Genomic DNA, 72,089 nt, shown 5'->3' on the forward strand with positions numbered 1-72,089 from the left:
ACAAAGGTATTGGCATCAAAAATGCACTTAAAATGATGTATGACGTAAAAGTAGGCCTACTCATGCCGAATGTCCCGTTTCACAAGTTTATAAAAGAAAACATATTTTGGAAATAGCAGATAAATAGCAGACACATTGTGAGCTTGTGGATCTGATATTATCAAATGAAGTGGTGAATGTATGTTTTTGTTTTTTATCCATATCTTCAAAGTATCTGGTAACTAAAGTTTTCAAATATAAGTAGTGGAGTAAAAGTAAAAGTATTGACAATTGGAAATGCTCAAGTAAAATACAAATACCGGTACCTCAAAATGACTTAGTTACTTCCACCACTGTGAGCATGCAGGTCACACAGTCTCTCGTTGTCAGCTCTTTAAACTCTGAAAGAGTCTTTCTCCAAACAGTTCCATGCAGCGATAGATAGCTCATGCTGCTGCAACTATAAGAACTGCTATACCTGGCCGGTTATAATGGTCATGGATAACACGGTGAGACGTGAGGGAGAAATGTATCATATGTTTCATGGCATTTAACCCATTCTGACCTGAGATCAGATTCATACGAGGTTTCCACTGGACACACGCTGGTCTGATTAACCCATTCTGACCTGAGATCAGATTCTAAAAATGTCAGTCGCTCTTCGATTTTTCAAAAATAGCAGACCTACAAGCTCGTAGCGCGCCACTCGGTGGCGCGCTATGAGCTTGTAGATCTGCTATTTTTCAATAGCTAAAGCATAACATGATGCTATCACCAAAATGGGTTCCCGTTCAGAATGGTTTAATAGACATCAATGGACCAAGAACAATTCCAGTCCTTTAAGGCCATGCATCCTGCTGTGCATTTCACTATACTGTCCCACAGTGTAATATCTCAACACCTTGCCCAAAGATTGGTCATTGTATATCAGAGTACAGCAGCCGGCTGCCGGTGGACTTTCACTGCACTCTGATTAACCACTTGAAACCTAGCTAAGTGGTTAACTCATGTCCATATTTAAGGTTGAAACAGATGTTTCTTGAGTATTTAGTTTCTTTGTTTTCTTTTTGTAAATATGTTCATAATTCCACAGTATCTCTAGCTTGATATTGTTTAACATGTTTTATAAGACTTATTTATTGTCATACTTTTGTGAATTAAGACCTTTTTTTCTCCACTGGAATGATTGGGGAGAAAAGGGGTCTTATACCTGCGACAGAATTAGGTAATGATGATAGTTTGTCATTCATTGCTGTTTTCATGTTGAAAACAGTGAAAGTATACAAACTACAGTATAAGTGTAGGATATTTCACTGTTTTCAACAGTTCTCACTCAGTTGTTTCATATTAGAGCTTGTGATAATTGGTGTTTTGTCTGGTGTTGAGTAACACACACTATCTTCTCACAAACATGCTTTTTTGGCCTTCATTTAAGAAAAAGCTGCAACAACAATGTAAATATTTTCATTTTGAGTAAAGCAAGATTCGCCTTTTTCCCCCTAATAGCGCAGAGTGCTTTTCAAGCTAAATCCCCCGAGTGTCTTGTCTCTGTAGTGTGTAAATATTGCTGGACTTTGGCAGTGTTTTGGACACTGCGAGCTATAAAATATGTCTTCTAGGTCACACTGGCTCTGTGGCCAAGACATTATGGTCAAGATGTAAATAATAGTTCTTCGCCATGGGAACCGTTTTCATGGGGAATACATGTAATTTAACCGTTATAATTTAGCTGTTGAGTTTATTTGAAGGATCCAGGAACTCTTTGTATTTTCTTTTCTTTTTTTTAAAAAATGAAGTAATATTTCATGTGTCATAAAACACCAAAAGTCAAGGAAACATTTTCATTGTTTTTCTCCACCCCTTTTACTTTTAAGTGTAAGATAACAGAAGGTTATGGTTTGTTTCCTGCTGTGTAAATGTATTGTGGTTGTTTTTATACCGTACGAGCTTCCGTGGTCTTTCTTGTGTTTTTACATTAATGTCCCTCATTATCGTGGAACTGCACAAAGTGGATGATTCGTCAAACCTTGATAGGGAGTGAAACGCACAAGCAAATAATATCCACATTACAAAAAATTCATCAAAGATTGCGAGCCGGTTAAAGTTACTGTAAATGACTGATGTCACAGTACCTTATGCTATGTCATTTTGCAATGTGTATGGAAGTTTTATAAAAAACATATAGCTGCAGTGTGTATAGATACTGTAGTATGAAACGGACTGCACACATGATCATTCTCAGATATCGTCTAAACATTGTGTTCTGTTTCTCTTGCATCTGTATTTTTCACTTACAAATCATTCGAGAGCGGAAAGGAAAATGGGCATAAGATCTTCTCTTGGAGTCTGTGTGTGCACATAACTACAGGAAACCTTTTTGAACCAATATCAGTCTTCTTTAACCACTGGTGGTAACTTCTTCACCACTTTTCAACCTATCTTCATATAATTGGTCCTTACTAATGTTCATGATAAAATAGCACACATTTTTTTCTACACTGTCTGTGTCTCATAGGACGGCTGTGGGCAGTTTAGAAACCCGTCTTCCAGTGACGACATCAATGGGGAATCCAAGTGTAGCGGAGTGGCTCACAGCCTTACAGCCTGACGGCCTCAACAGTCTAATATCTCCAGGTTCGATTCCGGGGTGTTACATTGGTGCCGTGACCCGGATGGGGTTTTCCCCGTGGGAGGAGGTCAAAAGGGGAGTAGTGAGTGTAGCAGAGTGGCTCACAGTCTCAACGGCAGCCTGATGGCCTCAAAAGTCTAATATCTCCCCCAAGATATCTAAGGCAATTGCCTTTGGCTTAGTGAATAAGATGTTGGCGTTCCATGTGGTTCGATTCCTGGGTTGTTGTTACACAAGCTAGTAGAAACTGCAGGCTTTCTATTCCTGAAATGTTACTATGCTATAATGGAAGCCATCATTCTCGTGTGTGTGTGTGTGTGTGTGTGTGTGTGTGTGTGCGCCCACAGCCCTCCTATGAGACAGAGTGGGGGGGGGGGGGGGGGGGCTGGTGCTATTTTATTTAAAAATAAATGTAAGGACCAATTCTATGAAGATAGGTTGAAAATTGATGAAGTGGTTTAGGCCTGACATCGAAATAAAAAATAATCTTCTGAAAGAATATATATTCAAAGATTTGTGCTGCATTTTCACGATTTTTCAAAAATAACAGACCTACAAGCTTGTAGATCTGCTATTTTTCAATTTCTATAGTATAACATAATGCTTAGTTAAAACACCAAAAGGGGTTCCCGTCCAGAATGGGTTAAGCACAATGTATAGTTCATATGCTTTTATGGAATTTCACCTATGGCAATATTCGCTTATAACATTATGCCCAAAATAGGGCCCCCAGGGTGAAAACTTACCTGACACTGATATGCAACTCACATGGAGTGACCACTGACCAGTGTCTATAATATCAGCATGCTACAACAATGCATTATTTTGGGGGGCCCCCACACCACACGGTAACTCGGGGCAGCTCGCTGGAACCGGGCCGGCACCCAGGGCGTGTTCCTGTGGGTCTGGAAGTTCTGGGGACCCCCCAGGGACAGCCACACAGAGTTACACCACTTACTTCACACGGGTGTGATTTTCAAGGTATTATTCAGTATAATTTCCCTTTCATTCTGCACACTGAAAAACAATAAAAAGGCCATTGTGATACAGTGTATTTAGTGCAGCATTTTGCATTATCTTGCTGTAGTCAACGTGATTGCTATACTGTACAACAAGGCCGCTTTGGGTTACGAGTGAAGTTACAATAACTTACAATGTTGACATAAACACATGCAGTCTAACCATAGAATGTAAAATAGGGTGCGTGGTACCACACAAGACGTGCACACATACACGCACACAGATACACTACACAGCAAAAATCATGAGTGTTCATTTAACTCAACATGGATCTTACAAGTCTACTCTTAAACACTCAGGACTTTTCTGTGTGCCCATCGGCTTTACTCTCTTTATCTTCCCAGATTCCTCATCACATTCTTGGCTCTCTTCTCTGTGAAAAAAAGGAGCTGAAAGCCAGATAAAAAAATGAATGTGTTTTCTCTCAAACTCTCTTTCACACTTTCCCTTCCCTCTCTAACCCATCACCTCTCTTCCTCGGCTATCTTTCATTCTCTGCTCTTCTGCTTTTCTGTATAAAGCTCTTTCTCTTTCAGTGAAAAAAGTCCAATTCTTTCCCAATGACCATTCCGTTTCGACTGCAGTAAAATCCTGAGTGATAATTTTACTTAGAAATGGACCCATATTAATACGGCTTACAGTCTTACACACTCGGAGTTAAATGAACGTCTCACATACATAGTGAGTAGGGTTTTCTTCTGGACAGAGAAAGCTCACTGTAAAACCCTCAGCAATGATTTAACTCTGTAGGGCCCTGTAAGGGTTACCATTTTCATTTTGTACACGCTCTGCAAGATGCAAATGAACACTGAGGATTTTACCGTGCAGAGACAGAGAGCACCAGAGATAGATAAAGAGAGAGCAGAGACAGCGGCGTTTCATGTGTGAGCTTTTATCATAAGTTTAGCCAAAGTGTTAGTGTAAATCAGATGATGTGTCCAATTCCCCATGGTGGAAATCCCCTGAAACTCCCCTGGTTCTGGCTCAACAGTATGTCTCTCCTGTCAGACTGGGCCTATATCTCTCCTCTCCCTCCTTCCTTCTCTTTCACTCTGGTGTGTGTGTGTGTGTGTGTGTGTGTGTGTGTGTGTGTGTGTGTGTGTGTGTCGGTGCTCCGTCTCTGTCACAGCTGCATGCCGCTCAGGCCTTTTGAAGCGAGGTGGCTGGTCTGTGTAACTGTAGTACCATCCACTTACGACGGTCACACAAACAGACGCATGCATCAGTAAACGCTCTACTTTAGGGTCAGATAGAAAACATGGATTCTCTCAGCTGGACAAATGCGTGGCCCTTGGTAAATCGCTGAGAAACATCAGATAGCATGCACCGTTACAGTGACGTGTAATAGGAAACAGCGATACTTCTAAGAACTGTGCCCTATGGGCTCGTTGTTTGAAAATGAACAGGGGAGCAGAACGAATGAAAGTTATTGTAGTTGTTGTGATGTCAATTTTTGCAGCTGATTTATCCTGACTTATTTGGCTCCCCTCTGGGCTTCTGTCATTCTAATGAACCGCAACGTCATGCTTTCTTTATTTCTGTAGATAAGAGTGGAAAAGGTAAATCGTCAATATTGTTTCAGAGGCCCCCCCCCGGGCAACTTTCCCATTCTGGTCATAAACCTTTTGCATAAAACAGGTGGAGAGAGATGCGTGTGCCTGTGTGTGTGTCTGTGTGTGTGTGTGCCTGTGTGTGTGTGCGTGTGTGTGTGTGTGTGTGTGTGTGTGTGTGTGTGCCTGTGTGTGTGTGTGTGTGCGTGTGTGTCTGTGTGCGTGTGCGTGTGTGTGTGTGCGTGGGTGGGTGCATGCGTGAATATATGCGTGTGTGTAATTGAGAAACAGGCAGAGGAAGAGAGAGAGAGAGATAACAAAGAGAGAGAGGAGGGGGGGGGGGGGGGTTACTGTGTGGAAATACAGTTGAGGAGGGAAGATACTGGATGCTTGGGTCCTGGTACGGCTCAGCACAACCCATTCCCCTGGAAGCTGAGGACACGTATGTACACACACACACACACACACACACACACACACACACACACACACACACACACACACACACACAGGAACACACAAAGTGGTGCTGGAACTGCTCAACAGTCATGCAGACTGCATTCCTTCAGTCGCTGTCAGCGACTGAAGGAGTGGTTACATTCATAATGAAATGTCGACGGAATGCAACAACACAACATTATAGCCGGCCTACACAAGCACGTACATCACATGTCACAGATCTGGCTGATTTACCAAAGATATATTGAAACCAATATGTTGAAATGATAAACGACTTCGAGAATGATTCCAACACAACAAAATATATCTTTTAAATCAATGATATTGATTAGTCTGATTAACCACTTAGCCCTGTATTTTACCTTGTTGTAGGCTACAATGGTATACAAATAGGCCTACTGAAAATAGACACTCTGCAAACTGTGAGCTTGTAGATCTGCTATTTTCGCTCACTTTCACAAAATAAATCATTAATTGTATTTGAGGCTATTAAAAGCTTTAAGTTTAAATAATAGTGATATTGATTTGGAGCCTTAAATTAATCCTCTACATTTTGTGTAGGAGCTTAAGTCAGCGGTTGTAGTACACATTCAGAGTTACAGATCTCATCATTATATCATTATTATCCATGCATCATTTGACCAACAACAACTAAATGTTGGTTCTAAATGTTCTAATATGAGAAATACGGTAAAATAAACATGAAATAAACATGGGGCGAGATATCCGTGCTTTGGGGCGAGATATCCTGCACGCTTTGGGGGCGAGCTATCCACGGCTTGGGGCGAGCCGAGCCGTCTTCACTTTTCGAAATTCCGGGTCCATAGCTCTGGTCCATAGCGTTAAGGACTTCTCGGGTGTCTGACCCGTGCCCTGGCAGACGTTCAGAACCAAGAGTTCCAATGAGGAAAGCAAAGCAAAGGAGGAAAACATCTATTTGGTCGGTATGAGGATTGGGTGGTGTTGTAGAGACGGACTCTACCGCCACCTTGCGTTTGACACTTGTAATAACGTGCAGGGTTTAGGGCTTTGATACGGCTTTGACTGTAGCCTCGGTCCCAGGCTTACTTATCTGCGACTGTCTGCACTAGATCAGATCTATGTGATTGAATTGAACATCAAAAGCAATAACTGAAGAAAAAATATATAAAAATAGAATATAATGGTAAGGTTTATAATGTATGTACAGAAGGAAAAAGGTTTATAATGTATACATGTAAGTGAACAGGAATAAGGGTGGGCAGTGGGCACTAAAACATTCATGGGCACTAAAAGGAAAACCGCATGGGCATGGGCACAGTGCACTTCTAGGAAGAGTGGGCACTATAGAGACATCTGGGCAGCAATACAGAGTGGGCATCAGGCCAACAAAGAGATTCTCATTCTGTACTGATCATTCTTGTTTTTTATGTTAATAAAAAAATTTATGATTTTTTTTGGGGGGCACCTCAAGAGGGCGCCGTTGTTGTTCATATTATGTTTAGAACAAACTATCTCCACTTTATTGAGGAAAAAGTGAAAAGTGTGTGACCCTAATTAGTAGTTTGTGTGTCATGTGTGACATTCACATTTCAGTGACATTATTGCTGTCACAAAAATGTCACACACAAAAAACAATTAACATTTACAACAATGGCTCAGTTCTCGCAGTCGCTTAATTGGCCCTGGCCTGTATGGGCCAACCTGCGGCCACGAATGTAAATAATTTTTGTTTACAATACAACATGACGTCTGAGTGCTGACAAACTGGGGTAGTAATGATGTCAATGAATGGAGGCTCGACCCTGACGTCATACGTATGACAAGGCTGTAAAGCCCCACCCGACCCGGAAGACTGACTGTGCACGATCATCCACGGTTTACATGCAGAAAATCTTCTCTAAAACGTAACGGATCATACATATGCCTATAGTCTGTCATCTGTCGATTTCAAAGGTGAGACTTTTACCGGATCAAACGGTATCCCGCAGTTGACATACATTGGTGAATATGCGTATCTTATTTTCGTTACGTATTGATTATAATACGAATATGTAACAAAATATAGCTGTGTCATAGTGGCTTTGTTATGGTTCATACATAGCTTCTGCGTTCATCCTCCGAGTCCTGACGAACGTTCGACAATTTGATATTATCAACCCATCGCACTGGTTCTCATCCTGCGGCGAAGTCTAAGACAAGGTATATAACACAAATAACAATGTAACGTTGACAGTTGGCACAATGGTAGAATGCCATGAGGCGTTTCTGTCTTCATTGTCACTGTCACCAAAATCTGTGTGCATCGATCGCAGTCATTATAGAGGACAAATGGGCAATATATTGATTACATAGATAGATGCCTTTCCTTCACACCTTGTGTAGTAGCGTAATGACAAAAAACACTTATTGAGATTGCAGACTGCAAATCGATGACAATCGATGTTAACAACAATCGTTAACAGGGCAGTTATTGTTCTCAATCTCACATGCTGCTTTAATTTAATACTAGTTTCTGACTGGTACAAGAGAAACAATCATGACATTCAGCAGTTATTATGGAAGCAGAAATGTTCAATAATTTAGAAAATGTAATGACAAATGCTTCTCAAATCTAGCACTGCTGATTGTACCATGCCAAAGGATTTAGACCAACCTGAGGAGAGAGGAGACAAGGAGGAACCAAAGGAGAAGACACCAGATGCTGAGGAATTGGTGCGAAAGAGAATTCGGGCAAATACCCCAAGCCCACACAGAGGGAACAGTCCTCAAGGTAAGTAAGGGTTAGATTAAATACTTGTGTACTACACAAGCTGTAATAACAAAGCATAACCTTGAACGAAGCAACAATTCTTATAGAATGTTGTCAATAGGGCTGTTCCAGGCCTAATTTCTAAAGGCAAAATCTTGTTTTGATGTTTAGCATTGTGAAACAATTGTTTATGAGTGAAACTGTGTATTCATATACTATTGATGATCATTTAAGTATTTCTTTCTGACCTCTTTCCTCCCAGCAAGCCCTCCCAGGTTTGTGTCAGTGGAGGAACTAATGGAGACAGCCAAGGGAGTCACCAACATGACTTTGGCCCACGAGATAATAGTCAACAAGGATTTTCAAGTCGCACCTGTAGAATTTCCTGACGGAAGGTGAGAGTGGCGAATCTGGCGATTACTCGATGGAAAGTTGGAAACACATTCAGTATTCGAGCAAATACATTTATTAGACCCAAAGTCAGTTAAAATATTCTAGTTTTATTGGAAATCAATACATACAAAAAAGCATGATCCAAATCTGTCCATGACTTTGGGTGCATCTGTTCTTAAAATTTATTTCTGAGACATGTGCTTCATTGGGCCCCTGCCTGCACAGGATTCATGCAAGTAGCAAACGATGCAAATCAACCCCAACTGGTTATGCAATACTCATTGTGTATACCCGTCTGTCTGTATCCATTTTATGCCCATACAGTATATTGAGTTCTGTGTCAGACATGGCCAAATATGGAGTCTAGGCCAGTCTATTTTGTCACCTTGGCTGCCACATGACATAATTTCGGATAGTAATTTACTTACAGAATAGTAATTTCGGGGTAGCGCCCCTCAACAACTATATGCATTTTTGTTAATGTGTGTGCATAACTAATAAAGCCATTTTCACAATATTTATCTGTGGAACCGAGTCAAACTAAATTGAATCCCTCAACTAATACATTTTCTAAGTGCTTATCAGGGTGGGGGTCACTCACCAATTCAAATATGATTATTTTGGGCGGGGGGTCACTGACATAACTGACACATTAACTGGTTTAGCCTCCACCTCTACATGACATGTACTGTATGTAATTACTGACCCTCCTCAATCCTTTGTCCTTTGCATAGTTTGGAGAAGAGGGTGAAGGAGATGATGCACAAAGCATTCTGGGACTGTCTGGCGGCGCAACTGAGAGAGGATCCACCAGCATACATCTCTGCCATCAAGCTGTTGGCAGAGATCAAAGAGGTCAGGCCTTTTTACACACGCTCGCACGCATACTGTATATAACCCATTCTGACCTGAGATCAGATTCGTACGAGGTTTCCACTGGACACACACTGGTCTGATTAACCCATTCTGACCTGAGATCAGATTCTAAAAATGTCAGTTGTTCTTCGATTTTTCAAAAATAGCAGACCTACAAGCTCGTAGCGCGCCACTCGGTGGCGCGCTATGAGCTTGTAGATCTGCTATTTTTCAATAGCTAAAGCATAACGTGATGCTAAACACCAAAATGGTTTCCCGTTCAGAATGGGATAAGGAACAAATTCAGGCAAAGGAAATGAAACGGTCCTATACTCTTAACCTGTTTCTGCGTCCACATCATCCTTAATCATTTTACTCATTTGTCTTTTGAAGAGTGATTAAGATGTTTCAAAGCTCTGCCATATTTGGATATACAAAACAATCACTCTATCCTCCCTCCCTTCCTGTGCTCATTCATTGCTTATTTATTTTCTTTGTCCAACTTTCCTTCCTTCACTTTGTGCTGTCCACCATTCTTCCTCTCTAAGTTTATTTTAAGTGTTCATTCATTCTCTCTTCTCTCCTCATGAAGTCTCTGTTGTCATTGTTGCTGCCTGGCCATGCTCGACTCCGGACTCGCATCGAAGAGGTCCTGGACCTCCCTCTGATCCAGCAGCAGGCAGAGAACCAGGCACTTGACATCGGTCAACTGGCCCATTTCATTGTGGGGATGATGGCCACCCTCTGTGCCCCACTCAGAGATGGGGACATTCGGAAGCTGAGGGCGACCACTGAAATGGTGCCTCTGCTCAAGTAAGATGAAGGAGACAACCTAAAGATAAAGAGACAATTTTAGCCCTATTCCAGGTCTTTGTACAATTTATTTGAGCTCCTGCAACGTTATGTATTTTTTAGCACAGAGTAATGTCTCTACTGTAGGTATGTTTTCTGTACAGTGAACTTGTCCTTGCTGCTGATTGCTGATTTCCTTTTATTTGTTTTCCCACATGGTGTTTGAATCTCATTTGTTATACAAGCGAAACACAAAACATCTGTTTGATGAAGTATGACAGTGGCTTCAGTTTATTTGAAGATAATGAAAAAAATCTACACATTGGCTACAGAAATGAAATAATCCAATAGAGAGCTACACTCTCTACTCTCTATAATGAGCTTACTCTCTGTCTCTTAATTTCACATTTATCAGCCACATCATAAATTATGTTAATCTCAAGTCTCTTTTCCTGTATGTCTCCAATCTCTTTCTTTGACTGTCTCGTTTTCTATCTATCTATACCTCTCTCTTTTAGAGCTATATTTTCTGTACTAGACTTGATGAAGATAGACATGGCCAACTTTAACTTGAACAGCATTAGACCCCACCTGATGCAGCAGTCTGCAGAGTTTGAGAGGAACAAGTTCCAGGAGTTCTTGGAGAAACAGCCCAGTAAGTAAGGAGACTGTCATCCATATCAAGTCATGCGGTGTATGAAACAAAAGCACAGGACTTGTGTCTAATTCGGCGTTGGGTACCGGTTTTGTCCAACAGACAACCAAACCTACAGTAGAAAGGATGTCACATGCGATTGTGTTCAAACACATTTGTTGTTTTGATGTTGTTTAGTTTGCTTGTTCTAGATTTTGCTATTCGGTAAGTGAGAGAGCCATGCAGAACACAGTCGCTGTTTCCTCAAAATCTTGCCTCAGGTACTTAACTATTATGCGCTGTAGTCTATGTAGAAATACTGTTGTAATGAGACAGTCCTAAGCAGCCATAAAACAAATGAAGAAAACAACAACAACCTACCGTAATTTCTGGACTATAAGCCGCGGCTTTTTACCCATGATTTGAACCCTGCGGCTTATACAACGGTGCGGCTAATCTATGGATTTTTACACCTAACGCAGAGCCATCGAAGGCTCTGAGCTAACGTAACGGCCACTAGGGGGCCACCTGCGGCTTATAGTCCTGTGCGGCTTGTATACGCGATTTTCCCTAAATTTGGCTGGTCGGCTTATATACAGGTGTGCCTTATAGTCCGGAAATTACACCTGGAAAGCTTCCTTGCAATGAGACGGTGTCTTATCTGAATAAATTCCACTTTCATGACTTGTGCATGCATGTGATTCTGAATTTATTTTGGAGGTAGCTGTGTAGACTAATTCTGAATATGATCATCACATTCTAATTGCTTTTTCAGGTGCATTAGACTACACTGAAAAGTGGCTGCAGGACACAGTGGGATGTTTGAGAGAGGTGGCTGCAGACAGTGTTGGTGCAGCCTCAGCCAACCCTCAGGCTCTGCTCCCCCTCAATGTCCATAATAATGCCTATCTGCGCTTGCTGAAGTGGGACCACGGATCAGACCCCTTCCCAGAGGTAATGAGTGACTTGAACCCAAGCCTGCATGTTGACTCCTTTATGCAACCCTGTGTCTCCTAATCTCTAATCACTTCTTTCTATATTGTTGCTTTCGGGCGATATGTATAATTATCCAAAACCTTTATAGAAAATGGTCTTATGTTCCAAAGGAATGAATGTATGTAGTTATTATTTAGTTACAAGCTTGTGAGTGTTAATGCTTGTCAAAAGTATTTATAAAACCCACAGTACAGACAGACTTTTTGGCATCCCTATTTTGGTCACGCCATAGGCAAAGAATAGCACATAACAAGGTCATAACCTAAATCGCAATGTGAGCTTGTAGACTGGCTATTTTCACAACTTTTGCACAACACTGTCATTTGTATTAACTAGGGTGAACTTTTCTTTTCTTAAACATAAAAAGATTAAATATGTAGGTTTCTGCTCAACAGTGACTATACGTACCGGTATATACATTTGTGACTTAATGCCTCCCCTCCCCAGACAGTTCTCATGGACCAGGTTCGGTTCCAGGAGATGCAGTGGGAGGTAGAGCAGCTGGCGCTGTTGTCGTCTGTGCTGCTCATTGTCTACACCATAACAGGGGAGGCCATCTCAGGCCTGCCGGGACTGATGGACACCCTGAAAACCACTGTGGCTGCCATGCTCGTGGACATGCACACGCCGTGAGTACCAAACAGTCATACGCTGAGGAGAATAGAATACATCTAGGAAGCATACACTTATTGACTCATATATGGGAAGGGAAAGGCACACATCTAAATAAACAAACAAACACTAGTAATAACACATGCAGTTGGATTTAGTTCACACTTTTGTGAAGTGTTTAACATAATAGGATTTTTTTTGTCCACATCTGTCCTGCATATACAGTAGCTTAGCCCATATTTATCAGAAATCGATATACCCAAGACTTGCTGTCACATAATGAAAATAATAGATATATATTGTTTGTTCCTAGGTCTTTTAATGCAGAGGAAGCCTTAGCAACCATTGGAGAGGGACTGTGTGTTGAGCTGAGTCGACAGCTAGACCAGCATGGCCACTCTCCATTCTCGACTGACCGACAGAGCACCTTAAAGGGACAGATCTCAGCCACAGCCCAGCCGGACAACACCGTCCGCAAGCTAATGGGTAATCGCAATGATGCCTATGACTGACTTCCTTTCTGCGTGATTGTGTAGTCACTAGTCAGCAATCCTTTCCATCCTTAGTAAAAGCTGAACATAAAATGTGGGCTACTGATTCTGAAGTCTTGAGATTATACCTAAATTACAACCGCAATTTTGTTTTTCTGCAACTCTCCCCCTTCTTACAGATGCTAGAACCCAAAGTTACCTCCTGGCCTACCTGGAGTCCAGTCAACACAAGACTCCTCCTCCCTTCCCCGGCGGGCTGGCTCCGGTTAGCAAGGAGCTGAAGGAGCTGGCCGTTCGCTTCAGTCGCCTGGTCAACTTCAACAAGCTGGTCTTCTCTCCGTACTACCAAAGGATTCTCCAGGGCGCACTGCAGGAAAAGGATTAACCGAGCAGAGACTTGAACGGAAACAGAAACAACGGAGGGATTGGAAGTGTGGTATGGATTTTCTCATAGGAAAGGATTAGGATGAGAAAAAGAAGGAAAAAAATGCTATCGCTGGTAACCATCTCAGTTGCATTCACTCAGTGTTGCTATTTTAACCCAATGTTCCTTGGAGTGGTTGCACTGTGACTGTGCACCACTCAAAGAACGACTGACATAGAAACATAGCCTTTTCAGAAAAGTGTCAGGATTTAGAAGACATTTATCGAATCGTTCCCAGGTCAAAATGGGTTAAAATAAACTCAGACCTCAGGTCAGGATAGCACACTTGTTAAAAGAGCACCATTTCTCTAGCATTTGCTTGTGTTACATGGGTACAGTAATATAAGTATTACCAATGATTGTATTTATAAAAGACATTTTAAAACTAAAGAATGTACCAGACAGTAGTTTACAGTCTGTTTAGACAGAAATTGGGAGGACGTTTCTAAGTGGTGTTTCAAAAAAAGGGAACCAACCGGTGAAACGGCAATAGAGAAATGGGTATCAAAATGACATGATGTTGTGGACCAACTTCAAAACGTGTATTTTTTTGTAACTTCTTTGGTTAATTGTTTATTTATGATGGCTAATCATAACGGTTTGTAATTATTTATATTTGACTAGGACGTCTTTACGATGCGTTTGATGTTGATAGTCGATGCTTGCTCTACACTGGCGTTCTATATTAAAAAGGTTATGGCTTGTCAATCACAGACTATACATAGATGATGACATGTATTCAGTGACTCAAAGTAAAATTAGCGCATTCATAACACATTCAGTGACTGACTAAACAAAGGCCCCTTTTTCATCTGGGTTGAACCAGTTTGGTTATTCTTTCCTGCCTAATATAGAGGGTATGCGCGTGACATCAAGTGGCAAAAAAAACTACTTTCTAGCCTTGACAACCCATGCATCCAAACAGAAAAGTCCTATCTGATCCCGTTAAACAATGTTAAACTCACTTTGCATGTTGCTTTGCCACTCACTTTAAGCATGCGCATACCCTATAACCTGTTCAGAGTGTTTCTGAAGTACTGGAACCAAAGATGTAGGTTCCAAGAATCTAGAACGGAACCAGTTCTAGAACTAAAGTTATTTAGGTGTAAAAGGGGCCAAACTGCACTGATCATTTGAAAGATAAAAACCATGCACTGGGATACTTGTCAATAAAGCTGTTGTTCCCTCTTAAAAAGCAATGCTGTTTTTTATTTTTCTTACACCACTACCCCTTTGCATTTCATGGCTGTATCCCGATTTATTTTCACACATAAGAGAGGAATTTCACAAAGAAGTGGACTGAATGTCATTGATTTGATTTGACAATTCTATTACACTCGATATACAAAAAAGAAACCAGCTATACCTGCAAAACATAGGGTGGACAGTAGAGGGAGCCAGAATCACATTTGTTATCTGATACCAAAGCAGTGGTAAAAGAAAACCTTAATATTTTCTATTTACCACCTGTCAAACCCTACTGGGTCTATTTATATTTGATGAGCTCATCTGTCATCTCTATCGGCTCAGAATTGTATTATTGTATTGTATCCCCCCTTGGCGAGATAAAATACAGATATTTATTTATTTATATATATATATATATATATATATATAAAATTGTATTATTTTAACATGGAGACAAAAACAACTCTAAACTCCTCTCTCTCTCTCTCTCTCTCTCTCTCTCTCTCTCTCTCTCTCTCTCTCTCTCTCTCTCTCTCTCTCTCTCTCTCTCTCTCTCTCTCTCTCTCTCTCACTCGCGCGCACGCACGCAAACGTCACGTCACTCACACACATTCCACACATGCGGAGAAGCAACAAGCTAGATCGACAGCAGCAGCAGCAGCGGCGGGCACCGCTCGGGGGAACAAGCTATAGGCGTTAATAGTTTTTTAGCGACGCAAAAAGTTTACAAACACACTTTTCCTCCTACTAAACGATCACAGGAGTCGCAGTCTGTCGATACCAACGACACACGAAGGAGACGCGGACCACTGCTGCCCAGCAGAACATCCAGTTCTGTGTTATTTTGGACCTATTCGTATCGTATGTGCGGAAAGGAAAACTCTCGTCGTTGAACAAGATGGCAGCAGCATCAATGCAGGACTGGACTGTGGTCTGGATCCCTGACGCTTCTTTGGACCAAGACATTTGCTGCTCTTACTAAAAGGTATACATGTTCTTATTTAACTGGTCGAACTGTTACCGATGGCCACAATGACTTCTACCCTGTGCTCTTGGCTGTAAATATTCACGGTGTCGGTATGTCGCTGTGGCGAAGCCACAAATGACACATAGCTTCGGGCTAGCTGCTGGTGTGGCGTCTCGCTAAAGCTAACCTAACTTTGCTTCCTCTCTGGTGGTTGTTCAGCAACGCATTTAGCTCTGCAAAGCTAACGAGCTAATGTGATTTCAATAACATGATATAGTTGGTAATAAGTAGGCCTGCGTGTGTTGTCACTTAGTGCGTTTGCTTTAGAGTAGACGTTCGTTTTGTGGAGGAGCTGTTTGTTGTGTGACAAGGAATAGAAGAAGTTATACTGTAGGTGCCAGAGAGCAGTTTCAACAGGTGTGTGTATAGGTTGCTGTTACCCTTCCCCCAAACGTACACACACGACACCCATGTTTGCTGCTGTCTGCCATGATTGATTGATCAACGACAAATTGCAACCTACAGCTGTCAGCCTTTTACAACAGTCAGTGACACACACACACACACACACACACACACACACTCTCAGAGGTTTTCAACCTTTTTCATGTCAAGTTCTGGTAATCAAGGTCCATTATTTATTCAGCATTTATTTTGAGCCACTGACCACCATTTGATGAGATTTAGCCTCTCAGACCCAACATTAAATAATGTTTGTTTAGCGTTGTATATTGATGTGGTGCGGCGCCATAGGGGAGACAACAGGCGTTGGATCAAAATAATCATTATTCTACATTGTGTAATGGTGTAGACTTATTAGCTTAACAATAATTTAACTTGAGAGAGCAGGTTCATTTGGTTTCATTTTACACTCTCAAGAGTTAAAGATCTATAAGGATCCATTTGGTTACAACGTCTATAATTTAGCTAGGGACCACTGGAACCCTCTCAAGAACCACTAGTGTTCCCCGGACCACTGGTTGAAAACCACTCTATATGTCAGGGCTCATAGTCTTGCAGAGTATCAGGCTACCTTCCTTGGCTGTGAGACAACAGACGGTCTGTGTGTCTGTTTGGACGCCCATTAAAGACAAACATAGATTAGCCCTATCTCCAGCTGTAAAGTGGCTTATTCTCATGCCAGTACGGTTTGTCATCAAATTAGTCGCTCTGGCTTACTCATTGCCAGCTGCTGTTAGGAAGCACAATTATTTAATCTACCCAGCCAATATGGACAATGATTTAAAACTATGTCCACGACTCCACGTACACTGACTATTTTCTAGGTTTAGCAAATGAGTGGAGATTTAGGGATGGTAATCTTTCCACTAGACAAAACAATTTGGCATAATAGAGGGATTCAGTTATACCTTCTGTTCGGTATAATGTGCCGTTTAACAATGATGGTTGAATAATGCAAATGCTATATTACTTTTATTTCACCTGCTAATAGAAGTTGCCAGGCAGTCATTGAGGGTAAAGTCAAAGTGTGCAATTGCAGGGCTTGTTTCATGTAGACATAGAGACACACCTCTCCCTCTGCCTGTCTGAGCCTGTGTGTATAAATATCTAATAGTTAAGAAGACTGCTCCAACTCACTACTTATTTGAAACAAAGCACCTTGCACAAGACAACCAGCATCAGGGTGTATAACACGAGAACGGGCACATGCTTAATTCATTTTGTTAAACTAGAAGTATGCTATAGTGCCTAATACTATTGTAATAGAGCCTTCAGCCTGAGCCTTGTGCCTTAAGGCAAAACTTGCTTTAAAATTGGGCAACAGGAAAATGTACTTCTTAGTTGATTAGATCTCTTATCTGGTTGATTTGTTAATGTTCAACAAATATTACCTAAATGTTCTCACAACTGACAGAGTGTCAATGACGGACATGGCTGCTAAATGGGATGGAGAATTTACTTAGCCTCTCAGCAAGATGTCATTGTGCTGTAATATGCTGTGAGGATAAAAAAAAGAATTGGCTGCCTTGTTGTTCTCACACTATTTTCAGCCAAATTCACAGTGGTTTGGTTCCGCCATCAGTTTGACAAACTTTGAGGGACTGAGTGAATCTGTCTTGGTGCAGAGATGACTGTGAAGTTGTTGGCAAATCCCCAAGTTAACACTTTTCTCTTAGGCTTGGAATTCATGTAGGCTGTGTGAAAGCAGGGTTCCTGTTCTGTTTCTGTTTGAGTGTTGTTTACGTGAGTGAGAATAAAGTTTTATCTGTGAGAACTATAGGAACTGTCCGCAAGTAGGACTTATTCTCACTGCAGCAAGACCTACTGTAGGTTAAGAACTAAAAGTGGAGGCAGTGTAGTTATGTTTGTGAGCTCTTGGCTTACTGTAGTATTTGCCTAAGTATGGGTTAGCAAATTTGACCCTTCTGCTCAGTGGTGGTCAGTGGTCACATGGTAAAAGTGGCGAGTTACGTGTTGCTGAGTCTCAGGCTGAATTTATGACCCGAGTGCTTACTGCACACTTGACTAAACGGCCTAGCTAGCTAATATGGCAAAATGAAATCATAGTGTTTCTCCGCATGTGCGAGACTAAAATGGCAGTGAGTTTTGCATGGCTCCCTTATCAAGCTTCTGTAGCGGTTCCCCCTGGGTTCTGCTTGCTCGACAGTTCTACTTTGTGTGAATCTGACACTCTAGCGTAGTTTGTTTGCAGGGACAAACTAATGATGTGATGGCTGATGGGGTTCCCCCTCTCTTATTACTGTAGGCTGTTTCCCTTTCTGCGAAAGGTGACACGATGGCTGTGGCTCAGCTGTGTACTGGCCTTGGTGGCCTTTATGACAGCTTTATTTAGATTCTAAGCTTGCTCAGTGGCAAGAGAAAAAAATAAATGCCCTCAGGGTATAAAGGATTTGCCCCCTAGCTTCAGATATAGGCGACACAACTAAATTTAGTTTTGTCACACATCTCTCACTATGGAAGCATGTTGTCAAAGCAGAATCCTAGTTTCTTTAGCGTTGGTCATACTTAGATGAGGCAACAACAAGCACATTGGGTCATAGAAACTGGATGTCACTGGCACACCCTTCAGACTAAGCCAACTTATTTTGGCATTGTAAATGCATGTCTGCATTTTTAACTAAAGGAGAGATTTGTTGACCCAGAAACGGCTCTGATCTATATATTATTTTCACTTTCTATCTGAAATAACACTGCCACCACCACAATCACCACTGTAGCTACACAATGGGCACATCACAGCTTTTAAAGTACCTGACTGATGACTCACTGTATACTTGACATGTATTGCTGACCATTTTCCAAAGCACTGTAATTTGGTCTACGAGAGAGAACCCATTGTTTTCTATTCATTTCAGTACAGTTTAAAAATAAACGTGGACGTATTTGAAACTCGCTTGAGATAGGTAATCAAATTCAGCACACAAAATGTAATTTCACCGTTGCGGTTGAATACATTTTAAAGTATCGCTCATTTTGAAAAGCCTAGCTTAAAATAGTATCAAGCTTGAGGAACCGAATAGAACATGGGGCCACTTCCCCATTGAACTCAATGGACGCAGCCAGCCGGCCGCCCTGTTCTTTTCTGTCGCCCAATTGCTTTGGATGGTGTCCTGAAGCTCGATAGAGTAAATGATTGATTTACCAATTAAATTTAAATGTCTGTGACTTAGGGCATTGTCTATTCAGTTACATTTGGTAGTGTGACTTTGATGTGATTAGACCAGTATGTTCCTTGTTGTCTGCTGGTGTGGCCTTTATCCAAGGCGCTTTACATAGATTGTGCATTACATTCACCCATTTTCACACACACACACACACACACACACACACACACACACACACACATTCATACACCGATTGCGGCGGAAGCCATGCAATGTACCAACCAGCACATCGGGAGCAATTTGGGGTTCAGTGTCTTGCCCAAGGACACTTCGACCTGCTCTACCTCCTGAACCACAGTCGCATATATAAAATAGACAGTGTTTGTAAATTCATGCATCCTTGCCAAATAAAAGTCTGGCCAAGAAAAGTCACTTTAATAATATAAGGTTTGGATGTGCAATAGTTTGCAATAAATCTTCTCCACAAAAACACATTTCATCATTGTCAATAAGATAAAGTGTCGCAGCCGAAAAGATATTTGGTGTGCAACTGCATTGCAACAAAAGTTTGTTAGAGTAAAAACGGACAGAATGGAAAGCCTCCATTCACTTATTGTTGCAACCAACCTGTTTGTAGAACTACGGTTAGGTTATGCTTCAAAACTACTAGCTGTACCAAGCAAGTTTGTTTTTCTCTTCTCTTCTCACTTCAGGTATGGCCTCACAAGTTCTGGTCTATCCACCACACCTGTACCCAGCCCAAACAAGTGCCTTAGGAACCATCAGCAGTGAGATCAGCAGACGTACACGTGGACCCCACCGCGACACCACCACCACCAGCAGAGCTTTTCAGCAACGGCCCCCAGCCAAGACATATGTAATTGGAGTCAACTACGGCATTGCATATCCCAACAACGTCATCCCATCCTCAGCTGGGGCTGAATCACAAAGGCCTTACAGAGAAGTCCAGGTGGAGGAGGGGGAGGAGAGGTTGTTGTGGACTAGAACGTTCCAGAGCAAGGAGGAGTCGACAGACACTGACATCCAGGGGCCTTTTTGTCAGACCCGAGGCCTACAGGAAGTGAGACTTCGCCGGGACAGCGGCGGAACCCCAGCAGGCGGAGCGGGGAGTGGCCTGGACTGCGGGCTCCTGAGGAGGGCCTGCGTCGCAGCAGAGGAGGAGGCACGCGAGCAGAGGCGGAGAGCAGGAGACTTGGACCTCCCAGACAGCACAGCCCAGAGATGCCACTGGCTGTCAGGTGAGGCCACAGAAGAACTACAGCGGGAGAACCACTGCGGGGGAGCCATGCAGATAGTGGAGGACGTCACTACTCTACCCCCACTTCCTCCTCCCCCCGCCAACGCTGCCATGTTGCAACAAAGCAGCGCTGGGAACGACACGCGCGGCGACAACAACGCCAGGGTGGGAGGGGGCGTGGCGGCCGGGCCCGCCCAGGAGATGGAGGCGGGAGTTGGCAGTGCCACGGCTGGTGCCGGGACAGAAAACGGTACGGTCGCGGCGGGGTCGGAAGCGGCGGCGGCGGCCGGGACCACACTGGCCAGGAGCAGCTCGGCGGACGGGGACTACCAGCTGGTCCAGCATGAGGTCCTGTGCTCCATGAAGAACAGCTACGAGGTGCTGGAGTTCCTGGGCCGCGGGACCTTCGGCCAGGTGGTGAAGTGCTGGAAGCGGGGCACCAGCGAGGTGGTGGCCGTTAAGATACTGAAGAACCACCCGTCCTACGCCCGCCAGGGACAGATAGAGGTGAGCACCGCTGTCTTTGTCTGTGTGTTCCTCTGGGACAAGTGCTGGTAACAGTACTTGGATTCTTTGTTTGTGTGTTTTTGTGTACTCGGCTCGCATTCTTTACTTCAGTGAAAGTATCAATACTGTAATAATGTAGAAGTCAGGAATTCAAAATGTACTTGAGTAAAGTACAAAAAGGATTGGCATCAAAATAAAATGTAATAAAATTACTCATTGTGCAGATGCAGAATGTCCCGTTTCAAGTTTTCAAATGTATAAAAATCTTTAGAAAAAATAGATCTACAAGCTAGATCGGATATTTTCAAATGGCCAAAAATGTATATAGGGCTGAAGTGGTTAATGAGTGCGTCGAAATAATAATCAATCTACAAAGTTCATTATTCTGTATATTGACTACCTTTCCAATAATCGACGAGCGCTACGATACGTTTTATTTGAATAAAATTGGTCAAATCAACTAAATCAATTATTTTATACTGTCATACAGCGACGTCACGCAAAAATAGATGATCAACAAACTCGCTATCTGACATGTTTGAGCTTGAGATCGGCTATTTTCAGTGCTTCAGAGTTTTTGCTACTGTAAAAAAAAAAACGGATTATACAAAAGTCTGTTATTTCGATTAACAGTTGCACCCCTAACATTCCATCTGATGTCCTTCCTGTCATGAGCTCTAACCCTGTTTTCCCTGCTTTGTGTTTGGCCAGGTGGGCATCCTGGCCCGGCTCAGTGGTGAGAACGCCGACGAGCACAATGTGGTGCGGGCTCTGGAGTGCTTCCAGCACCGCAGCCACACCTGCCTGGTGTTCGAAATGCTGGAGCAAAACCTCTACGACTTCCTCAAGCAGAACAAGTTCAGCCCCCTGCCGCTCAAAATCATCAGGCCCGTTCTGCAGCAGGTAAGACATGGATGTCATGAATGATGTCACAAATGGAAACACTTTGCACGTGCACGCAGCAGTGCGCACGGACGTGCACTGCACACGGTGCAGACACAAACACAAGCGCCCCTACACACATCTGCAGACAGACGGGTCATTGACATTGAGACCGTTCCGCTTTAAAGCATGTCATGTCGTGTTTTGTCACATTCAGCTGCTGGAACTGCTAGAACTCGACAAAACATGCCAGCAGTGTTTTGGTGGTGGAAAAATGAATACAAATAAAGTCAGAAATGGGGGCAGACTGGCAGTAGATATGCTGATAGGCTGACATATGGTACATGTGTGGCTGTGTGCACGTACCGTACTGCAAGTAGAAACAACAACCTGAATAGCCTGTGTCAGAGTTTTAATGTACACATAACTTCAGATTCAGAAAAGCTTCATAAAACCTCATACTTAAAGGTGGTTTACGTGATGTAGGTTTTGTAAAAAAAAGAAGAAGAAAAGAAAATATATATTTAAAGGTTCGATCCCTATACGCTGTAATCTCTCTGTTATGAGCCAGGCTCCTGAAAATCTGAAATGAATAATGCGTGAACTTGTTGGGACGCATTAACGGCAGGCATGCCGTGTACCCTATCTGGTCCCCTCATACATAGCTGAGGAAATGCAGCAATAAACCCATGCCTTCTACTTATCAACTTTAGCCCTGGTGTGGGTCAACATTCTGTGGAAAGAAATGCATTGCAGTGCCTGATCTGATCGCCATGTCACACGTTGTAGATTGGCTATTTTTTGGTGAACATATATGGTTTAAAAATGGAGAAAAGGAGGGGTATAGACCCCTGGGGGGGGGGCCCAGGTCAACATCCAGTCAAGTAAAGTATACAGATTTTAAAAATTGGTTAATGTGAAACCTTGCAGGTGGCGACGGCCTTGAAGAAGTTGAAGTCTCTGGGTTTGATTCACGCCGACCTGAAACCAGAGAACATCATGTTGGTGGACCCCTCCAGACAGCCGTACAGGGTCAAAGTCATCGACTTTGGGTCAGCGAGCCACGTTTCCAAAGCCGTCTGCTCCACGTACCTACAGTCCCGATACTACAGGTGAGGAGGACGTGTGTGTGTGTGTGTGGTGGGTACTGAAATCTAATTGGGATTTTAAAAAGCAATTTTACATGCCTGACAAGAAGAACCCAATGTAAATGTTATTGGTATTTAGAGATGTTATGATATTACATCACACAGCTGGTCGACGTGAGTAGCGGGACTCACGTCTGTGTGTGTGTGTGTGTGTGTGTGTGTGTGTGTGTGTATGCGTGTATTTCCCACAGGGCTTAGCATTGGCTTGTCCCGGCTTTATGTATTTTGGCTTTTCTGCTGTTATGTAATGTGAACAGAGAGCAACATAATAACCTGCAGACTCTCGCTGGGGTCTTGTTCCACGGGTTCCACTCGTTTTTTTGCCCAGGTGGGTGTGGTTTTGAGGTCGGGGTTAAGGTTGGGCATAGTGTTTGTGTGAGGTTAGGTACCGTTAGGTTCCTGGAATCCTTGTTTAACACCTTGTCGTCCTCTCCATACCCCTCTCTCGCTAATCAATATGCTGTGTGTGACTGTTCGCGTGTTATCCGTGTCGAGGGAGTCACACCCTGAACTGCCTGCTCTTATGTAACGCTGTGTGAAGGAACGCATGTGTTTATTACAAGGAAGGCATGTTTCATAGCCTGGGATGAAATGAAGGGGAAGTTCCTCATGTAACGCAGCTGTCTGCATGGCCACTGGTTGCACCTATAGACTCCATATAGACACCTCCTATATGGACAATAAGACACACAAATAATAATTTGTTGCTTTGTTTATTGATTCATTTGTTAATTTATTAATTATGTTTTCATTCATTAATTGTTTTCAGTAGTAGTAGTAGTAGTCCATGCTTAATTATGTTTTCATTCATTAATTATTTTCAGTAGTAGTAGTCCATGCTTAACCCAGGTCATTCATTCATTCATTCATTCATTCAGCCATGGCGACTCTCTTCCCCCTCTTCATTCTCTAGTCTACCCTGGGGCGTAACGTGTTGACACTGTGTGTTGAACCGTGCTGAATCTGGAGGTCATTTTTCAAGGCAAATGTCTCTCAAAAGCTCTCTCTATACATGTTTCCTTTTCTTTTCTACCACAGAATAGCAAGCTGACAATGTTCCTCCTTTGCCACCAATCATTTCAGCAAGTTGCAGCAAGTGCGGCCATAACATTTGAACTATCGTTAACTCGTTAACTCCCCAAACATTGTGCAATCGGCGGTAGCCGAAGCACACCTTCCCAGGTTTCAGCTCGCACAATTAATTCATGCATTCTACATGGGCTTATATCAGAACATGACATGGGTCCAATGTCTGCTGGTGTCTCGTATTATAAAGTACATCCAAAGAATGAACATGATAACAAACAGATTCACAAACCTAGAAAGTGATATTCCTTTAAGATGGTGAATTCTACCTCTAAGAACAACTCGTTTAAAAATCACATTCCTGGTTTGGGTTTACTGCATGCATGGAAGCCAAGCCCAGGTCTCTCCACCCTCTGGGTACGGCCTGTTTGCTATGGAGAATGTCAGCCTACTTTCCAGCAGGGAGGTCTGCCCCTCTCAGACAGACATGGGGAAATGCTGCACCCCACAGTATGTTGCATAACGTAAAGGGCCCTGCTCCGCTGATGACCCGATTAACTGTGTGAGGGTGTTTACCCGACCAGACTGAGATCATAGTGTTGTTTAAAAGGGGGTAGCTACGACGTAGCTGGCTATTGAAGTGCAGGGAGGTCAGCGAGGACATGGAAGACTGGGGAAGAATGTCGCGTGTAAAGCACACATTTAGACACAGGGGAGAAAAAAAAAAGAAATTCAGACATTCCTTTGTGTGCGTGCGTGCGTGTGTGCACATGTGTGCATGCATGCTGACATGTGTCCATTCAGCAGCCGCAAAGAAGGGTGGATACTTGGGCTAATGTTTGTTACAGACTGTACTTTTCCATTTTGCCTAACAACACTCACTCATTTCAGTAACGTATTTTCAGTAGTAGTCTGAAAGTCATTCAGAAAGAAAATTGCTTAGTTCCATTCCACATTTGGGGTCGGCAGTGGCTCAGGGGTAAGAGTGGCCCGGTAGAACAACCGGATGGTAACCTAGATGTTCCCAGTTCGATCCCGGGCTCCCCCGGAGTCTGTGCGGCCAATTTGTCCTTGAGCAAGACGCTGAACCTCTCATTTCTCCCGATGTGCAGGTTGGTGCCTTGTATGATGATGAATGAATCATCATGTACTGTACGGTATGAATGGTTGAATGTAATTTACAATCTATGTAAAGCGCTTTGGATAAAAGTGCACAATTTACATAAAAAGGTTCAAATAAAAATGGTACACCACACCACACTCTACACCACTACTGTGGTTCTGTGGTTCATGATAGAGTTATCTAATATCTTCTCACCTAGGAAAGGTGTAGTCTATTTATAATCTACATTTATGCACACTCAGAATGCCACCCTGTGTCCATGTGTGTCCAATGTCCATATACTCTGCCAGTCTGTCAGTGCATCCATCCATCTATCCGCATCAATGTCTCTACTCAGTGTGTTGACCACAGCTGATCTAAGCTAGAGGGATGGGCCCAAATACACAATTTGCACAGAGAGAAACCGCTGTATTTACCGTCTCGCCTTTTTCATTCACATCCAAAATCACATTCAAATCCGAAATATCACTTAGCTCGGTGCCCTGTGTGTTTGTGTTGGTGGTACCACACTTCCTCTGGACAGATGCTCTGTCACATGGACTGCTGCATCTCGTGTTACAGACTCCAGTAAGGGTGGTAAGTTCCTGGTTCCTGGTACAGTACAGTACATCACTGTTGCAACACAGCTGTTCGTTCGTGTGCTGTTATTTGTGACCCGACACCAGATTCTACAAAACGTCTTCTAAATCATGACAGTTTTCAGTCAGTGGTTTCATGTCAAGGACCCCAAAAATTGTAATTTGCCGCCGACCAACCCCCATCTGAAATGATGTTGTTCCAGGAACCCGCCAGGCACCCGTTGTTCCATGTAACACTAGGAGAAATGGAACTCCTCTCCTCCTCGTGTCGGATGAGGTTGCATAACACTCGCATGGCCTGGCCTGTGTGTACGAAGAAATATTATGGCAGAACGACTGACTGACTGACTGGTTTAAAAAAACGGGTGGCTTGCGCACATCCAGTTCCTCGCTGGTGCTGGACAAAAGGTAGATGCATACAGGAAAGGAGAAGTCCGCGCACAGCCTTTAGCTCCAACAGTGTTTATTGTTCTTCAAAGCACCGACATTCTGCACACAACGTTTCGGCCTTCATCAGGTGACGGTAATCAGCAAATGATGAAGTGAAATAGGTCTGTGAATAACGACCACAAACAAGTTCACAAAAACAGCTCGTTACAATATTTTTTTATACATTTTTCTTTAAAAAAAATCCAATTTCTATCATTTTTAAGAGTTTTTAAAACGTTTAGTACTAAAAGTGCTTTACAGTTTGGGCAGTCTGCTCCAAGTAATGGTCAATAATCAATCGGAACAATGAAGGCAAACATCACTCAGGAGTCAGGATGACTCTCTGGTAGATGGCCAGTAAAGCCATCATCACAATGGAAAATAATGAACCCAATTTACTGATACAGAAAAAGAGACACATGGCAAATTTGGCAATGCATCTCGACAATAATGGCAAAACTGACTGGCCAGTGCCACACAATTTGGTAACCTATAATCCAGCGAGAAGTGTGCGTAGACAATTCTCTGCATGTGTAGGTAGTGTCAGTGCACTAACGATACATGTGTGTGTGCTCTCCGCATGTCACTGTCTGTCCATACTGAGTTATCAGCAAGGTTGATTGTGTGTCTCCACTCCTGGTACTACTGTTGCATAACGCCTGGCCTGGCCTTTGTGGAGGAAGAAATATGTCAGCAGAAATACTTGTCAAACTACAACAGTATATGAACCTATAGCTCCCAGTGTGATGTCTACCCTTGCTGTGCTTTTTGTTCTTCATTTGAATAGCCTCTAGGATACTACATTAGTCTGATTTGAACCCATGAGTTTGTGGGTGGGGTGCACAGTTTGCTTCCATGTTTCTGTGATTTAAAAAAAAAAGGTTGTAGGACAAGACAGTAAAAATGAGGAAAAAGGCTGCACACACGTAGCCACGATGCTGTATAGTTATTGACGAGAATCCAACGTTTTGACCTAGGAGGTCTTCTTCAGGGAATTGACAGGTCCAAGACAGGTCTTTGTTTATCAAAAACTAATAATACAGTTATACAAGCCAGTTTGCATAGCATGTGTATGTTTAGTGGAGACGTGTTGGGCACAGATCGTGTTAAGAAGTATTGCAAATATCTACAAGCTCGCAACACGAAGCATTGTGCGCTTTAGATCTACTATTTTCACTAGTTTGGGTTCCGGACAAACGTCTAATCTCCTCCTTTTTGGGTCTCGTACCTGAAAGGTCTGGGAACCACTGCTCTAATGTATACTGTTAACCCATTCTGACCTGAGATCAGATTCATACGAGGTTTTCACTGGACACACACTGGTTCTGATGAACCCATTCTGACCTGAGATCAGATTCTAAAAATGTCAGTCGTTCTTCGATTTTTCAAAAAATAGCAGACCTACAAGCTCGTAGCGCGCCACTCGGTGGCGCGCTATGAGCTTGTAGATCTGCTAACATGATGCTAACACCAAAACGGGTTCCCGTTCAGAATGGGTTAACTGCTACACCATTGGCCCCGTGAGAATCACGTGTCCATACAGTGAACTCCCTGTTTCAAAAGGTGTGTGAACAGTAGCCCAAATTATTCATGCTGTTAGGCTATGTGAGATGAGGCCTTAGAAGTAGGTTAGAGCTCCCTCGGGCAGACATGGCCTCCCGAATGACCACGGCTGGACCTCACAGGTGGCAGGCCAGGTGCAATGAGCCCCAAAAAGGGTACAAACCTGTCCACAGGCATTTGCATTTCTTAACCTATGTATGCTTAATTTCGCAACACCAACTAAGGCAAGGCCAAGTTTAGCGTTTGCATTTCTTAACCTATGTATGCTTCATTTCACAACACCAGGCAAGGCAAGTTTAAAGACCTTTATTTGCACTTGGTTCCCCATCATTATAAGATCAACATGTTGAGTATGAATCAGGCCTGAGAACCCAAAATAGAATCATAGCATATTATTGGCAATTGTGTTGTAAAGCTCATCACAAACTGGCCTCGCTTCATTAAACATTTGAGATAAATGTAGTTGATGTAGATGATTCTGAACTGCCAAACCTGTATAGATTAATGTTCAGTAACTAGCCTAGCCCAGCCTACCTGCGAGTGTAAAGGAACACTTCTGTCACAAAGTAATCACACCACGATGAAGGGAAGCGTCTAACAGTCGCCCGAGATCTCATTCTCATTCATGCCAAGATGATAGACCTCTTTCCTTCCACCTGATCTGCTTATCTGAATTATTCACATAGCCATGCGCTCCATTTTCCCCGTGAGAAGTGCTTCTACGTACGTCACCAACCCCCGCAGAACAGAGCAGCCACCTCACCCAGGCTAGTTGCTGTGTCATGGCTACCATGGCAACTATGCAACGGAGCATGACATGCAATGAATAGGCCTCGGTCAGCCCTTCTATCTGGAAGAGGTTGAGCTTACGAAACCAAATAAACAAGAAAATCAATAAACACAATCGGCAAAACTCACTTGTTGCCCGGGCGATGTTTAGCCAGTCTCCAAGGAAATGGAACAATTTGAGTATAGTTTTTTGCCAGCCCAGCACTGCTTCTTAGCATCAAACTGATCTCCAGCCAGTACTAAGTGAATGGCTAAAGGGTAAGAGCAGAGGCGTATCTACAATAAGGCGAGGGGCGAGGGGCGTCCGCCTGTCCAAAATCCATACAATGAGAAAAAAAAGAGGACAAAAACAAGACCTGAGAACTATTAATGGACAGCTGATTAGCCGTCGCTGTAGAGCGCGACCCTCAATCACCCATTAGAATGTAAATGCATGCCTTTCAGCCTTTGCATCCCACTCGTCTGGCAGGTATATGTCTTTGAAAACCTTTAGTGCTACGATTGTGCGCCGGGAGACGACAATTAACATACATATCTTGCCTAATGGGTAAGAGGCAGGGATAGAGGCCAACTGCGAGTGCACTCTTAGACAAAAACCGCACCAATGATTCGCCATGCAACTACTTGCTACCATTATCCCAATGGCAGTTGCAAGGAGTTGCATTCGTGTGGTTGACCTTAAACTGTGTTGTTGCGACTAGATGCAAGAGTTGCAACTGGTGCTGTTGTTTGGGCTTTAATACAACATGGTATACTGGATTCTGTTCACTTTGCTACATGCAACATCCATAATTTGGCTTTGGCCATGTATCGCGACCCCCGCCCCCCTCCCCACCACCAATACAAACTGACTGCAAAAATAGCCTATGTATGGCTTCCAGCCACTGAAGATAAGGTGCACATGTGTGAATTCAGTTATTTATAATTTAGCCTTCTGACTAAGAGTGCAACTCGCCGTGGTCTCTTGCAGATGCACTCAGACAGAACTGGGTGCATTCAGCCAATGTGATAGCGTTCTTTGCTTGCTTTGGCTACAGGTGTTGTCAGGAGGTTGTTCGGTTCACATCCTCAAACCCCAGTCCAGTCATATCATCACCCTAACATACGCTGCTAGTGTGCGGGTGTATATATATATATATATATCCATTTTACTTGAGTCATTTGTGTGTGCTTGTGCATGATTATGCACACACATCATGCACAGTTTCTGGACTGGTGGAGTAGTTGCTGCAGCTTGTATGACTAGCGGACGTTTTGAGCAATATGGCATTATCAAATATTTTTTTTTAGTCAATGCTGAAAGGTGCATTTTGTTTTGAATTGACCCAATAAACCAGTCCCTGACTCCCCAAGCTGTTATTCGTCTCTTAATAGAATAGGTTTATGTCGATATTCATACCACATTATGAAGCTCTGGTATAGTGTAATGGAAAACAGGAAGTCAAGTTCAAGAAACACAGGTTTTAAGTAATTTCTGGTTGAATCCATTTCCCTGAATTATTCTTGCTTATCGTCACTGTCGGGCAGAAACCTCATAACCGCTTCCGGGTTGGAAACGGGGTCATGTGACTGGGTGAGCAACTCGATGCAAGTGGATGGGAGGAGAAATCTGGTGACGTCTCTATTCATATAATACTCTTAACCCATTCTGACCTGAGATCAGATTCATACGAGGTTTCCACTGGACACACACTGGTCTGATTAACCCATTCTGACCTGAGATCAGATTCTAAAAATGTCAGTCGTTCTTTTCGATTTTTCAAAAATAGCAGACCTACAAGCTCGTAGCGCGCCACTCGGTGGCGCGCTACGAGCTTGTAGATCTGCTATTTTTCAATAGCAAAGCATAACATGATGCTGACACCAAAATGGGTTCCCGTTCAGAATGGGTTAATAGAATAGGTTTATGTCGATATTAATACCACATTATGAAGCTCTGGTATAGTGTAATGGAAAACAGGAAGTCAAGTTCAAGAAACACAGGTTTTAACACATTTCTGATTTAATCCATTTCCCTGAACTTATCGTCACTGTCGGGCAGAAACCTCATAACCGCTTCCGGGTTGGAAACGGGGTCATGTGGCTGGGTGAGCAACTCGATGCAAGTGGATGGGAGGAGAAATCTGGTGACGTCTCTATTCATATAATACTCTTAACCCATTCTGACCTGAGATCAGATTCATACGAGGTTTCCACTGGACACACACTGGTCTTGATTAACCCATTCTGACCCGAGATCAGATTCTAAAAATGTCAATCGTTCTTCGATTTTTCAAAAATAGCAGACCTACAAGCTCGTAGCGCGCCACTCGGTGGCGCGCTATGAGCTTGTAGATCTGCTATTTTTCAATAGCTAAAGCATAACATGATGCTAACACAAAAATGGGTTCCCGGTCAGAATGGGTTAAGCTCTCAACGGACTGCATTGTCCGCTTGTAGATTGGCTATTTTCACCATTTAAAATTAATACTATAAAACGTTTTCCAGCCGACAGCAACCAGTCCAGAACCAGTAACGGTAAAACAGTGACCTTTTGTGCTATTATCAGGTTCTCTAATAATACCATCTTTTAAATCTATAACATGACCGCTCAGGTCATGATGTTTTGGTGTAGGGAAAAAAGTTTCACTCAATGCATGAACATTTAGTAACACACCGCAAGCCAAAAAGTACAGCTTGTACAAAATCTCCCCACCTCCTCTTCCTAAAAAAAAAAAAAAAAAAGTCTGTAAACTACTTTGCACAGTTGAGGTTAGTGAGATCTTGTGCGATAACTTAATCTTTAGTCGGGGGGGGGGTGTATGCTATGCATGTGCAGTATGTGAAGTGGATTGTTTTTCCTTTAGAAAACATATCTATTTTCTTAAAAACTCAGTTGGAATTTGGAGTCCAGCCTATATTGTAATAATTATGCTAGTGTTGTCAATGTTTTCTCTTTGGCAGCCCACCAGGGTGATTTATTTCCCCTCTTTCCTTCCGAGCCTTGCCTAAATGTGACGACGTGAAATGTGATATATGGTATCTTCTCCTTGCATAAGAGCATTTGAATGAGAACAATTTGTGCCTGTCCTCAGTTAAGAGTCAAGACCTGAATGGGATCCTGACCGTAGCGATTATGTTTCCCTCTATAGGTGGCTGGGGTGCCTTTCACTTCTCAGTGGCTGGCTGGGAATACCCATCTTATTACAACCGTGGCTTCATTAACCCATTCTGACCTGAGATCAGATTCTACCGCACAGATGAATGGTGGTTCTTTAATGCATTTTGACCTGAGATCAGATTTTAAAAAATGTCATAAATCCTGACAGTTTAAAAAAAATAGCAGACCTACAAGCTCGTAGCGCGCCACTCGGTGGCGCGCTACGAGCTTGTAGATCTGCTATTTTTAAATAGCATTAGGTTATGCTTTAGCTAACACCAAAACGGGTTCCCGCCCAGAATGGGTTAAAACCAGTGGTGTAAAATAACTAAGTAGATTTACTTAAGTACTGTACTAAAAAGTGCAAATTTGATTTTTTTTTGTTGTTGTTGCATTTTATACATTTGAAAGGACATTCTGCATAAAGAGTACTTTTCTACTTTTGGCCCTTTTTTTAATACATTTCGATGCCAATTTCTTTTGGTACTTTTACATTTTTAATTTACAGACATTTACTTGTAACGGAGTATTACTACATTGCAGTATTGAACCTTTTTACTTAAGTAAATCATGTGCGTACAATACAACCCAAGGTTCTGTCCCCCCCCCCTTTAGCCACATCCTCTTTGAGGACCCACAGGAAATGGCAAATGCTAACTTCTTCCAACTGAATGAGGACAGAACCTATGGACTGTTGCATGAAATAATGGATTTATTGAATGCATTTGTGACTGACTATGCATGCATGTATCCGTGTACTCCAAGGTTTTGGCCAAGTTTGTCAGCCCAGACAACAGTATTGTCATATTATGGTGTTTCTCGTGTCCACTTATTGCTTGGCAACCACCGTGGTCGTCACAGCATGCGTTACTATTTACATTCATTGTTGCTTAGCCCCACATAGTTTTGCCCAGATCCAATAGCCCATTGTATTTTAAACCATGCAAAACCTAATTCTTTGAGTATCAGTCTTCTGTCATCTTTAATAATAGTGCTGCATTAACATCATATGAGTCTAATTATTAAATAGCTCGAACCAGTGCTGGTTATTTAGTTGGGACCCGCTACAGTGGTGTTCGATACGAACTTAACCGGGATGTAGAAAACTCTACTTCAATGCTCTACGAGTTGCTTAGCCATTAGCCAGATATTCTGTCTCAGACGACTCGTGCCAAAGGTAATAGAAGCTATTCAGGGTATCTGGGTTCAGTGGGTTGTAAAGCCAGACACCTTGGTTCATATGTGTTGACATGTTCATGATCTTGTGTCTTGTGTCTTGCTTAAGTGCTGTAGATCCTGAGGATTTGGGATGGTTGGAGATACCGCGTGCGTTGCTTGGTATCTGAGGTTTAGAGGCTGGGATCTGCCTTTTATGACGCGTGCAAGTCTAGTGTCACGATGGTATCACCACTGAGTATATCCATCTTTGGGGTTTCTACATTAATCTGATGTCAGCGCTGGTTATCCCCATATATGGAGCTCTAAGTGAAAGCCTTCGCAACACTAATGTAAAACAATACGAGTACATGTTTCCACATTCTTTACCCCAAGCAGCCAGATCTTAATATTCCATGCAAAACAACTTGTTTGTTTAACGTATAGTTTAGTTCCTGTTTGTCTGGCCTACCTGACCTGCTTTGTGTGTGTGTGTGTGTGTGTGTGTGTGTGTGTGTGTGTGTGTGTGTGTGTGTGTGTCTCTTTCTCCTTCTCTCCCTGGTCTGTCCACTGCCTTTTAAATGGTAAATGGATTGTGCATCGAATTCAGTATTCACCCATTCACACACACACATACACCGATGGCGGCAGAAACCATACAAGGCACCAACCAGCACATCAGGAGCAATTAGGGATTCAGTGTCTTGCTCAAGGACACTTCGACACTAACTTTTAGACTAACTTTTAGAGCACCAGGGACCCATGGATGGCGTCCTATTCTGGAACACATGATTGCTGTGCCTTGGATGGGTGACTGTCTTTTATTTCGTGTTTAATTTGCTGCTTCAATTAACCTGTCTTTGAATCTCTCCTCTCTGCTTTGTGTTGCAGGGCTCCTGAGATCATCCTGGGTCTGCCTTTCTGTGAGGCCATAGACATGTGGTCACTGGGCTGTGTGATAGCCGAACTCTTCCTGGGCTGGCCCCTCTACCCCGGAGCGCTGGAATATGACCAGGTATTCATTACGCCATGAGGGAGACGACCATGCAATGACTGTAGGGGTGCAACACTTAACACATTGAGGGCTGTATTTTGCGTGTCTTAAGTACCAGGTCTTATTCCCTAACTTGAGTAAACTAAAGACCTGGAGGCGTGATCAATGCCATTTGGCTATTCTGAGTGGCCAAAGAGCATTGATCACGCCTCCAGGTCTTTAGTTTACTCAAGTTAGGGAATAAGACCTGGTACTTAAAACACGCAAAATACAGCCCTAGGGGTGCAACACTTAACACATTTAGGCCTGATGTCGAAATCAATAAAAAGTATTCTGAAAGAATATATATTCAAAGATTTGTGCCACATTTTCATGATATTTCAAAAAAAATAGCTAAAGTATAACATAATGCTTAGTTAAAACACAAACGGGTTCCCGTCCAGAATGGAATCGACTAAATCCATTTAATTGAACATAAAATATTGTCAAATTTAAATGAATTCACCAATTCAAAATTAAGTAATTTATTTATTTTAACACTACTTCATTGGGACGTGGGGTGCACTGCCAACTAGTGGCGGAAATCTGTATGTACCTGATGATACGGAGGGCTACGAGTCGATTATAAATCGATTACCAATACAGCACGATGCGTCTCGATTCCAATACAAGATTTATGCCCCCCCCCCCTCACTGTGTGACTAATAAACAAAGTGCTTTCTAGTGATCCATTATGAAAACCGTTTAGTTTTTACTTCCATTATTCCATTATATTTTATTGCACTACAAACAAAACATTAAGCAGCTTTCTTTGACAAAAATAATGAATTCTGTACCAAAAAAAAAAAATATATATATATGTATATCATTTGTGAATCAATGTATACGTCCATGTCATTGTCCGCATCACAATTTCATTTTCCACCCCTAATGCAAACCCATCCAAAATCTGTGCTTTCGGTTCTCCAGTCTCGCCCATTCGTAATAACGGTGAGTAATTCAATACCGTTAGCAGCGAGTTGATTATTTTGCTAAATCTCCATTAACCCATTTTGGGCGCGAACCCCTTTTGGTGTTTTAAGCATTGTTATACTTTAGCTATTGAAGAATAGCAGATCTACAAGCTCATAGGCTACGAGCTTGTAGGTCTGCTATTTTTGAAAGATCGTGACAACGACTTTGAAACTCTGAACTCTTTCAGAGTAACTCAAATCTTTGCTTCTGGGGGGGTCCCTGGAACCTATACATATTTTCAGATGGGGGTCGGCAGCCAATTACATATAATCTTGGGGGTCCTTGACATGAAAATGTTTGAGAACGACTGACACAGAAATATAGGGTTTTTCAGAAAACTGTCAGGACTTTGAAGACATTTGTAGAATCGTTCCCAGATCTAAATGGGTTATTGCTCTCCGGGGTGCTCTATGGACAGTGTATGTTGTTATTGCTCTCCGGGGTGCTCTATGGACAGTGTATGTTGTTCTTGCTCTCCGGGGTGCTCGTATGGACAGTGTATGTCAACAAATCCTGTATAAAATCAAACCTAAGGCTAATCTGCGCCGAAGCGAAACAGGAAATTTGTTCCTGGCGACGTGCAGTTATTTTCCCACAGGAGACTGCAGTCTAAAGTATACTGTATGTACCCCTGGGACCGTGAATATAGTCTCTCCTAGTGAGAGGGGGTGTGTGTGTGTGGGAATAAGTAAGAAAGAAAACAGTGCTTTCATAGACCATGTTAACCCATTCTGACCTGAGATCAGATTCATACGAGGTTTCCACTAGGACACACACTGGTCTGATGAACCCATTCTGACCTGAGATCAGATTTTTAAAAATGTCAGTCGTTCTTCGATTTTTCAAAAATAGCAGACCTACAAGCTCGTATCGCGCCACTCGGTGGCGCGCTATGAGCTTGTAGATCTGCTATTTTTCAATAGCTAAAGCATAACATGATGCTAAGCACCAAAACGGGTTCCCGGTCAGAATGGGTTAAGAATCATCCCCTGCTTTATTCTTCTAAATTCATGGGAATAATTTAGAAGATCCGAAAAATTGAAATTCTGTTCATTTTTTTTCTCCAAACCCAACAACTCAATCAACTTTGTGCTATAATTTCAGAGAGGTGACACATTTGAAGCGTTACAACAGTAGCTGTGCGAGTTTGAACAGTCATCCGTTCTGAAGGCGGTTGGTTGTGTGAGAATGTGTTGAGACAGACAGACTGGTACATATGCGTCTCTGGGCCCTGCCAGGACAAACACACACATGCAGTACAGTACACACCCCATACATACATACTGTACGCTCGTACATACTGTACATGGAGGGACACACTGGTTGCGTTGCACACAGTGCAACCAGTGAGCCCCCGAATGAGCGCTAAACCATGCCAAGGCTCGCTCCAGTTCCACCCTGCACAGCAAAATGTATTTATAAACATAAGCCTGATGGTAGATATGTGCATGTGCTCACAAAAATATGCACGAACGCACGTGTACGCACGCACCCACGCACGCACGCACACTCTCACACACTCTCTCTCACACACACACACACACACACACACACACACACACACACACACACACACACACACACACACACACACACACACACACACACACACACACACTATAGCGAGTGGCCAGTGTGCATCATCAGCAGGTTCTTAGTCCAGTATTCTCTGGCCTTTCTGAGCATTTGTTCAGCGCTGTAACCACACACACACACACACACACACACACACACACACACACACACACACACACTCACAGAGTTGTATTAAAACAAATCACCGATGCTTTCCAATCACTCACTCCTGTTTTGCACTCTTAACCTTTTACCAAACACAGACATTTCTTCTACTAGACACTCACTAGACACTGGCCTGACTGAGGAAGTGAGAGTTTGTGAGCCTGAGGCAATCAAGAGGGTGGATCTACCACATTCTTCCAGTCATTATAGTCGTCCTGATCAAAAGGCTCAACTTAAGCCTTGTTTGGCTGTGCAGCAGTATATGAAACTAGACTACGGCATGGTATTCACTGAACCTGCAACCTAAACCTAACCTTTCTGTGGAGACATGTCATGATTTAACTGTAAATCAGTTAACTTGACACTGTATGTATGCCATGCCTAGTGGGGTTGGACTTCTCCCAGAGAGAGATCTGCTCTCCAGCTGAAAACATCAAGGAAAAAATAAATCTATACAGAAAAGCCGAGATCCGGGCAAACACTTCATAGTTAAAAAAAACTTTATTAAACCAACATGTTTCGACCTATACCGGCATTCATCAGGGCTTCTCAGGAACTGAGATGTATACTTGAAAAAAGTCTATAAATCCATCTGAATGCACATGTTCTCTAACTCCTTATATGTGTTCACTAGGGGCAGAAATCTGTAGGTACCTCACGTCAGGATTCTGATTCAGAGGGCTATGATTTGATTACCGTATAAATCGATTACCGATACATCACGTCGATTACCGATACATCACGATGCATCTCGATTCAAATAGGATTGATTTCCCCCTCACTGTGTGACTAATAAACAGTGCTTTCTAATGAGCCGTATTGAACCGTATTGATCCGTATTGATCCCTATTGAGTGGTGCAACCACTCCCTTACGGAGCTATGTGTGTGGCTGGGTAGCTGCCTGGCTGGGTGCCTGGCTGGGTGTCTGGGTATGAGCACGAAAACAGCTTGATTGTTTTTCACCACCTGTGCGCAACCTAACGCACACACAAACACACACGCACGTTCCAACCTCCAACTTAGCGTTTTTGTTTGTATCCCCTCGCTAAAGAAAACCTTCATGTATGTTAAACAGTCAGCGAACACTGCACTGCACTGCACTTGAGATTGGCTGTGTTCCAATAGATTAACTTTAAATTAAACAAGTTTAATACATGGAAATAAAGCAGATCAGGTCTATACCGGTCTGTCCATTTCAGACCCGCGGCAGCAATTATAATAGTTCTGACTGAAGGGACATGTAAATATTTTCTACCCTCTCGGGTAGGGTCTCGGGTTTCCGGTTACTGGTGGACTTGCTACCATCTAACGTGCACCCATAACCAGAGACACACCATGCCCTGAGAGCATAGACAAGACCACACCTATACAAATAAAACAGGCTTGCCGTTGACTTGTATATTTTATGATGCACCTTTTCTGCAGTCTATGCAAGTGGTTGCAGACAGTATGTAAATACAGTGACTTTAATTACATTAAAGCACATCATAGTGATACTTAATTGCACATGATTTAAATAGAAAAAAAAACTCCAATGTCACCAGAAAGGTTTAGATCTTTTCTTTATAATCGTATTTACAAACTAAGAATCACACTTTTAATGTACAGTAGGGTTGACCTACATGCACCTACGGCACCCTGGGCGCGTTCCTGTGGGTCTGGAACTTCCGGGTACCCCCACACGAAGTTCACCACTCGCTTCACATGGGAGTGATTTTGTTTTCACCAATCACCCCCCAAAACATCCCAGGAAATGCATCAACATTAATACTTTTTTCTCAGACCAGGGCTTTCTAATCCTCAGATCCTGTCTCCTACACAGAAATGTCTAGTAGCAAAACGGCGATGTGACATAGACAGGCTCACAGCTATACAACCATTTCCTTTTGTGTTTTGTTATTATTATTGCACATGTTGTAGCCCATTTCATTTCCGCGAAGAGGAAAAAAACTATTGTGATGTTTTCACTATAGCCTCTGCAGAGCCTATAGAGGTCTTATCTTTTCAAGGTTGGTAGAAGAACGAGAGTAGAATAGCACTCCGTTGTTAAAGCACGTGAACACACATTAAAACGTCTGGGTAAGACACCGGCTACATCATGCCTTACCTGGCCCTGGCACCAGTGTTGTGCCATAACGGGACCCATAGAAATGTGTCCGACTCACACATGGATACTGTTTGGGAACCAGTGTGTATACATATACAGTATGTACAGTATTTATTTATGCTATATGCAGTCTTGGCAGAGTACTAAAGGTTGAAGTGCAGGCCTGGATATAACCCTGGCCAGGCCTGCACAATGCATAGCCACGTGTACACTATAGCTTATACAGACTGCCATTTGGCTAAAATCCAAAAAAAACAAACGTAAACCATTTACATTGTGCGTTTCCTTTGTGTTCTTCATATCATGGAACAACCAGAACTGTCTTGTCCCGAGGGTTTCTCCTCAACCTTTAACGGCAAGAAACGGTGTCCCCTGCCCTTCCTCCTCTCATGGTTAATGAACCACAAACATGCCGATATAGTAATGGGGAATCTCCCCCCTGTCAGGTGTAAAGGAGCAACTTGGACACTCAGGCATGAAGGGAGCATGAGTTAAGTCCGTTGCTCTCCCCAGGTTGGCGGAGGGTGTGTTTAGAGCCCAGGATCACAGTAGATGATTGGCACAGGGGTGAAAAATGGGTTACAAAATCGTGGGATAAAAAATATATTTAAAAAAAAAAGTAATGGGGATGTTGTTGTTTCTGATTTCCGTTGGTTCATCTGAACACAACCACAGTGCACGTTGAAATGTACTTAGGAATCTAATCTATAAAAATGTAAACTCAATTTGAGATTTTCTCTGAATGTAACTTCGGTGCAGCAAGAGAATGAACACACACCTCCCTCTCTTGTCTTAACCCATTCTGACCGGGAACCCATTTTGGTGTTTGCATCATGTTATGCTTTAGCTATTGAAAAATAGCAGATCTACAAGCTCATAGCGCGCCACCGAGTGGCGCGCTACGAGCTTGTAGGTCTGCTATTTTTGAAAGATCGAAGAACGACTGACATTTTTTATATTTTTGAAAAATGTTTGAAAATGTATGGACATTTTTCCAATTCTTTCTCCCTCTCTCCCCCGTCCATGTGTGGTCAGATCCGCTACATCTCTCAGACTCAGGGTCTGCCTGGAGAGCAGCTGCTCAGCAAGGGAACAAAGACCACTCGCTTCTTCTGCAAGGAGTCTGACTCTCCCTACGCCTCCTGGAGACTCAAGGTATGTGGACATAATTACAGCAACATGGGAAGTGCGCATGCAAGCACACGCACGCGCACACACACACACACACACACACACACCTCTCTACTGTTAGGCCTGTTTACATTTCACAGTCCCTTGTAATTTTCATTCCGTATGATTTAACATGCAACTGGTGCCATAATAGGCCATCACCATACCACACACACACACACACACACACAGTATTGTAACAAAGTGTAAAAAAGAAGCCCAAAACTGAGAAAAGTCCAAGAAAATCCACTGTTCAAGTGCAATATTATACAGCAGATGCATGATCTTTCCAAGAGTAATCGTGTTAAATAACCGTGATCTCCATATTGATGTCTCGATAGTAATTTTTAGCTAAAAACATAATCTGAACGTCTTGTGCTGTCCATGCAGTCAACAGAAGACCACGAGAAGGAGACGGGGCTGAAGTCCAAAGAAGCCAGAAAGTACATCTTCAGTTGTCTGGAGGACATTGCCCATGTGAGTAGCCTACAGTACGGCCAGTAGTACATCTTCAGTTGTCTGGAGGACATTGCCCATGTGAGTAGCCTACAGTACGGCCAGTAGTACATCTTCAGTTGTCTGGAGGACATTGCCCATGTGAGTAGCCTACAGTACGGCCAGTGGTACATCTTCAGTTGTCTGGAGGACATTGCCCATGTGAGTAGCCTACAGTACGGCCAGTAGTACATCTTCAGTTGTCTGGAGGACATTGCCCATGTGAGTAGCCTACAGTACGGCCAGTAGTACATCTTCAGTTGTCTGGAGGACATTGCCCATGTGAGTAGCCTACAGTACGGCCAGTAGTACATCTTCAGTTGTCTGGAGGACATTGCCCATGTGAGTAGCCCACAGTACGGCCAGTAGTACATCGTCAGTTGTCTGGAGGACATTGCCCATGTGAGTAGCCTACAGTACGGCCAGTAGTACATCTTCAGTTGTCTGGAGGACATTGCCCATGTGAGTAGCCTACAGTACGGCCAGTAGTACATCTTCAGTTGTCTGGAGGACATTGCCCATGTGAGTAGCCTACAGTACGGCCAGTAGTACATCTTCAGTTGTCTGCAGGGGTGCAGTACTTAGTTTAGACAGTTTTTGGTTTAGACTAGTCATTGGTTAGACCAGTCATTAGTCCTACAACTACAACCTATCTCAAACCCTCACCCTAAACCTAACCTCCCACGGGGCAGCACACCTAAACCTAACCTTAACCCATGTCTAACCAATGACTAGTCTAAACTAAGTATGCACCCCGTCTGGAGGACATTGCCCATGTGAGTAGCCTACAGTACGGCCAATAGTTGAGTGCAGAACATGGACTGCTACGTATCATACTTTAGCTATTGGAAAATAGCAGATCTACAAGCTCATAGTGTGGCACCGAGTGCCGCGATGGAAAATAGCCAATCCACAAGCTCTTTATTTAGTTTTTGTTTAGTTTTCATCTGATAAAGAGACAGTCGAGTTTTAGTCTGCCAACTCAACACGTACTGTATGTATCTCTCTCTCTCAGGTGAACTTGGTGCTGAGTCCGGACAGCGGTGACGTGCAGGTGGAGAAGGCCGACAGGAGGGAGTTTGTCTCTCTGCTGAAGACCATGCTGCTGCTGGACGCAGAGGACAGGACCGTCCCGTCCGACGTCCTCGCCCATCCCTTCCTCACCATGACTCACCTGCTGGACTACCCACACAGTAACCAGTAAGTCACAGACACACTAGCCTGGCCCCGCCAGCGTGCTTTCTGGTATAGAGGGGCGCATGGAGCAAGCGCTGTAAAATATTGGTTCACCGATCTGGGCCCAAGGCCCCGTCTGGCCTTACAAATTGTCAGGTAATAATTTATTATTCTGTCCAACTCAAACGAGGCTGAGTCGACTCTAGCGAACTTCACAACGCTCGACACGGCTCGCTTGAGACGGCGCCCCTCTAAAACTCTACTTTATTGCCCAAAAACTGCGGTTGTTGGAAAGATAGTTGTTGTAGCGGGATTCTAATCCGGACAGCAGGATCCGTAGTCTAGTGCTTAGACCATTATGTTAGCGAGTTAGCTCCGTGAGTTGGTTTGGAATTTGTATTTGAGGGTGAGAATGTGCTTCTGCGGCCTCCGCCCCCTGCGTACCTAATACTTCTTACTAGTAGTACTATTAGTAGGAGGGGGGGCCAATCAGAGGCAGGTGGGGCGTTACCATGGTTAGAGACGGACGTAGTCTAGAATTAGGCGTCCAGGAGCGCTGAGGCGTTGCCTAGCAACAGGCGCTGTAAAAAATAAAGAAATAAAGAAAGATTTTAGCTGTCGCGTTTTATACCATTAAAAGGGACCTAAAGACGTCTCCATACGTCCTGGGCCTCCTACAGGTGTAAGGGGACGTCCTTACGGCAAAATAAGAAATCTATAAGCTCAGTATGAACCGTAACGTAACACTTATGGTTACTGCAACATCCCAGATGATATCTAGTCTGGCATCACGATATGGACATGCTGCTCACTTTGTTCATGTGTGATTCCTCCTCCAGTGTGCAGTCGTGCTTTCACATCATGGACATGTGCCACAACGGACCCAGCAGCTCCCTGTACGACGCTGTGAACCACAACACGGTGCAGTACTCCAGACCCCCACTGGCCCCTCCCACGTCCACTGCCCTTCCTCTGGGCTACAGCACCATGCCGGTACACTCGCAGGTATGGATTTTATTTTCCACCCCCGATGCAATCTTGGATCGGTGTGTTTGGCACTTCAGCCTATAAACCTGGTGGGCAGAGGTCCCCCAGTCCTTTTTTTTACCAGCACAGCTGGTCAATATTCTCTCTGTGGTGCTTTCACGGCCCACTTGCTGTAGTTGAGACCTATGTTTCTCATTTGCTGTACTGACAACCTATTGGTTGCCTCGTTTCTAGGCAACCACACACTGTTTGCCTCTAGCCGACCTCTCAGCCATGTCATATAATGCAGCAGCTGGTAATTAATTGATGTCATCAATTCTTGTTTCTTCCCCATCAAATGTCTGAAATTAGCTGATTTGCAAGCTCACAGTTATGAGATTGACATTGTAGATTTAGCTATTTCCCAGAATGTTCGCCTATTAGAAACATGTCCAGAGTAGTGGCACTACGGTTTATGTGATTACATTTTGTCCACTGACTGTAGACAATTAGTTAATTTCGATGTGGACTGGGGAATTAAACGTTATACTGTATCCTGCCCTCCCCAGTGGGATATTTTCTTGTCTCTGTGATACAAAATGGACCAAAGAAGCTAAAATATATGATACAATTTAAGAGCACGCAACAAAAGTGTATAAACGTGCATTTGATGAGCGAATGGTTTGAAATCCCCACTGCTCCAGGCCATCCCAATTCATCTGGGAAGACATTGTGTCATTAAATGTTGGCCTGTGGACATCCTCGTGTCCAGTACACAGAATGTATTGACACATACCGGTATCTATAAATATGCTCGGCTATATTATTTAATCTTGGCTTATGTAATGGTTATGTGCAACTTTTGCCAACGTTTGTGGTTCAAGCAAGGTTGCCATCTTCTGGAAAGAAGGTGGTACTGCTGCATCATGGTGGAATAGAATAGTAGCATTACAATACTATTATAGTCCCACTCCTTGATGTCACTCACTCACACTCACTCACTCACACACACACACACACACACACACACACACACACACACACACACACACACACACACACACACAAAATTGGTCCTCTGCATTTACCCATTCTATAACGATTAGGAGTGCGCAGCCGTTGGGGATGACAAACGGTGATGACTCTGTCATTCATCTTACCACTTTTTAAAAAAACGTTTCTTTCCCCTACACCAACGTTTTCCAACCTGTGGTCCGTGAGGTATTAATGCACAGAATTGGTAATTTATCCCTACCCTGAAAGCATACATAATCGATTGATCATCATTAAAATAAACATTCTCTGAAGACGCACGTGGCCCACCCATTTGACCACTTGACGTGGCAACCGAGCTGGGCTGCTTTGTTGATTGGTCAGATGGGTGGGCCCTGATCCAGTAAGTAAAGGTTGGGAGGAACCACTGCCCTGCACTTTGTAATGGCGGGGCTCCACCGGGCGTGTTGCGTCTCCGTCGCGTGCGTCAAAAAAACGAACCGGGGCAATTTTAATGCAGTCACGCGACGCAACGCAACGCAACGCGGGCAGTGGAGCCACCCTTCATTGATTAAAAAGGGAACATTCCCTGAAGGTGACGGAGACGCGACGCTGACGCGCCCGGTGGAGCCCCGGTGTTACTGTACTCTGTCATGTTCTTTCATTATATGAACTTGCTCCCTTTCCCCTTTCCCCTTCACTCCCCCCCCCCCCCCCCCCGGTCCTCTTCCCCCATGCAGGCGATGACTCAGTCAGCACCGTCAGTGATGCATCCTGGGTTAGCTCTGTCAACTGGAAGTGGTCAGTTTGGCTGCAGTGACTCATTCCCACCCGCCCTCATTCTCTGTCCTCCCAGCATGCAAGGTATGAAGGCCACACTTCCTGCTTTGTTTGAATGCTTTATTAGACAGAAATGTAAACGTCAGACACTTCGGTCTAAAAGGGCCCTACTGTATGTATTCAATTCATAAACGTGACGTATACAACTATTATGTACAGAGTGGAAGGAAAAAGCAGGGGGTGTAAAGGGGGGGGGAGGGGGGGATCACCTGTCAAGAGGAGTAGAAGTGATTATATTATTGGCCTGTTTTAAAGGAAGCCAGTGTGATCTTTGAGGGAACGGGTCAGGGCATTCCACACCTGGGTGGCAGTGCTGTAGAAGGATAATTTCCCCATGTTTGTTTGTTAACTGGGTGATCGTTGTTCTCGCTCCCTCTAGTATTACGTGGCTGTCACTTTATTTCTTTAGATAATTTAATCAGGGTACTGAGGGCAAAGCCACGTTTACAATTTTGTTCAACCACTTGACTTATGTCCATGTTTACTTTGTCCTCCAGCGATATCCAGAAAATACATGATGATCTCCGAGCTCGATGTGACTCATTGTGAATGAATGAATACTTTATTAGACAGAAATGCAAATGTACAGTACAGTTTGTACAGTCAAACACATAAAAAAGTCCTGCGGTCTTGTTTCCGTTCAGGTCCTATGGGAGCTTGTAAATTAGAATTTGGGATTTATGCTGATATTAATGACATTTCCGAAATGGGAACACAAACACCAGGCTGAACACCAGGCTGAAAGAACACAAAATACTCTTACTTAATGTTATTATAAATCCAAATCCATCTCGGCCAAACAAATAGCTAGTTGTTTCTAGAGTTGAATACCTTTTGTTCTAACATAAAAAAAGATGGTAAAACATTGCAGAACATGTTTGCCTTATCCGCAAATAAGCTGCATCTCTCCTACTGCTGATCAGAGAAACGGAAGACGCTGAATAAATGACCACTCTTGTCTCTTGTCTTGTTTTAGGCAACCTCAATCAGCCAACAGGGTACTCCGTTCCCATGGTAACTCAGGCCCCTTCCATACAGCCCCTACCAATGAGGCCTGGAGTCATGGCTCAGGTAAAGCACACACAACAACATCCGTTTTATTGCCTCGTACAACCATTATCACATTATGAGTACAGCACTGTGAGCTGAAAATTGATTAAATCGATTACTTTGATTAACCTCTGTAAATCAGTGGTTCCCAAACCTTTTAGTTCAAACGTCACGAAGAAAGAAAGAACAGATCTACAAATAGCAAATTACTGAAAGAAAATAAATCATTCCATTTGTTTTTGAATTCATTACATTTTTAGCTTTTTTTGGGGGGGAATGTTTTGAAGTAATAATAATTAAAAACGACACGTATAGGAAACCAAAAAAATGTAGGGACCCACAAAAGGGTCGCGACCCAGTGTTTGGGAAACGGTGCTCTAAATCCTTTGCGTTAATTCATCCATTTGAGTGTTTGTATAACCCATTCTGTACGGGAACCCATTTTGGTGTTAGCTATTGAAAAATAGCAGATCTACAAGCTCATAGCGCGCCACCGAGTGGCGCGCTACGAGCTTGTAGGTCTGCTATTTTTTGAAAAATCGAAGAACGACTGACATTTTTTAGAATCTGATCTCAGGTCAGAATGGGGTTAATCAGACCAGTGTGTGTCCAGTGGAAAACCTCGTATGAATCTGATCTCAGGTCAGAATTGGTTAACCTCCGTGTTTGTGTACTAGCAGGCCTGGTCGAGCCGAGGGCAGCAGCTCCTCGTCCCCGCAGCCTGGCAACAGATGACTGCGGTGGGCCCTCCTCCCTCCCACCCCCCGCCCCCGCCCCCGTCCTCCCTAACCAACGACACGCAGAGGATCAGCGACTGGGGGTGAGTCACCCGCCACCGGCCGTCGAAATGGTGGAAATTCCCCTGCTTTTAGGATTTTCCCCTTGGCATGGAATTTCTCTGTGGTCATGGAGGGTTTTTTGTTTTATTTTTGTCATTTAGAATGGAGAGGGGAAAGTTTTCCAGAATTTAAAAGAAAACGCAACCGTCACAATACGTTGTATTATGCGTTGTGTTATGTTAATCCTAGAATGGATACAGGCTGGTTAAAAAAAGAACATATATATTTTTAAATAATGAAAAGTAAAAACAAATGTACTCATATTTTATGATGAAAGATTTCATCTAATTTGCCAATAGAGACATTTAAAAATCTATCCAAACAAAGCACATCATTCTTCAGTTTGGTGCTTTTTCTTTTGCCTGTTTGCAGGAAATTGCATCCTCACAGCGGCCACTACAACTCTGTGATGCAGCAGCCTCTCTTGACCAATCACATGGCCCCTCACCCTCAACCAATCAACATTGGCATAGCTCACGTCGTGTGGCCCCAGCCAGCCAATAAAAGGAACATTAAGGAACGGCATGCCCACAACAGGTGAGTCTTTTAACACTTGAAGGAACAGATAGCAGGTAATATTTTTGGGAATTGTCCAGTTAACGAAGAAAACTGTTTATACTGTACTGCTGTTTAAACCACTGTTAAAGCTGCTGTGTAAACTGTACTCTCCAGTATCAAATGAGTAAGGCAGTAAGTGCAAAAGGTACTCTATGTCTCAAAACAGAAGCACAAATCGAAGACACAAATAGAAAAGCTGGAAGTATTTCCTATTCTATTTGTGCCTTCTCTTTGGACACAGATGTGTTGCTGTCGGGCAGAAACCTTGCCCTGTGTTTTTTATGTGTCACAAAAGTTGCAAAAATAGCACATTCTACCAGCTAACATATCAATCTCTCGTAGCACATTGTGACGCGTAAGCTTATAGATTTTTGAATTTATAGATTTATAGACATTTTGAAATATTTGGAAAAAAAGGGTTTCACAAATAACTCGAGAAGTTAAAACATCTGCACAATGGTTTAAAGCTCCCAAGACCTTGGGGAAACCAGGCAAATACGACTGACAACTGAAACACTGAACCCGTTTGTTTCAATGTAGTTTATTGTACCATTCGTTACTGAACCCGTTTGTTTCAATGTAGTTTATTGTACCATTCGTTACTGAACCTGTTTGTTTCAATGTAGTTTATTGTACCATTCGTTACTGAACCCGTTTGTTTCAATGTAGTTTATTGTACCATTCGTTACTGAACCTGTTTGTTTCAATGTAGTTTATTGTACCATTCGTTACTGAACCCGTTTGTTTCAATGTAGTTTATTGTACCATTCGTTACTGAACCTGTTTGTTTCAATGTAGTTTATTGTACCATTCGTTACTGAACCTGTTTGTTTCAATGTAGTTTATTGTACCATTCGTTACTGAACCCGTTTGTTTCAATGTAGTTTATTGTACCATTCGTTACTGAACCTGTTTGTTTCAATGTAGTTTATTGTACCATTCGTTACTGAACCCGTTTGTTTCAATGTAGTTTATTGTACCATTCGTTACTGAACCCGTTTGTTTCAATGTAGTATATTGTAGCATTCGTTACTGAACCTGTTTGTTTCAATGTAGTTTATTGTACCATTCGTTACTGAACCCGTTTGTTTCAATGTAGTTTATTGTACCATTCGTTATTTCCATCTGAAGGAACTCCTCTCACGCCAGCAACGTCCACGTGTCCATGTGTCGAACACCCAAGATGGCGGACGTCGTTGCACACGCATCGATGGCGAGAAACCACCGGCCCTCCCAACGGAGGGAGTGGCCTCCGCAGGGAACCTGCAGGAACCAGGAAGTGCCGAACACGGACGAAGAGGAGGAGGAGGAGGCCGAGGAGGAGGACGTGAGCTGCTTCAAAGAGGTGGCGGCGGCCCCGCCCTCCTCCTCTAACGGACAGCTGGAGGTGTCCAATCAGCAACAGCAGCGAGAAGTGGCCGTCCTGATGGGCGACACGCCCAGCCCCACCCCCAGCGTGATCAGCATCCGCAGCGAGGCGACCGACGGCGAGGAAGACGGGGAGGACGACGAGCGCCTGAGGTGCCGGCTGCGAGAGTGAGTTAACGCCAACGGTTAGGGGTCGTCCCGATCCGATCCCATCGCGGGACTGGGAAACCGGGGGCGCCGATCACGTCATTTTCAAATGATCGGAATCGGATCGGGAGCAAAAAAAACAAACGTGATATAAACCGTTTCATATTTGATATAAAGCTTTATCTACAAGATAGGCATAGAAAGAAATAATGCAATGTCAGACCCACTATCTCACAGTAGAAGGTTCTATTGAAGTGTTAAGCACATCATGAACCTGGCTGCTAACTCATTTCAGAGTCTCTATATTTTTTTCCCTCTCCTATCCTCAGAGCGCCTCTTTATTATGTGCAATAAAAGACAAAACGGTAAATTATTAATGCACAGATATTGACCACAAACCTGTGTGGTGGGGGGAGGGGAGGGGAGGGGGGAGCAGTTGTCTGTTGAAGTGAGTTTGCCCATATTTTTTATAGAACTCGTTCAGTTGGAAGTCATTCATCTCAGGCTGGAGGCGTGAATAATGTGAGTCGTACATGAATCACGCGTCTCTCTCCATTGATAGCTGACATTGTGTCTCTTCTCTAGGTGTAAAGGGGAGTGTGTGTGTGAGGCGTGCAGAAACACCAGTGTGTCTATGGAGAGGGTGTGCTCTCTCAGCAGTCCAGACAGCAGCCTGAGCACCGGCTCCTCGGCCTCCGAGTCGCCACAGTCCAGTCCTTCTCTGTCGCCGTGCAAGAGGCCCAACAGGTAGCATTCTGCGGGGGGTTGTTGGGCAGTGGTACTGGTCGGTTGGGTGGGGTGGGGTGGGGTGTATTAAAACGTTCTTTAAAAGGTTGAAATGAATTACAAAGTTTACTGACTTCAGCAGTTCAACAATACAAACGGGTGGATATGAAAACAATATGGCTTTGGTTCAATAATTTACGTGCATTCTGTCGGCCTCGTTGCACCAAGAATGTAAACGACTAGAACAATATGTACGTTCCTTTTTAGGTAGCGAGTTCACACTAAGTGAGGCTTCCGATTAACTGGATGCAAATATACAGTGAACAATAATAATAATAATGTTTATAACTCTTTCAGTCTTAAACTAAATAGTGCAATTCTCTTTTTACTGTTTTTAATTCTATTTATGACCTTTTTAGCTCAACATGAAATTAACTTATTTTAGCTTAAATAAATCACAAATCACAACATGGGGGTTATGTCTCCCAAGTCTCCTTGCTGATTCTGAGGGCAATGTTTGCGGTAGGTAGCAAACATGAACGCTAGGGCGCAAGTTCAGAGAATAATCCAATATCTGCACTGCGTGGGTGTGGGCGTTTTAATTTATTCACAGATTAAAAAAAATGTTACACTGGCTTGATATCAGTGTTCGTGTTTTACATATTCTTTCATTTACCAACATGATTTTAGCTGGGGACCACCTGGTTCCATTTGTTAAATAAACATTGATTTTTACAATATAAATTGGGGTCCCAGAGATAGAAATGCCATGAAATGGGCGTCGGTAGACTAATATGCATGTCAAACTGGCGGTCCTTCAAATGAAACGGGTTAAGAATCACTGCTAGAGCTGTAAAAATCTTCTCTTAACCCATTCTGAACGGGTTTTGGTGTTCACCCATTCACCCATTTTGGTGTTGGCATCATGTTATGCTTTAGCTATTGAAAAATAGCATATCTACAAGCTCATAGCGCGCCACCGAGTGGCGTGCTACGAGCTTGTAGGTCTGCTATTTTTTTGAAAAATCGAAGAATGACTGACATTTTTAGAATCTGATCTCAGGTCAGAATCAGGTTAATCAGACCAGTGTGTGTCCAGTGGAAACCTCGTATGAATCTGATCTCGGGTCAGAATGGGTTAAAGGGGTCCTTTTCAAATGGGCGTCCGACCCGTGGGCTACTTAGTGTCCATTTGGGGGGTCCATGACATGAAAAGCTTTGGGAACCACTGCCCTAGAGTAATGGATGCTGGAGTTCTTAACTGGGGCCATTGTTGTTGTTTTTTTCATGAACGCGCAGCATGTCTGAGGACGACGGCCACGAGAGCGGCTGCGACACGGTGGAGGGCTCGCCCACCTCGGACACGTCCACCTCCCCGCGGGGCAGCAGCCCCTACCGTTACCACGGCAACCGCAACAACAACCACCACCACCGCCCGCCCCTGGCCGCCATGGTGCAGGCGAGGCTGGCGGCGCCCGCCGCGGTCCAGGGGAGGAGCCCCCACCACCACGGCGTCCGCACCATGGTGGTGCCACCCATGAGAGTGCAGAACAACAACAACTGCCAGGGAACTGAGGGCCGTGCCCATAGAACTGGTGAGTGGCGCTCGCGGGCTTAGCTTTTTTGTTTTGTTATATTTGTTTCTTTATTATATTAATATTTTCCCCAATCATAATATGGGTCAATAAATCGATAGCATACAAAAAGTGTATACCGTATGTTTTTTTTGTTTTGTTATGATGACTGGGTTTCAATTCAATGTTTCTTCACATAACTGTAACCCATATTACTTGGTCTACTGTCACCTGTGCTTTGGCCATTTCTGCTTTGCAGGTCATGTGGGAGTGTTCGGGGCTCCCCCCCACCCCCTAGTGGGTCATAGCGGGGCGTCCCACCCCTCAGTGGGTCATAGAGGCTGTAACAGTAACAGGTGATAATTTTAGAACATGACCGGCAGCGAGCTGGTCATGTTCTAATACCGTAGAAATGCATCCATAACCAGGACATACTAGTGTTATTCTAAGTAAGCCTTTCTGTAGCCATGAGGCCCATAGGGCAGGAGCCTGTCTCCTGTTTCTGTAGCGTGATGCAACTTGATGTACAAGTACACCCCCTGGACATGATGTACAGTCAAGTACACCCCCTGGACATGACGCTACTATGTAGTATGTAGTCTTTGGTATGACCCGGCCGAGGGTCAAACCCCAACCTCCCAGTCTCAGGGCGGACACTCTAACCACAAGGCCACTGAGTTGGGTGTTATCTAAAGACAATGTTTAATAATGACTAATACATACCTCTTTCCTTTTAACCTGTAGTCTATGATTTATGGGAGACTAAGACGTAATTGGAAACCTAACCCAGTTTAGCTAATTAAAGTAATACTGGTATATTTAAACAACTCTGGTTCATCACAGAACAAGAGCAATTCATACAGTTTGGTTCTGGTAGTGGAAAATCCATACGCAACTAAACGGAAACACCACCTCATTTAAACCATTAGGCTGTCTCACCTGTCACCGCGATAGCTGCGGGGGAGGTTCTCAGGTGTCAGTCACGTCAGTCACATCGCCCCCCTCGCCCACACACGACTGTCGACACCCACACGGTCATCATGTCCAATGAGCGATCACCTTATGGAAGGGGCGGACAAGATTTTCAGCTTCTTCTGAAACACCCTAATTTAACTGTCCCTTTCCTTGACATCGCCGGGGGAGATAATGCAACTTATTCTTTATATCCTGAATGTAGTCCTGTGGGAAATGGATGCATTTCTTTACGTTTTGGTTCACGGCCACTGTCTCTCTCTCTCTCTCTCTCTGCTGGTTCTCACCAAAATGGCAGACGTTGCCTGTTGACACTGATCTCAGTTTAGTTCAACATGCAATTCCCCTCCAGTCGTGGAGTTTTTTTTTTTTAAACGGGGTGCAGAACTTAACAACTGCCCATAGACAAATCCGTGCGGGCTGTCCTGGCGGGCGCAGTCATCGCTGCGGTGTCACATTAAGCACAGCTTGACAACAACGCAGCATTGATTGCCTACAGCTGGCCTTACAGGGCACTGCCCTGTGGATTTGTCTATAGATCAGAGTCCAAGTTCAACTAAACTCCTGAGGTTCTTTTGTTTTGCTTTTTGCTGAGTGCCAACAATCTGGTGTGTTCTCTTGTGTATCTCTACCTCTTGTTTCCCCCAGCCTGTACTTAACTATCTGCTTCAATTTGCCACAGTGCTGCTGCTCGGCCTTTATGAAGAAAGATACTTTTATATGACAGGTTTAATCCTTCTTGACAAGCAGTAAAAGTTACATTGTGCTGCAGCCATGAACAGGCAATTGTTATTCTGCCACACCACTACTGTAACTGTAGCTCAAACATTCCATCGTTCTCCCCTTAAGGCACTGGCTGAGAAAACATGAAAATGACTGAGAACAGGATTACCCAGTTATCCAGAAAGCTGATAACATGTACCTCAAGTAGTTGTTCTTGGCGCTTTATCATTCGTATGTAACCTGCCACTGTGTTACATGTTGCTGATTGTGTTGTTATTCCATACAAGCTATAGTATATTGCTTTATATGAAAATAACTTTTCAAAGTGCTCATATATATATATATATATATATATATATATATATATATATATATATATGCCACAAAGAATAAGGACCTATTTTTTGTCGATACGCACCGCAATCATGTGCAGTAGATTTATCCGAGCTCCACAGACCAAACATCTGTATCCATTTATTATTGTTTATTTTCCTCTGTCTATTACCAGGCTTTAATATTAACATTGGTGGAAACAGACCTTGTAATCCATGTCTGTCAGAGAGTTGTCAGGTTCTATAAATATCTGCTCTCTCTGCAAGTTATCTGACAGGAAGTGCACCATATGTTTGTGGCAGGGATAGACCCTGCACGCAGGCCCCAGACCCATCCTGCCATCTGCTGCCTGGTCAACATGTTCTGCTATATAAATGAACCGGACACTGGTCCTGTCCTATTATTATTATTTAATTTTGCGTCCTCATGCTAATACGTAGCATCGTAAGGTTTAGCGGCATCAATCTGTCACTGATTTATCACTGGCTTCCTTATCCACATAGAGAAACTGGATAGGACCACTATCACTTAAGTTTGAGGTTAACGCCGGAATAAAAGTCAACCGTACAATCTTTTGTGATTTGTAGCTTCGAGGTTTCAGGGGGTTCTCTTCATACGTCTTCAAACAGAACTCTGTGTTGTTGTTAAAGTACATCATCCTATCTGATTGACCTGTCCTCTGTGTTGCATGAGTTCTTCCTCCCTTCAGGTTGTTACTGTTTGAAGACTGTGTGTTTTGGATGTTTTAAATCCCTGCAGGTTATGCGGGATGAAATTGGTGTATTGTCGAGCATATTTACACAGTGGCCATTTTGATCTTAAAGGCAGTCATACTCCTCGGGGGGGGCGGGGGATAGGAAACCCCAACCCGGGACATAAGGGCATGATGGCCAGCGTGTGAGTATGGTCACTTATGTTCCACACCTGACGAGCATGGCTGTTCTCTGTTCCTCTTGACAGGCTCAGACTCATGGTCCCGCTCCAAAGGGCGCTGCGGCAATGTAGGCCGACGGAATGTACCCTCCTCTGTGGCCATCCTCCCCTCCGTCCCCCTCCTGCCCCGGCAGCAGAAGATGACTTCACTGCAGCAGCAGCCGCTGGTCTTTGGACAGGTCAGTTCTGTTCACTTTCTGTCTACCCAATGTCTGCAGGCTCAGGATCTGGGAGCTGTTTGACGTCACACATAGTCTCGCATTGCCAGACAACTAACTGTTCCACATTCTCCGAATGCTATAGCCGAGTAACGGAAGCTTCCTCTGCTGCTCAGACCGGAATCACCAATCACGACACGGTGCTCGTGGAACTCTAGTCCTGTTGAAAACACAACCGAGACGGGAGCGGGAGATTCATGTTATTTGTGCGCGGATAGTTTAACACAGGAATGTATTCTGGAATGAACACAGACAAAACTAATGACACACGAAATAACGCAGGAAACGAACTAGCCATCTTATCTTCAACAATCAACACACTGTTTTGCTTTAGAGTAGGACTTGTTTTTGCCGCTGCACCAAGTGAGGGGATGCGTCACATCCACTTTATCGTTAACTCATGGAAAGAGCTCCCGTTCTCCTGACTGTATGACGGAAGAATTAGAAATTTGCTAGAGGCAACAGTCTGGCCACGCGAGACTACATATAGGGCTGTCACAAATTCACAATTACAAATTTAACTTGTCAATTAATTGTCACACAATTTATTAAACAACATTTTTTATGGCTATAACACCTTTTAACTGTTAACTAGAGTTAACAAACTGGGCCTCTAATGAAGCGCTCTCCCCCTCAGGTGCAGCCTTACGGTTCCAACCACAGCAGCAAGGAATGGAACGGCAACTATGGCCCCCTGCGGCCGCACGCCTACATCCCCCCTACCATGGACACGCATACCTTCACCCATCTGCCGCACAGCAGCCCCACGCACACGGCCGCCGCCCCCCACACGCAGGGCATCCCCACCCACACCCTGCTGTCCTACCCAGCGGCCGGCCCCCTTACCGCTACCCACCACCACCACCACCCCCACGCCATGCTCCCCTCTCACCCTCACCCTCCCCCTCTCCTCCAGCCTGGCTATGGCCTCTCGCATCCCCAAGGGGGAGCTATAGTTCACCAGGTGACTCTGGGCATCAACTCCCACCCCCACCACCCTGGACACCCCGTTCCCCACACCCACAGGCTGCTGCCCTCTCCGACCATACACCCGCATCACCATCACCAGCCAAGCTACCCCCACCACCACCACCCCCATCAGTTCAAGCCTCTTTTCCCCCCTCCTCCTCACTCCTACATGGCCTCGCCCGCTGCCTACACAGGCTTCCCCCTCAGCCCCACCAAGCTCAGCCACCACCAGCACCACCACCACCACCAGTACTCGTATATCTGAGGAGCAGGACAGGGCAGCAGCAATACCACGTGATGGGGAAACGGGCTGGGACCTGGGCGGGTAGAAGCAGCAGCAGCAGCAGCAGAAATGGACATCTGTAATTAAAACATCCACAAAAAGAAGAGATCGAGGAAGACGCAATTAGGGATAAGAGAATTGATAATGTGTAAATGAGAATGAAATGAGCCGAGGTGTTGCTCGAGATGATTTAAAGTTTTGTGTGCGGTGTGAGGACGATGACGAGGGGAAAGTGAAAGACCTTCGTCACCTCAGCTGCAGTCGTGGTATTGTTTGATTGTCGGTGCAAGGGAGACTTCCTTGTGAAATCATGTCGGCCGATTGAAATCTACAAAGCTTTACAAAGGAAGTGGTGATATAGTGATATAGTGGTGATTAAAAGTCAATGATGATGATTGAGAGATTCGAAGTCATAATGTGTCTTTTGCACATTATCTCCCGTTAATTAGTGTTTTGCGTAATGCTTGGAATATGAAATGATTAACCGCTGGGTTTTATTTGTCTGAGCCCCATCAGGCCTTCTTTCCTTCCCTTTATCTCTGTTGCCTTGTAGCGTGCCGTGTGCTAACCAGTCAGCTCTGTTTTTGTTAAGCCATCTTGTATTGAACAGACTCAAATTGTCTCTTTTTTTTTTTTTCGGGGGCAGACTCACTGCTGCTGACATCTTCTAGTGCCTTAACAATGGAGTCTATGGTTCTTCGATTTTAAATTTTAAATGGAAACGGGCTTGCAAAGCACTTCGGCTTCGGCTTTCCGTTAAGTATATATAACGGGCTCAGCTAATAGAAGTGGGGTTTAGTTTTAATTATTTCAGCAAGGGTAAACCCGTCACTTTGCTTTCTAACCGAGAGAATGATTTTACCACACGTAGGTAAATGGATGCACGTTTAGGGCTTTGACTGAAAGAGCGTTCGTTTCATGTATATAAAGAATGTTGTGATTTGATATTTTGATAATCGATTTCTATTCACTATAGTACTTAATTCATAACAGTATTGTCACTGTTTACTGTAACTGCAATACAATCTAGATGGCCTCCGGGTTGCTGTGTTTTGTGTTTTGTGTTTTGTTTTGTTTTCATTTAGGCTATAATACTTAATGCATTTGACTTTTTAGATTAACATTTTTGGGAGTGGTATTGATTAAAAATAAGTATACAGGTAACGGGTAGATTATTTCACGCTTAATTTTCAAACGGCTTCTCAGTGTTTTAAATACATTAAACCTAGAATCTTTACAGTGTTGCTGGGCTATATAGTGTTCAAGGTGGCCTATAGTGGCAATTGTTTTCAAATATCTGAGACAAAACAGTTGAAGCATGCTGTTTTGTCAGTTTTGATACATTCCTGCAGGGTAGACGCCACGCCGAGTGTTAATTTAACTCTTGAGAGTGTAAAACAAATGCATACGGGTTGCACTTTTACTCTCTCTCAGCGTTCGATTAAAACTGGATTTGATTCCTAGTACCATAGAGCTCTGCATTCTGTCAAATGATATTGCCTCTCGTATCGGCTGGTATGTTACTGAAATCAGCACCAAAGAGTCAAAGACTGTTCATTATTCATTTCAGAACCATCGGGCTCTAACCCCACCTCTCCTTTCACCACCACACACTGTTGTTTATCTATCATCGAGATGATATCAGAATATATTATGAGAACTATATTTTAAAAAAGGTTGAGGTTTTATTTTTCTTAGCTTTGTTTGGCAAACTGTATGTCGAATGTATAGATAATACGCTGCTATGTTTCTGATTATCTGCCACTTCCGTAGCTGTGAAATTAGAGGACTAATCGTGTTCTGCCCTGCGTTCTTTATTTTGTATTGTAGTTCTGATGGCTAGATACAATAGAGGTGGGTTTATTTTGATCATAGAGTATATTGAATAGTATTCTTATAATGCTAGTGCCTCTGTATATTTGCTTTGTCGTTTTGAAGTGATTGTAAACCTGCTGTAATGGAAGTATAAGTTTTCTTTTTGTTTGTTTTTTATTCTGTTGCTTTTTGGTGTGTGTATGGGTGTGATTTTTGTTTGTGTGTGTTGTGTGTGTGTGTGTATGCATTTAGCATCAGTATTTTATCATGGAATTTTAGTTGGGTTCATCCTTGCATTCTGTAATTGGTGTGTTTTTATGTTTTCCTTTTTTTTTCCTGAGTTTTATTCTGATGAATTTCTTGGCTGTATTTACACTTCTTTGTACTGTACAACTAGTGCCTTCTTCAAATGAGTGGTTCACAGATTGTGTCTTGTGTTGATATTGATATCAAAGCGGTTGGACTTTGTAGAACATTGTTCTTGCTAAAAGGGGATCAGCTCTTAATTTCAGCTCTTGCAACCCCAAAGTTATTTTGTTTATCAGACAAAGCTGACGTCTGAAACGATCCTTGCTTTCCTTCAGAATCCTAAGAAAGTATCAAGAGTCAGGGAACATTTACGACACTCTTTAAGCACCAAGAAACACCGTACAGTACTCAAATATATGGTCGAATACACGCAAATGCAAAGCTTTACTCACAACCGTGAATGTATTTTTCGAACTAAATGTCTTGTCTTTTGGGCTTCACGTGTAATGGTCGTATTTGATTGCATTTGTATTGGCTACTCTGAGATATCTTCTCTGTTTTTTTTGACTGGGGTGTCTATTTGATTACTTGTGTGCAGCTATTGCCATAAACCCCGATTCATACTTGGTTGCACACCGGTGTTGCACACCGAAAATGGCCGATCTACAAGCTCCCAGCTCGTTACGTTTTGAGCTTGTAGATCGGCTATTTTCTGTGCGCGATACGATGCACAACAAAGTATAACTGAGGCTTAATAACCCAGATACCATCATGTGTTTCAGTCGAGATATTTCATATATTGCTTTATTAGTTCTCAGATACAAAGCTTTTGGTCCAAAGTTGTCCCCCTCCTCCCCATGCAGCATCTAATCTATCGTGTCGGGATGTAACCGTTTTGCTATGTTAAAGTCACGGGTGTGCTTTCTGTATTTTGTCTAATATGCTACTGTGTTGGCAATCCCTGATATTTTGGATATACAAGAGAGGAGCCCAGGAGCATGCACTGCTAAGCTCTGGATGCTTTATAAGAAATGTATAAGAATGGGTTTGGTGGCACACTGATTGCCTTCACTTGAAGAATTTTGATTTGAATAGAAAAATAATCATCTGTTCAATTTAATTCTGTAATGTGCAGCCTCTCTTGATTACCATGTGTTCTCTTTTTTCAGCTCAGCACCCATGACAAGATATGTATAGTTATATCATATGGTTACAGTAATGTACATTTACTATACCATAACACGACCTCTTTTAATTGATTGCTTAAGTGTGTTACCAGAATTAGACCTATACAGAGACATGTCTGCCTCACAAAATAGGAATTTGTTTATCGGAATTATTCTATAAATACCTTCAAGTATTCCAATATGTACTCCCTTGGTGATGAGTGCCTTCATTCGGCAAAATCTACCAATCCTCTTCTTTTGCAATAATGACAAAAGTAGAGAAAATACATTAATTATTCTGTTTTTGCTAGGTTCCCATTATGATAAAATGTAATGGGTTTAATGATTGTCAAGAAAGAATACGTATCTAATTTGGGTTCTGGGCTGAGGAAAAAAAGTTTTAAGAATTCCTATACGATTCCTATGACACATGTTTAGTAGAAGTTGTTCCACAAAGTTATAATTACTGGCGTCACGTTTAACGTACTTAGACAAAAAAATATCTAGACGTGTTTGCTAAATTTAAGCTGTTACTGTTTTAAATGTGTGTACTAGATTTGTGTGGCTTTATGATTTCGTTTTTTGATTTTTATTTTCTTAAACGCTACACTAGTTTGACATGTAGCAACTGCACTGTGCAATATACAACAGTATGAGGACTGGGGAAATGATTATCGTTTGGATGTATTCATGTGTGTCTTATCAGTTTGCCCCCTCTAGTTCTCAGTGAGTTTCAATGTGACCAAGCCTCATGTACTTGTCACACAAAAGCGGGTTCCTTCTCGGTGACTCTTATTGGTGAGTGTCAAATTATGAATTGACGGTGTACTATGTCGAGATTCACTTTGAATAAAAAAAAAGGATCTTTTGCTTCAACTATCCTGCAGTTTGTGCACTTTTGATGATTAACCTTCGACCTGAAATTAAAAAAAAAAGTCTGAACGAATATATATTCAAAGATGTGTGCTGCATTCTCACGGTTTTTCAAAAATAGCAGACCTACAGATCTGTAGATCTGCTATTTGTCAATAGCTAAAGTGTAACATAATGCTTGGTTAAAACACCAAAAGGGGTTCACGCCCAGAATGGGTTAACCAAGAGCCAATGAGTGCAGCTCTGCAGCATGAAGTTGTTTACAGTAGATCTTACAGTGTTATGCATTATAAGAAATTATATGCATTTTATGACACATTTCCAATCACTGGGCTAATCACAATTAGCCTCATTGTTCACAAACTCTGATGGCACCAGTAAGACACAATCTCTTCATTGTGGTGAAAGGACTAGTCTTGAACAGACAGACAACAGTTCAGTCATTTTCCTTCAGGTCCTGCAGTTCATATTAGGCAACAATCTATGGGATCACACTGTCTCCTCTGCACGTGGGTGCATAATCTGAATATAGAGAGTGCTCAAGGTAAGACCATTCTAAGATCAGATGAAATGTTGAGGGGTATTTGATGTTTGGGTCTTTTGTTTAAATACCAAATGTAGGTGTCGGAATATACATTTTCTTTTTTATTGTTTAGATTGACATGTTTTAATGAGATCCCATAATCTGACGGGTAATCTGATAATGGTACAACGGCTACTCTGAGAAGAACAATATCTAGTCTACTACTATGACATCTATGACGGATCTGCAGTGCAACGTGGCCCTAACTCTAGACGGCCCAAACCTCCGGTTCAGATATAATTCGTCTGGTGCCTCTCCTATCCATTTAAACACAAGTCTGTCTGAATGGGTTGTAATGTTGGCTTTGTGGGATCCTCAAATTACTGTTCACATTTCACACAGTACTAGTATTACCTACCCAGCATTACATTATCCACAATTATCACCTCCACATATATTTTATTTTGATAGTATATTTTCTTGAATCAATCTTGCATATGGTGTTGCATATGTGCCTTTCTAAGCTAATATAATTTTGCTATGGCCATCTTATAGTAGGGACCTGACTGCATAACTATCTATGCCTGAGTGTCAGTGAGGATGTTAACTAAGTGAATCTTTGCGCCATCTGGTGGCAAAGGGAGAGCTGAATCATTTCTAATTATTTTCAGCTTGCAAGAGAACTGTTTGACGGTGACCTTGGTTTGATTTGCTAAAAAAACTTCCACCCACAAGGAAGTAAACAGGAAGTAAACAGGGGGGGCGGCGGGGTTGCGTTCGGCCACAAACGGAATTAAAACACGAATTTATTGAAAATTACCGACTTAATCGCACCTCTAACGTTTGGGGCATCAGGGTAAGCACCTTATATTTTGCATTTGCACGTGTTCGGAGCTCAGCTAGGGCTCGTGTCCGTGCAATACAACCACAGGGGGAAGAACACTATATGAAAATGTAAAAAAAAGCTCCTGCTTGCCAAGTGTGTCACTTACAATAACTCAATTGCATTAAATAAAACAGCTCTTACAAGAACAAGTTATTTAAAAACGTCAGTATTGTAACTGAGTACGGTATTAAAGTCATTACATTACATTGAATGAATGAATGACCTTTATTGATATAGCACCCTTCTCAGCACGAGTGCACAGGGTGCTTTACAATAATACAAAAATAAAACAACTATAACAACAGCAGGCAGCCATTATCACAGAGTAAACAGTGAAAACATAGCATCAAAAGGACAATAAGAACACACAGATAAAAACACAAACAGTAGAAAGTCAAGTGCCTGCTCTGCCGAGTTTATATTTAGGCCTACTGTAGTAGTAGGCCTACTGTTTATATTTGCTGTTGACCAAATTACTTCAAAATATCGGCCCGTTCTGCCATATGCACCCACCAGAGGACGCCTAGTTCCTGTGACTTGATTTGCTAAATAAAACATTTACATCAAGGCAGTGCTGGCGTCACACAGACTTGATACTTGCCTCCTAACGATAGAGCGGGAGGGGGGGGTTGACGGTAAATAACTAGAGAGAGCGATATCATGATTTAAAACACCAGATTTCCGCCAGAAAGGCGTTTGAGGATGCGGGAATAACTGACCCGGGCGATCCGTGGCGTGGATGTTCACCAGGCAGCGCTTTGGGGGCGGGGGTGGGGGGGCTTTTTTTGTTCAAGGTAATTGACAAACGCGGCTTTTCAGCACCAAGTGGAAATGGAGAGCGCCTTATTGCAGTCGCATTAGGGGGGCTTGCTTGACACGCGCACACGCGGGGCACACACACAACAAACGGCATACGGTTTTTGCATTTCTCTCTCTCTGAGCCTCCTTTGGTTATAGGGCTCATGGAGAGACTGTCTACACCTGGGGCAGGTCGATGATCATCATCAGACGCCGTTCGCACAACGACAGACAAAAGCGTTAGATGAATTTGTTTCTTGGATTAATTAATTGGTTGACCAAATGGCTTCCAAATGTGCGCGCGACTTCAGCAGCAGCAGCAGCAGCAGCAGCGGCGGCGGTGGCCCGGGAGGTGCTTGTTGGAGGACTGTTGGCGAGGAAGGGATAAACAAAACGGGATGGAGAGATCATGATGCCGCTCCGGGGACCGTGGTCGTGGGAAGGAAGACACGGGCGCTGATGTTGGACTCGATGCTGGCCAGGTGTCTCCTGACCACCGGCATCCTCCTGCTGTTGATGCAGTGTTCGTTGGCCGCCACTGGTAAGATACATACATACTGTGTTATGTGACTGACCGCTACTGCATGTATATGTGTGCTGTGTGTTAACCAACCTGTAAGCAGTGCCACTGGTGGGAGAGGGGGAAAAAAGTACTCAAATCTATCAATACTGCAATATGGAAATAATCTGTTGCAAGTAAAGACAAAAAAATCTAAATTTACTTGAGTAAAAGTACAAAATAATTTGGTATAAAAATATAAGCACAAAAGTAAAAGTATACTATACTCCATTATGCAGAATGTCCCATTTCAGAAGTTTTCAAATGTCTAAAATCTTCTAGATCTGCTATTTTCAAATGGCCGGAATGTGCACTGCATATAGGGCTGAAGTATAATAAGTATAATGTTTTCAAATATGTGTGGTGGAGTAAAAGTATATCATTTTGCATCCGAGATGTGTAGTGGATTAATCTGTCTTAACGATGATGTCACTGGTGGACGGGTTTCTGAACTGCCCACAGCCCTCCTATGAGACACAGGGCTGTATTTTGCATGTCTTAAGTACCAGGTCTTATTACCTAACTTGAGTAAACTAAAGACCTGGAGGCGTGATCAATGCTCTTTGGCCACTCAGAATAGCCAAATGGCATTGATCACGCCTCCAGGTCTTTAGTTTACTCAAGTTAGGTAATAAGACCTGGTACTTAAGACACGCAAAATACAGCCCACAGACTGAGTAGAAAAGAATTGTGCCATTTTTATCATGGTTATTAGAGAGGACCTATTATATGAAGATAGGTTGAATAGTGGTGAAGTGGTACACTGGATATGTGCTGATGTGTGACGTGTTGACCAACCTGTAAGAGTTGTAATGGGCATTTTTGTGTTCTGAAGGCCAACAATATGGACTCAATCATGAAGTGAAAGTGGTGGCCATTATATCGACTCCCGCCTAATGTTATTGGGTAACACGTTGAGAATAGAGACTAGGTCAGGCAAGCTCTTCTACTCTACCAACAATGCATAGACCTTTTGCAATTTACAATTTACAATTGAGCGGCTCATCTGTTCATTGTAGGCTGGTCTGGAATGGACCATGCCATGTTAAGTGGAATTTATTCTTGTAAAGTTGCTTTTTGAGGTGTTTGTTATTTTGTATTGACCTGTTGAAAATGACTGGTCTAGGCTACTTGGGGTTTAACAGCCTGTAATTTAAAAAAAACGACTACGTTACATGTATTCATTGCGTGTAAAACACATAAATAATGGCCCTTGATATGCAAAAGGTTGAAAACCACCATGGCATAGTTAAGAGGACAGAACCTCACCTGGCAGCTGTATCCATAGCCTTCCTTTGATATTATGGGTGAAAGGATTCATTCAAACACCATGTTGAACCAACCCTGGGGGTCAGCTACAGAACCAGAAGACGTTTCATAGTTGCTATGAACAAATTATTAATGATCTCTGTATAGCCATGCATAGAAAAATAGCAGCAGTGGATTAAATGTTTTATTGGCCCAAGAGAGTCCATTGCTGAGTGGAGCCAAAGAGATCTTTGCTGCTTGCATTTTCACACTAAGCATATATCATTTAGCCTACTAGTACCCACTTGAAGCCCAGAAGTATTCGCCACAAATAGCATGATCTACAAGCTCACAATGCGTTGCAATATGGCACGTTTTGAACGTGTAGATTTGCTTGTACTGTAGTTCTGAGTTCATACAGCATCTGAACTGAATTTCAATGACAGACGTTTCGTCTGTGATGAAGGCTGGATAGCCGAAACGTCTGATGAAGGCTGGATAGCCAAAACGTCTGTGATGAAGGCTGGATAGCCAAAACGTCTGTGATGAAGGCTGGATAGCCAAAACGTCTGTGATGAAGGCTGGATAGCCGAAACGTCTGTGATGAAGGCTGGATAGCCGAAAGGTCTGTCATTCCATCAAGACTGCATTCTTATATTAGGTTTTATTTTTGCATGATGGAATGACAGACGTTTATTCATCAGTGTGGTGGACACTGATGAATAAAAACTAAAAACGCAGTCTTGGTGTTGCGACCCATTACCCTTTATTTTTTACAATGTGATTTCAACGGGTAAACGCACCATAAGTCAGAGCACGGTGGTCACAAGAAAAGTTATCAGCTGAATTTCAAAACTAAGGTACATTTCAGCCTGTAGGATTATCAGCCTTGCCTAGCATCAGTGCGGTTATAGGGCCTATATATATCAAAGTCTTGACATTCTCAAGGTGCGACCTGCAGGGCTGCTACAGAGTCTTTTACTCTGTAGAGTAGAGTAGACCTATCTGTCTTATCTACCCAATGTTGCATTGTGTTAGATATATTGAAACCAACATTTTCCTCTGAAAATTGTCAAGATTTGTTTGGGCAAAAATGGTCTAAGGAAACACAGGCCATATTGGTCTGTTTGTGGGGTCCATATGCACGGTTATCCAGGCATTTTGACAGCAGTTAAGGCAGCTGAAGGTTATTTGTGACCTGCCGCCTGGCTGTGTGTTTTTATTTATAGTCGGTGTTTCTGTGCACAAGGAAGAAATGGACTGTTAATATACCCTCACCCTTTTTTACCAGTCAAAATGTCTGCTGTGGAAAAAGGTCTGTTTCAGTTACTACACGTATGGATCTTTATGAGAACTGGTTGACTAGTTCATTAATATACTGGCTGGCTGACTGCATTGATTGTCTTGTCTTGTCCTGTCTGATTGTAGTGGATGGCTTGATTTGTAGACTGAATGATTGTCAGACCGACTGGTGGCCTTGTCAAGTTACAAGAGTCAAATGATCATTTTTGCACCATGCTTGTAAAATAAAAATATTTTATGAATTTGAAAAAAATATTCAATGAAGAAATGAAGATAAAGCCAAGACACTAGATGCGTGCTTGTGTGTGTGCGTGAGTGCGTGCGTGCGTGCGTGCGTGCGTGCGTTTGAGTAGGTGTTTGAAGTGTTTGAGTAGGTATTTTCTTTAACGGTCCACGGAGATTATCATCGTCAGTCAATAACTGAGATCTATTGGGCTCTGTTGCCATGGGAACAGATCAGCTGTGTGTGTGTGTGTGTGTGTGTGTGTGTGTGTGTGCTTGCGCGTGTGTGCGTGTCAGCTATTGTAAAAGCACCTGTGTCATGTTAAGTCTATAGCGTAATGGTTAGTGTTATTGGTGTCGCGCACTGTAAATAAAATAACCCACGCAAAATCACACCACAGATGACACTGAATTCCAGACTAGCCCTTTCCTTACCGTAATCGGATCATATCCAAAAAACAAGTGGTACAGGCGAAAAATGACATAACTCCATTCAGAGCCCAGAGCATGCTCGCTGAGTCTTATTTATACTCTAGTTCGCCTTTTCACGGCAAAAACACTGTGGAGCGGATCTGGTCATTATGAAAATGAGATGTTTCTGGGAAAAAAATATATCATTTTAGAGCAATCAAAATAAGCAATTTAACGTAAGACCCAGTGTGCACGGTCAGATCTGCGGTGCGCTCTGGATGGAGTTATGTCATTTAATTTTCACCTGAAACAGTTCATTTATGGATCATATACTGTAATAACATCAGATTCTCAGATTCAGGTAAAGAAATGGTTTAGTCCGTAATTATGACAGGGCTTTTGGGTGATTGTTGTGTACCTTGAAGTTCTTCTGAGTCAGACAGTGTGCTTGTTTGTGGAGTCAGTGTAAACTGGACTCTTAACCTTTGCCCTCAGCTTCTATAGACACATTGTTTTCATCCATTCTATCCATTGTTTTCATCTATTCTATATCTCCATTGTTTTGCTTGGCCCCTAGACAATGCCCCAGTGGGACTACAGCTCTGCAAAATGTTAGAAAGGTTATAGTGCAATAAACCTTTCCTTGTACTACTACAGTGCAAGAAACGTATACAGTATTGTCATTTCTGTAGGCTACTGTGTTTAATAGATCATAATAAATCATATCAAATGTGATTAAATTGGCCACAAAGTGCTTTAACCCATTCTGAACGGGAACGCATTTTGGTGTTCGCATCATGTTATGCTTTAGCTATTGAAAAATAGCAGATCTACAAGCTCGTAGCGCGCCACCGAGTGGCGCGCTACGAGCTTGTAGGTCTGCTATTTTTGAAAAATCGAGAACGACTGACATTTTTAGAATCTGATCTCAGGTCAGAATGGGTTCATCAGACCAGTGTGTGTGTCCAGTGGAAACCTCGTATGAATCTGATCTCAGGTCAGAATGGGTTAACTCAGTGGAGTGCAAATCTCTGTCCGGAGCCACACCCCAATTATAATATCGTTGTTGTCGGGTAGAAAACTCTTAACTCCATATTTTAACTTTTTTTCATAAATGAATGCCCTGCTTGATCATACGTACTGCGGTGTCACACAAAAGTATTAAAAGTAGCCAATCTGCAAGCTCGAAACGTGGCACAAGGCGATGAGTTTTGAGCTTGTAGATTCTGCTACTTTTGAATTTGAATCCAGAAACGTTTTGGACATATAAGGTTTCCACTCAACAGAGATTCTATGTACAATGTCTAATGCATGCGTTTATCTCTCTCTCTCTCTCTCTCTCTCTCTCTCTCTCTCTCTCTCTCTCTCTCTCTCTCTCTCTCTCTCTCTCTCTCTCTCTCTCTCGTCTCTCTGTGTTTAGTGCCCAGAGAGACAATGCGTGCACTTGCAGGTGTGTGTGGTTATCGGTATGATTTAGTGTTTTTGGTGTCCTGTGCGTGCACCATGCACATGAAGCGTGCACAGCCGTGTGCCTCTCTGCCACACCAGGGAGTGTGATGAATAGAGGGTATGCGCAAGCATAAAGTGGGCAGGAAATCAAGTGGCAAATCGAGTGGCAGAGTGAGTTTAACACCGTTTAACGTTGTTTAATGATCAATCAGATAGGACTGTATGGGCTGAAAGTAGTTTTTCCCACCCAGTAGGCGTTCCCACATGACTTCCTGGTATGGATGATGATGTCATGCGCCATACCCTCTACCCTGCACTCTTCTAGAGATGTGGAAAATTATGTGAACAAATTATTTTAACGCAAAAGTCTGCGTTCAAGTTCAGTGGAGTTCCGATAAAAAGCAATTCTCCTTAATGCTGCCTTCGGGTATATATGGCATGGAAAGGAGTGGCATTTGCATTTCTTTCACCATAGTAAAATGTTGCATTCATTCATGGTCTGGACTCTGGAGAGGGCAGTTGTTTTACAGATGGGTAAAAGGGCAGTGACTCAAGCCCCCCTTGATGTCTATAGTGTTACGTGCTAGGGATGTGTAAATGTGTCCAAAATGAAAATCGATTTGTATAATTCAATATTAACGATTAATCGATTAATCGGGAGGGGGGGGCGTTTTTTTTTTTTTTTTAATATATATATATATTTTTAATTTGAACCCTACAAATCTTCCCCCCAAGGGGTACCTAAGTCAAAAATGTTTGGGAACCCCTGATTAGTAGTAGTTGATTAACAATAATTTTAAGTTAATAAGGGTCCATTTGGTTACTAACTCCATCTTTTAAATGAGGACCACTGGTGGTCCCTGGTCCAGTGTTGAGCCAATTGATCACCATAGCAACCCCAGCCTAGGCCTGATTAGGTAAATTCCCAACACCTGCTAAATCCTCCAAACCTGTATCTTGATTGGAATCAATCTCCACTCACACTCCTCTCAGTCATGCAGCTACACAGACACATCCTAGGCACACTTTGGTAGGCATATAGCCCTATCCTGTTTGGATGACAATATTGCCTTTCCAACAGATTTTAATTTAAAAAAAACGAGAAAAAAAAAACGATTATTGATTATTAATTTTCATAATCGATTTCGGGTCCTATTAACGATAATCGATTAATCGGACCCTACGTGCCTGCATGGGATCCATACAATGTTGTCTTGACAACAGTGTTGACCTCAACGAGGTGAAGGCAAATTAATATAAGAAAGTTTAAAGCAACCTGCATGACAACTCTCCTGTGTATCCCATTCCCCACGCGTGGATAAAGGAGAGGGTAAACTAAGTATAGGAGCTGTTTGTAAGTGGATGAAGGAGAGGGCAAAGTAGGAGCTGTTTAGAAGTGGATAAAGGAGAGGGTAAACTAAGTAGGAGCTGTTTGTAAGTGGATAAAGAAGAGGGTAAACTAAGTAGGTGCTGTTTAGAAGTGGATAAAGGAGAGGGTAAACTAAGTAGGAGCTGTTTGTAAGTGGATAAAGAAGAGGGTAAACTAAGTAGGAGCTGTTTAGAAGTGGATAAAGGAGAGGGCAAAGAAGGAGCTGTTTAGAAGAGCATTGAGTGTCGCGCCTTAATATTCCATTCAGCCATTCTGCTTCTGCTCTCTTAAGAGATGAGAAGAAAAAAAATCTCTCACCCTCTACTGCAGCACGCAGCCTAGAACCTCTCTGTATGTCTGTCTGTCTGTCTGTCTGTCTGTCTGTCTGTCTGTCTGTCTGTCTGTCTGTCTGTCTGTCCACATGTATGAGTATGTCTGTCTGGCTGGGTAGGGTCTCTCGGAATGTCACAGATTTATTTTGGAATTCGGAACCTGTTTTTGGACCTGTGAAGAGCTCTACTGTGTAGTGTGTGTAAGCTATAGCTAGCTAATGTTAGCTATGTTTTTTTTTTGTCTTTTAACCTGTAGCACTAGCTAGCTATTATAAAAATAATAATAAAATTAAATAAATTCCTTGCGACCCATCCTTCCAGCGAAAAAATAAAAAATTTAATATAATAAAATAAATTCCCTACCGACTCAGCCCAAAAATGACAGCCAACCCGGAGACCAATCTATTCTTTTGCTTTTGCCTAATATAATGGAGTTCCACTGTGCACGCTACCACATAACAATGTACCTGTATTTACTTATCATCATACATGCATTCCTGTTTAATAGTTATAAGTCAAAGAGACCAAAAATGGAACCTCAGGGCTCAAGTTTGGGCCACTGCAGCATAGTTTACACTCCCTGGTACGACAGTGTCATGTAAAAATTTAAAAAGCAGATCTACAAGGCAAGCTCATGTGTTGCTGTGGGGTGCGGTGTGAGCATGATGGGCTAATTTCACTGCCTGTGACAAAGTATAAATCGGGCTAATGATCAGAGAGGACGCCTGAGTGTAGTGGCTGATACAGTATAACTTTTGCTGATCATCATCCATCAACGCTCATCAATCAAACGTGATCAATTATGTTTATTTAGTGCACTGTACAGCAATTTAGCGCCCATCTGAATTCCTAAGATTTTGTAAATGGCAATTGGCTGGGGAACAGAGCTCAAATAGTCTGATACTGTCACAATGTTTGTTTATATAGTTAATTCATTTAAGAAGCTTTTCTCACGAGAGAGAGAGAGAGAGGGGGAGAGATGGAGAAACAAATTAATACATTAACTTTAATTAATTATTCCAAAACCGCCAGTGGAACCAATATTTTTAGTTAACTCTGAGACTTTGGCTATTTGGGCATTTGTACACTCTCAGAGTTATGGGGGTCCTTGAATTAAAAGGTTTGAGAACCACTGGACACTAAATGGAACAACAATATGAAGTACAGTAGTACGGAAGTAGGAAAGCGGCCCTGGAAGTTCTGTGTGCATAGAGCCTATTAGAGAGCTCTAAAATTGCGGGCGGCTGTGGCTCAGGAGGTAGAGCAGGTCGTCCAATGATCCCTGGGTCGGCGGTTCGAATCCCGGCTCCTCCTGTCCACATGTCGAAGTGTCCTTGGGCAAGACACTGAACCCTACATTGCCTCCAATGAGTCGGTCGGTGTGAGCTCGCCACCGTTGGTGTGTGAATGTGGGAAGTGACTGGCGTCGACTGTTCGCCGCTTCACCTCCCAATGTATGAATGAATGAACCATTGTAAAGCGCTTTGAGCACTTGGAAAAGCGCTATAAAAATGCAATTCATTATAAAATAATACGCCCAAGCTCCACTGACTTTGTTGCTTCACGTTGCGTCTGTCTCGCGGTGTCAAAAAATGTACCGGTGGCGAATTACAGCCATCGACTGCAACGCAACGTCGGCAGTGGAGTGGAGCACCCTTCATTGATTAAAAAGGGAACATCGCCTGTGGTGACGGTTGACGTGAGACGCCCGATGGCTGCAGCGCATGGAGCCCCGGCGTAAGCAGCTGTTGGTTGTCGGTTGGTTGAGAATGCTTGATTACATCCTAATATAAATGCACCACGTCTCGTCTGTGTGTATGTATGTGTGTACTTGCGTCTGTAATCAGCATAGCTGGAGAACTGTGGGGAGGTGGCGGTGGCTCAGGGGTAGAGTGGCTGGATGGTAAACGCATGGTTGCCTGTTCGAACCACCGCCATCGGATCGGTGTCTGAATGGGTGTGTGAATGGGTGAATTGATGCACAATCTATCTAAAGCGCCTTGGATAAAGGCGCTATATAAATGCACCATTTACCATTTAAATGCACCATTTGCATTTACCATTCACCCCACCGCCTTCAAAATTGATACACGCGTTCCACATCGCCTTTCTGTGTGGAGTTTGCATGTTCTCCCCGTGTCCCCTAGGGTAGGTAGTGGTACCCTCACAAAAGAACATGAAATAATCCTAAATCCTAAAGTAATCCTGATGAAAGGAACTGAAATAACGTGTTCCTTCCACGTGCAGAGGAAGTGTAGCGCCCATAGGATTAGATTAGATTAGATAATTGACACTGGGTGAAAAAATGGGTTGCAAAATCGTGGGATAAAAAAAAAAGGCTCTGCCTGGGATCTGGCATCATCACAATGATGTTTTGAAATCTGCATATAGGCCTATTCCATATTTGGACATGCCTGACAAATAGGGGCCAGGGCACCGAGTTCATATGAGCTGTATGCATCGGCCAGCAGTTTATTAATCATGCCAGTCTGCTCATGCGTCTGCAGCTAAAGCTGTATGCATTAATTATCACAGCAGTAATGACACTCCCCGGATCACAAGGTAATGAGGCTTCAGTGCTCGGTGACATAACGATGCATTTTGATGCTGTGTTCTACAGCAGTTTGTATTCATTCAGATTGTACTCATTCAATAAGGATGACAGTAGAAGATGGCCTATTCTGAATCACGATCATTGCTGTCTCTAATATGTTGTTTTTTTTAACTTAAGAACAGGTGAGAGCCGGCGAGCTATTGCCGTAGCCAATTTTAATATAGGATATACAGATTTTACAATTATTTAGTTTTCCAAATGTAAGCAGAAACTGATTCTACGACGTCAAACATTCTGTTAACGATCAACTGAGAAAAGTTTGGTCAGCCTACATCCGTTTATCTAAATGTTGCTCTTACCCTGTAGTAGCTTGCTGGACACACACACACACACACACACACACACACACACACACACACACACACACACACACACTTACTTTGCATCTTGCTTAGTCTGTTGACGTTGCTCCAAATAGGATTTATGAGTTGATTATTGTGGTTGTGTCTTTCGCCTGTGACCGATGCGTGATCCGCAGACTTTATCACAGGAGGGGCAGGGGAAGCTATCAGTGGAGGTCGGTGGACCTTTGGCACGTTGCTGTACTCTCCTCTCTGTGAGCTTCTCCTGAAGACAGGTGATCAGGTGATTCCCTGGTGGCAGGTAGAGCTCCAGGTGTGGCAATCAAAAGCTCTTGATGTCACACTTCTTCAGGAGGGTATTAATGTGGTCTTTGTACAGCTTTTTCTTGCGCCTCAGCAGACCTTTTGAGTTTGACCATCTGGAAACTAGCCATAGAGAATCTGTCGGGGTAGACGGTGGGCTGGCATACGGATCACATGCCCGACCCATCGGAGTTGTTTTTTGAGGAGCGGTGTGATGCTGGGTGTGTTGGTCCGGTCATATATTTCATTATATATTTCAGTGTAGGGCACCCTGTCTGCCTCCTGCACAAGTATTTGCGTTGGAAAAATAGTAAAATACATATAATACGTATGGGGATATTGCCGGATGCACGAGTTACCAGGTAAGAAAAGGAGTCATGGCCCCAAGTCATAAATGCCTGCTTCTTCTTCTTTTCGTGTCTTTGAAGCATGTGGTGAGATGACAGTTTCCCACTTCTTTACACAGTCTTTTGCATTATTGTTGAACTCTGCGAGATCTTTTAAGCTGCACGGGTTGGGTAGTAGAGGGCAGACAAGGCAGTGCTGCATCGTATGGTCATCTCCTCCACATTCAC

General features: G+C 43.1%; 3 protein-coding genes across 6 annotated transcripts in view; all 3 read left to right on the forward strand.

The window, feature by feature from the left end:
* The first annotated feature begins 7,489 nt into the window (after positions 1–7,489).
* Positions 7,490–14,704, forward strand: tcp11l1 (t-complex 11, testis-specific-like 1). Of its 3 annotated transcripts, XM_080761554.1 has the most exons (10): positions 7,490–7,572; positions 8,235–8,389; positions 8,631–8,763; positions 9,496–9,616; positions 10,209–10,429; positions 10,927–11,063; positions 11,818–11,996; positions 12,486–12,667; positions 12,964–13,136; positions 13,321–14,704. In XM_080761554.1, exons 2-10 carry the CDS (start codon positions 8,251–8,253, stop codon positions 13,524–13,526), a joined length of 1,491 nt encoding a protein of 496 aa, XP_080617680.1. In that variant the 5' UTR covers positions 7,490–7,572; positions 8,235–8,250; the 3' UTR covers positions 13,527–14,704. The 3 variants fall into 3 exon arrangements, with proteins under 3 accessions (XP_080617680.1, XP_080617681.1, XP_080617682.1); XM_080761555.1 differs by lacking the exon at positions 7,490–7,572 and having other exon boundaries at positions 8,293–8,389; positions 8,635–8,763; XM_080761556.1 differs by lacking the exons at positions 7,490–7,572; positions 8,235–8,389 and having other exon boundaries at positions 8,702–8,815.
* Positions 14,705–15,389: 685 nt separating this feature from the next.
* On the forward strand, positions 15,390–59,199 carry LOC308313570 (homeodomain-interacting protein kinase 3-like). Of its 2 annotated transcripts, none has more exons than XM_080760767.1 (18): positions 15,390–15,738; positions 20,021–21,072; positions 21,784–21,975; positions 22,885–23,066; positions 33,796–33,919; positions 39,796–39,915; positions 40,321–40,407; positions 41,441–41,625; positions 42,441–42,606; positions 44,301–44,424; positions 45,377–45,471; positions 46,128–46,270; positions 46,662–46,826; positions 47,979–48,383; positions 48,948–49,109; positions 50,388–50,683; positions 53,651–53,802; positions 54,479–59,199. In XM_080760767.1, the coding sequence occupies exons 2-18, from the start codon at positions 20,023–20,025 to the stop codon at positions 55,073–55,075; spliced, it is 4,245 nt and encodes a 1,414-aa protein (XP_080616893.1). In that variant the 5' UTR covers positions 15,390–15,738; positions 20,021–20,022; the 3' UTR covers positions 55,076–59,199. The 2 variants fall into 2 exon arrangements, with proteins under 2 accessions (XP_080616893.1, XP_080616894.1); XM_080760768.1 differs by having other exon boundaries at positions 46,131–46,270.
* Positions 59,200–61,685: 2,486 nt separating this feature from the next.
* The window catches only part of kiaa1549la (KIAA1549-like a), a gene marked incomplete at its 5' end in the record, with an annotated part of 117,599 nt that continues 107,195 nt past the window's right edge, over positions 61,686–72,089 (forward strand). Inside the window, one exon of the mRNA XM_080762257.1 lies at positions 61,686–61,944. Within this exon, the coding sequence (XP_080618383.1) occupies positions 61,686–61,944 (259 nt within the window). The remainder of the gene's footprint in view (positions 61,945–72,089) is intronic.

This window comes from Protomyctophum bolini (genome assembly GCF_963924005.1).
Source record: "Protomyctophum bolini genome assembly, chromosome: 4".
NCBI classification, from domain to species: Eukaryota; Metazoa; Chordata; class Actinopteri; order Myctophiformes; family Myctophidae; genus Protomyctophum; species Protomyctophum bolini.

What these genes read in the sequence shown, in the direction of transcription:
- LOC308313570 (XM_080760767.1), top strand. Translation starts at nt 20,023, where the DNA reads ATGGCCTCACAAGTTCTGGTCTATCCACCACACCTGTACCCAGCCCAA. An exon ending in CCCGCCAGGGACAGATAGAG is followed by an intron (nt 21,073 to 21,783) that starts GTGAGCACCGCT and finishes GTGTTTGGCCAG; the next exon opens with GTGGGCATCCTGGCCCGGCT. An exon ending in GGCCTGGAGTCATGGCTCAG is followed by an intron (nt 45,472 to 46,127) that starts GTAAAGCACACA and finishes TTTGTGTACTAG; the next exon opens with CAGGCCTGGTCGAGCCGAGG.
- tcp11l1 (XM_080761554.1), top strand. Translation starts at nt 8,251, where the DNA reads ATGCCAAAGGATTTAGACCAACCTGAGGAGAGAGGAGACAAGGAGGAA. An exon ending in GTTCTTGGAGAAACAGCCCA is followed by an intron (nt 11,064 to 11,817) that starts GTAAGTAAGGAG and finishes TTGCTTTTTCAG; the next exon opens with GTGCATTAGACTACACTGAA. An exon ending in GATCAGACCCCTTCCCAGAG is followed by an intron (nt 11,997 to 12,485) that starts GTAATGAGTGAC and finishes TCCCCTCCCCAG; the next exon opens with ACAGTTCTCATGGACCAGGT.